Raw genomic sequence first — 61,328 nt, forward strand, 5'->3', positions numbered from 1 at the left:
CTCAAAGAATCGTTCCGAAGGGAGGAGCAGTGTGAACGCTCCAGCTGCGGAGCTCCAAGAAAACAAACACGACACAAAATCCCGATGTTAACCTGATGCCTGGCTTAAAAGTTGTGTTTGAATGTGTGAGGTGCCAGCTCACTGGTTGTCTTATAATAGCAGCGACCTCCCTGGAATCTTTGAAATGTGACTTACCCGTCAAAGGTGACGTCGTGGTTACATCGCGGCAGAGCGATCGCACGCACACACAATACGTATGTTTGTGTGTGTGTGTGTGTGTTTGAGTGTGTGTGTGAGAAACCTTACAAAGGATTTAGACCTTTTTTTTTTCTTGACACAGATCTTGTGCATGTTGTCTTTAGTTAAACATTAGATCACAAGGTAAAATATTCAATATCACAGCGAGAGGACCTGACTGTTTAAACAAGTGGAACATTGACTCAGAACAATTTATTCTAAGAGAAATATTCTGACTCAAACACAATACATCCCTATATCAACGTTTATACAGTACCTCAGTAAAATAGGTTATTTCTAAGTAAACAGGATTATGTTAAAGCTACCCAACCAATATCTAACATATTTTGTTGAGGGAGGACGGATCTGTAAAAGGTCTGGTATGGCATGGATCTTGATGAAAATATTCAGGCATGTTAAGGTGACTTATAGTCAGAGTGTGCAATTTGGTGCTGATCCAAATAAATATCTGGATCTAGTAAATTTAAATGTGGTTTCATAAGGGGACTGCTGGAGGAAGTTTCTAGTTTAAAAATCATCCTCCCGTGGTTATTTTTCCTTGCTTTTTATTTGGAAGGAAGACTGTTTCAAATTATTAACTTTCTAACTTTGTTGTGTTGTAAATGTCAAAGGTCAAAATGTCAGGCGGTTCTTCATTCTCAGCCCTCCACCCACACACAGTAAATGCATCACATGCCTCTTCTTTACGTGGTTCACTTGTAAGGGCACCACACCCACAATATTAAGTCCTTCCCCACCTACTAATCATATCCTGACAGTGTCTGGAGCTGGGAGGCTGAAGTTGAGATTCAATCATATAGCTGAGAAATGCAGATCCAACATCAGTTCTAATGTGGTTTACATTGTTTTTGTTGTATTAACTCTTTGTCTATGCTTTGATGAACATGCAGACACGACAGAAACAGAGAGAGAGAAAAAACATTGCATCTTTTCAAATAGGGCGTTTACTTTTTCTTTTAGTTCAGACAGACAGTAAAAAAACAAGTAAGAATTTGTAATAGATGTGTATTATTATATAAAAAAAATAATCCAGTGAGACAGGGGCAGCTGAGGATAATTTCTGCAGCTGCTGCCTCATTCTCTCATCTCCTCTCGGAATACTTTGGTTATGACTGCCGCTTTTCCCACGGCTGCAGAGGAGCAGTTCAACTCATGTCAGCAAAGGAAGCAAAACCAAACCGAAACACATATACAGTATATTTCCCCCGTTCAGACATTGTGAATCTCATGCAGTGGATAGTATCTGTAGTGGAGATGATGCAGCCTCTGGAGCACGGCTGGCCCCCAGGTACAGTAACCAGCCAGGCCCTGCACTCTTTCACTCTGCAGGGACAGATTCCAGTTACTGAGCCCGGGGGACAGAGACAAACATGGGCTCTGACAGCTCGTTGCCTGAGGAGGGAAACCATTGTTTGAGGGATACGATTACATTTAAGAAATTCCGAGGAAAGAAAGAATGCAAACCTGAAGTTGTCCAGCTCTTCGTGTGATCCTCGGCAGAAGGCGGGAAGTCCTCTGCAGACGAGGGTCAACAGAGCAGTGAGGCAAATAAATGGACTGAAAGTAACACCTGGGCTATACATTACCCTCCTTCCGACCCTCCATCAAGCTTGGCCCCGCCAAAATTACACATTAACCTCGAGAAAGGTTACTCACTCCTCCACTATCAGCTTGTGCTGCCCTGCAGTCTGCATGGTCCAGATAAACCCCAGGACTGTTCACGGAAAACCTGGCTTGCATACACCACTCCAGTTACATGAAAAACACGTCTGTGCTTCCTCTTATTAATTATCTTCCATTATCTCAGTTTTCTCACGTATTTTCTCACACATCTATCCCTACACACACACACACACACACACACACACACACGTGTACGTGGAGGGTATGGAGCTGGTGTGGGAAGCAGTCAGCTGCCGAGGTGACCTTGAGAATGTCAGTGAATGTTGGATCAAACTCAAACAGCGCCCAGCCTGGAGTCAGATGGTCCCTTTCCCAACGTGAGGGGAGAGTATCACACAGTGGAAACTCTTTATGCAACGTGTACTTATACTGCTAACTGATTAGTTTGGTGAAATCAATATGTGTTGTTTGGAGTCAAGAGAATAGAGTTTGATTATCGGGAGCAAGGAACAGCAGAAATAAAACTAAATCAGTTTTATTTTATTTAAAAAAATTGACTAACAAATATCCGTTGAGGATAAACCAGGTAGGATGAACAAAACTTTCCAACTTCACTCAGCACCACTGACTGTTTTCATGAAATGCTTTAATCATTGTTTTAATAATTCTGAAGCCGCTCCGGAGTTTCTCCAGACGCCAAACAACCCGTTTAAATGTGATGAGAGATTGTGTTTTCAACAAGATGACGTGTGGCATCATAGTCATTTCAATAAAATCTGAATGTTCTTATCATAAGTTAAATAAAAATATGTCAGTGTGATTAGCAGGTCGCCATTCCACCACAGGGGAAACACACATGGGAAACAAACAACCTTCCACATGTACACCTTCAGTCCAATTAGTGTCTCCAGTCAATCTAACCCCATTCAGCATGTCTCTGGACTGGGTGAGAAAACACAAGGACACAGACAGAACATGCAAGAAGGTCCCGGGATTCAAACCAACAACCTTCCTGCTGTGAGGCGACACAGTGCCACCATGATAGCACCTATTTCAGTTGTGAATGTGGTGGGTGCCATGCATCATCTGAACACTAGAGGGCATCATGAGCATTAGAAAAACAAGGTGCTGTCCTAACCACAGACCTGAAGTTCACTCGTAACCAGTACACACTCACAAGTAGGTTCTCAGGAGTAGATCAGGTTTACTATGTTTTGCTTTTTAAAATTATGAAGAGCTTCAGGGTTCCACCTTGTCCTAGATAAAAATTCTTCTTCTTCTTCTTCTTCTTCTTCTTCTTCTTCTTCTTCTTCTTCTTCTTCTTCTTCTTCTTCTTCTTCTTCTCCGTCTCCTTCTTCGTCTTCTTCTTCTTCTCCTTCTTCTTCTTCTTCTTCTTCTCCTTCTTCTTCTTTGGGGTATTACAGGAAAACAAACACTGCTGCTGTCTAAAGGTTTGTGTTAAATATTTTGAGATGAGGAAAGTCTTTACACAACACAAATTGCATTGTATTTTTTCTTTCAAGAATCTAGTATGTGTAAAATACTTAGAAATACCTTAAATGTCTCATTGTTCTCTGTGTCTTAATTTATTCCCCTTAACTTAATTATTATATATATATATATCAAATATATATATATATATATATATATATAATATATATTAAAAAAAGTAAAGTGAGTTTAAAATTTTTCTCTCGCACATAAATGTTCGAAATAATGACAGGGAGTTCACCATATATCCCAAAATTAAATTAAACATTTATTATGTAAAAGTAATTTTCCTATTATTTTCTACACAATATGCTGACACATCAGTATCATTCAAAAGTCCAGGATTCACTTCAGGTTTCTTGTAACGTTAATTACTATGATTTGCTATGCTGTGATAATAATAATTAAACAAACATCTTCTGACACACTGAAATCGTTAAAAAAGTCAAGGCGAGGCAAATGTGCATTGTGCGGTCAGTGATGTGTGACAATAGACATTTTTATCAGCTTATCCATGAGTTCATCTGAAGGAAAATGGGTTGAATCTGGGAACATAATGCCTCTGAGCCATCTGCATTATGTTTTCCGAACAATTACTTAAGCTGGAAAGAAGTTGCGACATTAAAACCTTAAAGTAACAAACTTCCTCTCGTTAAATTAACCATTCTAAAAAAGATTCAAATCCCTCAAACTTAGACTGCAAATTCTGCAGCCGATGAAAGTCAAGTTGAGTGCAGTAACATAAAACCATTACACATATGTGAACCCTGTGTGCCAGATTCACACTCAATAAACCCTCTGGCAAGATTTGAGGCAAAAAGGAGACAATAAAACTTGACACAAAACAATTCCAGTAAATAAGACATCTCACAACAGTTGTTAAAATTGAGCAGCTGCATGAAGCAATATAATTAAAAGGCCGTGCACAGAGAAGCAATATAATACTGCTGTGCAAATGATTTGTTTTTGTAAATACCCTGTTGTAGCTTTCAGTCTAATAGGATCTACACTCATGTGTCAGCAGGGGTTGAAATCAGGCAATGACAGGACCCCATGTTTCAGAGCTTGGTAGTGATTTTCCATCACCCTCATCCCTTCAGGCCTCCGTCACTGTCGGAGCTGAACTTCTGCCAAACAGGTCGGTTAGCAGAGAGTCAAGCTTCTTCGCTTGTCTTGATGTCCTCCTAGAATGGAACCACAGTGTTGCAGTGAGTTTACCATTCAAATGCATCGTACATTTCCCTTTGCATGGATAATACACTGCACATGTGTATGTACTCACAGTTTGAGCATTGTACCTAAACCCAGAGTAAGCACCAGTGTGGCAGTGATGGCAACAGCTACGTATACATAGACTTGTACCATGTCCCATTCTGGTTTTGGGCTGATTTCTTTCCTTTCTAAAGCACACACACACAAGTCAGACAAATTAAAGGGATTGATATCAATGGGTTTATGCAATTTTGGTGGAAATCCAAACAACAATTTGAATTGAGTGAATTTATTTATTTTCCTGTTTACAAATGTCTTTGTCAAGAAAACATCAATCAATAAACCTTCCGGACATCAATCAATCAAATTCTTACACAAACAACACAATGGGCACACATTTACATATTAAAATGAAACGAATGAAACCCAAGTCTTTATGTTGATTCTCAAGGAGGCTCTATACAGTTACTTTATATATTTATTTAGCATACAATACGAAACCACTGAAGGTAAAATGTTGCCACGCTAATAAAAGGATCAGATTTGGATCAGCATTCGATTAGCTGTTAGCTATTCACCAAAACAAGCCTGGATTTGCCATGACCCAGATCATTAGCTGGTAAGGGGCCAGGATAATAAGACATAATTGGTGGTGTCAATTCCTTGTAGTAAATTTAATGTGCATCACCTGGGTGACAGGTAGGACGACTCCAGTCACTCCAAAAGCTTTTGTCCACACAATAGTTGTGTAATTTGGACCGCACCCTGAAACAGTTTCTTTCATGGTCGGGGATGAGGGGCAGAGTCAGGCTTCTGTCTGTGGTTGAAATCTGTTAATGATAAACATTCAAAGAGTCAACATTCACAGGCAAAACCGGCTCAAAGCTGCATTGATCAACACATCTTCATAGTAGGAGTGACTCAAACCAACTAAATCAAGCGAAATTGATGTGTTTGATCTGACTGGCTGTAGAAATATGCATATTTTCAAGAAGTCAAAGTTGTGTTTGATATCTTACGTGACACACCTACAACTAAAACAGGATGGATCTGCCCTCAATTACTCAACCATCGCCTCTGTATTTGCCTCCCTATTTCCACCCAGCAGTTGTCATTATGTATCTCCTCATTGCTAAAATCTGTAGACGTGCAAAAGTGTGAGAATCCTGTTCCTGCCTGTCTGACCCGGGTTCTGTTCACATTGCCTCGGGTTTTACGTTTCTCTAGATATGGGGATAATATTTTCACTGTAGCCTGACTGCTTCCTGCATCGGATACCAACACCCCTGAGAAACATAGCTGTATATCTGTAATGTTGTTTTCTGTAGTAATTGTTTCTTTAAAACAGATGAAGTCAATGTTTTTTAACAGTGCTCCTTTGTTATGGGTGTGTTTCCACATAAGCTTTTAGTATTTCATAGCAGATCATTTAGTGTTTACATTTCAGTGGACTCAAATTAGAGACGTGATAGATCCATGCAGAGGGAAAAAAGTGAATGGCTGGCAGCAGGTTAGGAAATGGATATTCTGGGAATCTAAACTTGGAAAAATTATAATTTAAAATGGAAAACAATAGCATCTGCAACTGTAAAATAAATGCAACTATAAGATGCTCTTGGAGCTTTTCATACTCTTTGCTTTCCCAACTCTCAGCCCAGCCTATCCCGTACACTGCGGGTGGTTCTGCAACTGCCCATTCAAAAGAAACTCAGGTGGAAAGTTACACACCCGCAATAGGAATTTCAGAAAGAATGGCTGCTGTCGGAAAGTACAGGGATTGTCAAAAGAGTTTGCTATCCAAAGATGTGTCACCCATACCTGTGTTATTTTTCCGTCAGGTCCCTCTTGACTGTGTTCTACCTGCCACTCAAGGCAGTGTTCAGGAACATTCCCAACAGGACTTTCCCACTCTATTTCCAGCTGCTTGTCTGGACCCCTTTGCAAATACAGCTTCTGTGGGGCCCCAGGCTTCACTGCGTGGATATAAAATTAAAACATAGTATATTATAGAATGTGAGAAGTCAAAACACAAGGACAGAAATTACTCCATCCTCACTGTTGCTGTGGTTGCTCTTCTACAGAAAGCAAACACGTATGTACCTTGGTTTTGGGCTTGCAGGGAGGTGAATGTCGGTTTCAGGGGTCCTTTAGGCGAGGAACCATTGAGGCAAAAATTGATATCAGTGAAATAAGGGAGATCGTTCATCGTGAAGTTGCAGCCGCTCCTGACTCCCCCTGAAACAATGTATTTCGGACACTCCTCAGCTCGGTCCAGCTCCTTGTGCCTGTGGAGGAGACAGACCAGACGACACACGGTGCTGTTATCTAATCATCGGATCTGTAGGTGAGGTTTTATGCTTGCCGAATTCTGCAGTGGCCTAAAGTTCATGGTGCTTAGAATCACTGAAACCTGAACACAATTTGAAGGCTTTCTACAGGGTTTAAGAGATTGCAGACGGCTTTGTTTAATCCCAAGAGAAAGGTGCACTTTACCCTGCATTGAATTCGGCATGAATGCTCTGCCTAAGTCAAGGATAAAAGAAAGAAAACAACTACTGCTCGCTCATTGAGAAGCTTTCATCAGAGCCTCTCCCCTCAGCTGCAGCTCTCGTCCTGTCAACTCGGATAAAGACTTCAGTAAAGACTTATGTTGGATTAAAGGAAATTATTGAATCCTTGAGTTGTCTCCAAGTTGACCATACAACTTATTTCTCCTTGGCTCAGTCAGGGTTGGATTTTTTAATGAAGCCTAAGGTACATTTATCTTTAAATTGTGGTTAGTGGGATGTTTTAGTTTCAACATCGCAACTTATCACAAAAAAGTTTTCAGTTTCTTTTGGAATTTACAGTCAAGAGTAAATACAGTTAATGAGTTGTGAATTTCTGCATGTGTGTGTGGTCTGGAAACTCTGATCCACAGCTGTGATGAAAACCTGTTTACACACATGCAGCTCTGAACACACAAATGAAAGGAAGTTAACTGGCATTGATTGCTTCCATCAAGGAGATTATGTTTTCAAAACTTGCCATTTGATTGTTGCTCGGTTTTGTTTGTTGAGGCAAGATCACACAAATAACCACTGAATGTATTTCGAGGAAACTTAAGCGTGGACCTGGAAATCTTGGATCACTTTCTTTGTGTTATTCAACTCTGAGAATAACACATGGATCTATGAGTGTGTGACTTTTGATGAATCTTGATTGAATTTAGGAGACTATTGGTCCTTGGTTGGAGGTATATGCTCTACTGTGTGATATTCTAGTTTTTTTTTTAGCAAGTAGGTGAAAGAAGCCTGGTATCAAACAATTTGGAGACAGGTCAAATTTAACGCGAGGACAAAGGGCAGGTTTATTGGAGCAACGCTGGGGTGAAGGGAATAATTATAAGTTATCCTCTTCAATTACCTATTTAGTTGTTATATAACATCTCTGTTTTCTGTTGAAGTTAAAAGAAGACTCCGGGTCCATGAACTATTTACTGAGCTTGGAAAGTCCTTAGCAATAATTTTGAAGAAAAACTAATTGTCAGATAAAAGTTGGTTTGAATAGTGGTTAAACGTGGCTGATTGGTTACTGACTCTTATTCTGAAGCACAGGTGGATCTAGGATTTTTCTTAATCAGATGCCATAAAAGAAGAGCAAATTATATGTTGAACATCAGAGTACAATTCATGATTTAGTAAGGTGCACATTTAAATCATTCTGGGTTTACTGTTCATTCGATAACTTTGAGCAAACCCATACATGATTGAATCTATCAGAATTGTTTTCATTGTGTTCTTCAAAAAAGCTTTGAAAATTGGTACAATTAACCATTGGTGTTCTTTAACGTCCACCAGGTCCTTTGGGAGATTTCTTGGAAGAATTATATCCACTATGCAATGAATGGAATGAAATGGCGAAACTCAAAGCACCCTGACGACCCTTACCAACCTCCCTCCCAGGTCCCTCTCCTCTTTCCACCCTTTTACCATGCCCCTTTGTCACCTACTTTACCAAAAAGATAGATGACAAATGCTCCTCATTTTCAAATCCAACTTCTGTAACTACACTTCCATCGTATTAGCCCCCACCTAGATTGCCTGGAACCTGGGTGGAGACACTTGGTAGTCAACTCTCCTTTACTGCCAACATTACTGCAACAACACGTTCCTGCAGATACATGCTGCACAACATCAGGAGAATACGCCCCCTTCTCAATAAGGAGGCGGCGCAGGTTCTGGTCCAGGTTCTGGTCCAGGCTCTGGTCATCTCACGCCCAGACTATTGTAGCTCCCTCCTGGCTGGTCTGCCTGCTAGTGACATCCGACCTCTGCAGCTCATCCAGACTGCAGCAGCTTGACTGGTCTTTAACCAGCCTAAATTCACTCGAACTATTCGGCTCCTCCGCTCCCTTCACTGGTTACCAGTTGCCAGCAACCGTTTCAAAACATTAGTAGTGGCGTCCCGTGCTGTGAGTGGACCCGGTCCAGTCTACAAACACCCCAGCCCGTTCACTCCGCTTTGCATCTGCCAATCGGCTTGTTGCTCCCTAACTGCCAGCCAACCACTCAACCAAACTGTTTGCTGTCCTGGCTCCTAAATGGTGGTACGAGCTCGCCAATGACATCAGGACGGCAGGAAGTCTACACCTCCTACAAAAAACAAACCTCCTTCGACCACACATTGGATTCAACTTTAAAAAAAAATAAGAAAATTATAATTTCTGGATTCTTGTTGTTCTGGGTTTGTACCGTCATGGTTGAATGTATGTCTCTTTGGATAATAGTATCAGCTAAATTAAATGTAATAATGTAATAAAGAAAAAAATTACTGACAGAACAGTGGCACCTCAGGGTGAAATCAGATTTCAGCCATCAGTGACAAAGGTAAAGCTTATGCTTAGCAGATAATCGTTACCATGTTTATCATATCTTGTTACTAATGAGTCGAGAAGGGGAAATTCGTGCCTGCTGCTTGCTCGAGGTGAAACATCGGATCCCCAATATAATTACAATTCAACGTTCATTTCTTTACAAAATTCCAAAGCAGTCCATCAAATACGAATGTTCTAGATAGAAAGGTTGTCAATGCTCTGTTGGTTCTATATAGGAAAAAGGGAGAGGATCCCCAAAGTTGTGAACAAAAATAAATATGGGTGGGCTCCATACAGTAATACTGAGTAGATAGTTCTCAGTGGATCAGAGCTAATGAGCACTGCTGTCATGGCTAGAAGGTCTAACAAGGTCTTACCAGAAATAAAGATTTTGCTGCGAGCTGTCTGGTATCTTTGGGTTTCTTCCCCATGTGCACTCCATGTTCTCCATGCTATAGAAGACACAGAGGAAATCCTTGACCCTGGAACCGAACACACCTAAAGGTAAAAAGATCACTGTTGGTTCGTATACAATTTCCAATAACAGCATCCTATCGCGTCACACATAGAAGACCTCCGTGACCAACCTTTATTGGAAGGTTTCTGAACCAGTTCTGTGTAGCTCACACTCTTGACCAAGGTGCCATTGGTGCAGGGTCCATCCAGCAGCGTGTACACTCTCACTCTGACGTCTTTCATCAGGTCAAACTGAGCGTTGTAAGAACTCCAAGATGTCCTGATGGCCTGCACAAACACAACTCTGTCGTTAGTAACATTTTTTGATATAATACATTTTAACCAAGGTGTAGTCTTGCGCATATAAACAAGCATTCAACAGCTAGACAGGGTGGAAACACAACCTCCTTAGATGAGATAAGACCATCTGAGATACAGTATGTTCTCTGTCAGCCAGCCATCCGTTTTGCATCAACCTCCATGTTCGCACTCAATAGTTGTTGAATAGCGTTTGTACTCATTGCCAAACTCTGCAGACCTTAGACCTTTTACAAACCTGCCTGATTGCTGTTCCTGCTCTGCCACGTATGTTTGCCTTGTTTATAGCATTACAGTAGAGTCTCTTTCCCTGCCATCATTGACTCTGTTGTGCTTTTGAGAATGAGAACATGGTCAGTATCCTTGTCACTGAAACCTAACTCCTTCATGCCACAGGTAACGGTATCTCTTGGAGACATTATCATGTGTTGTAGCTTTAGGACTGCTCAGTCTGCCCTGTGTGGGCATGAATAACAACCACCCAGAAACGATGTTGATATTCCAGTCTAAATCAGGCACAGCAGAAGTCTGACTCATATAAAGATGTCTGAATTGATGAAATGCTAATTGACAGGTGAAATACTATTTACTCTAAGAATCAAATTCCCATATCTCTTTTTCTGCTTCTTATTTCATGACCCATTAAGATAGAATGGGTCATCTCCTTTCTAAATCAGTGACGTTCCATAAATGATAAGATTAAGTATGTCATCCAGACTTAAAGGGATAGTTCCACCAAAAACGAAACTCACTCATCCTCCATTCACCACTATGCCGATGTAGGGGTGAGTGAAGTTTTTGAGTCCATAAAACAGTCAAGAGTTTCAGGGGGAAACAGCGTTGCAGCCAAATCCGATGCAATTGGAGTAAATGGTGACCACGTCCTCAAAGGTAAAAAAACATACAGCCATATTGCTCCTGTGGTGTCATCAAAGTGTCAGTAAGCCCTGACATTCCTATACAACACAAAACGGTGTCATTTACATCACATTTCCGCAGCGATCCCCGTGCGAACGCCATAGTGGTGAGTACATGGCGAGGGAATTTTGATTTTTGGGTGAACTATCCCTAAGTTTCAGATTTGTGCCACTTCACTGTCAAGTAATGAAAACCTCTATTGTATTCATGCACATAACCTTCATTAACATATACTTGGGAGAGGCGGTGGTCTAGTGGCAGAAACTTGGACTATGGACAGAGAAGGTCTCTGGTTCGACTCCACGGAGAGACAACAAAAGACGAACCTGGATTGATCTGTCCAAAAATCCAAGAGTCTCCCTACCCTGTCTAGTGCCCCTGAGCAAGGCACCTTACTCCCCCAACATCTGCTCCCCGAGCGCCGTACATGGTCGCTCACTGCTCGGTGTGTCCTGCACCAGATGGGTCAAAAGCAGAGATTACATTTCCCTAACTGCATGAGTGTGCCTTTGCATGCATCTGTTTGGGATGAATAAATGGACCTTAATCTTAATCTTAACATAGAGCATTTCATTGTGTTTGTCTGAGGTGGAAAAATGTCATCCGAGCAAAGTTGGACACACATGTAGTAGGCTTTAATCATGTAATCATACACACACTGTTTACTATGGTAGATGACCATCATTTTTAGACAATATATTGTAATTTACTTTATAATCTGTATTTTTATGTTTGAATGCTAATCACTTACCGTCCAGCTGTCCTTGTTTGGGTTGTAGTACTCCAGCTGGTACTGTATGGTGCACTCTGTCATGTTGATCAAGCTGGCCGGGGGTCTCCATGAAACGTCAAGGCGTCCAAGATGACCAGGGTCCAGAATCACGAGGTCCTCAGGAGGATCCACTGAAGGGGAGAGATTTATTACCTCTGGTGACCGTGTCCATATCAGAAAAAACCTTAGTATGAGTGTTGACACCCAGTCGGTCTCCCAGTACAGTGGCCCTGAAGTCAACTGAACAACATGAAACACGTTTAAATCGATTTTGATCGATTTAAACGTGATCTGTACTAAATAATCCACCACTTTCAAAAGGAAAACAAGACAATGATATGCTGTAACTTTAAATTCTTGATTTTGAAAATGATTTTAACATGTGAGAAGATATATTCTATTGTACCTGCAGACGCATGAAACACCTCCTGGCTCTTGAGAGCATTTTTTCGTTAAAGGAATTAAATTTAGTACAGAGATTTATTTAATTTATTATGCACCACATTAGGTCTATTTACCATCTTTTGATTTGGTTTCCACAGTGTAATAAAGCATAAACAAATGAAAATTTTTAAATAAATGCATGCAGACCAACCCTTAAATCCGGTGCATTCCTTGCAGGTTATAAGGAGCAGCATCAGTGTAGCTGGATTTGTCACAGCGCGTTTCATCCCCATCAGTGTATTTAAGATTGTAACCGACCCTGAAATAAAAAAACTAAAAAAGAAAATAGAACTACCTTAAGGCTGTGCCTAAATAGTTTCAGCGAGACGTTCCCCCTGGCTAAAAAAGTAAATAAAATTTGATAAATTAATATCAATAATTGCTGCTCTCACAGCTCCGGACGACTGTGTCTGAGGAGTTGTTTTCCTTCTGCAGCAAGTTAAAACAGGCTGAGGCTCAACATGGGCTGGACTCTGTGCAGACATCAGACAGAGAGGGACATGTACGGAGGAGGTTATGTGTTGTTTCCAGTGAAATTCTCCCTTAGCCATGCCCACAATAACTCTTTGTTAGTCAGAGGGCTACAACATCAATTGTCTGGGTTTGTTTTTTGTTTCTTGTCCCATCAGATAGTCTTTAAGGAGGTTATAATTGTTTGATCAACTTTGACTTTATCATGTGTAAACCCCCATGAGTGGGAGCCAGATAGAACAACAAAAGGTTTCTTGATGGATATTATTGGATTTATTGCTGGGCAAAGTCTTGCACCAGCTACAATCCCAAGTGTCAGTAAAAGAAGAGTACAATATAATAAAACAATCATGAACAAGTACAAATAAAGAATATAAAGGGTACATGGAGTATATGTAGTGAGTAATACCTACAGAAGTAATACCACATGATATCAATCTATGCTTAACATCATATTAATATTTCATCGCATGATTGGTAATGTTGCACATAGTGTTGGCATTATTTGTATCTGTGTCTGATCAACAATTAAATCACGTACAAGCACACAAAAATGTACTCAAGTTAAAGTAAAAATACATGGAGTAATGTTACTTAGCCACTCTGATTTGATCAAAGAAAATAAATAAAAGAGAGTACAGTACAGTAACAAAGCATATGTACTTTGATACATCCAACCACTAATTACCTATAATTTTCTCAGAGTTTGGAAAACAAATTCTACGTATCGCTTAATGTTACTGTTTATTCCATGTGCCATAGTAACAAAGCAAACAGATACTGAGTTAATCCAGTAGAGACTGGAGTTGATTCAGACGCTAGCCACACCTGGATTGCATGTATGCCTAGTTTGACATTTATTATGTCTTATATCTCTTACCATATCTACAATTAGGCCATTCTCATCGTTGGTTGTTGTTGCACATTGACCCGACACTTGTGAGGGAAACAGCTCCTGGAAAAGTGCCATCCCAATATCCCAAAACAAATGTGGGCCCTTTCTTCGGTAAACATGCGGTGCCCCAGGCAAGGTGTAATCACAAGGTCCACCCCAAGTGGCCCATGTGGGGAATTGTAAAAATGGCCAAAGTAACACAACGCAGATTTGGGGCAACTTTGGTTGATGTGCAGTTCTACAACAGTTTACTTGTGTCCCACATCTGGTAAACAGGAGTGCCATCCATCCACACAGGATACGGGTTGGATATGGGATGTGAGCCAGATCTGGGGCAAAACTATATTGCTGTAGAGAAAGCATGTAATGAAGACAAGCCAGTCAATGGTGCAAAGAATTTGACTTTATTTCATAGTGACCACTTTTGTACGTTTGGTTTTTTTCTTAAGAAAACCCCTTGGATTTATTTATACAGAGGATATGTACAGGTTCAGTCATTCAGTATCGTTGCATGCATTTGACTTGTTTTAAAATAGAAAAAGGTTGTTGTGTACTTGAGATTGACTTTTCTCGGCAGTGCCGCATTAAGACACAACTCACTGCTTCATGAAATATCGTAACGAGCATCTCTGTCGTGGCACGCAAATCAGTCAGCCGGTACAGACATGAACTAGTAAGTGCAATGGATTCATTACATACATCTGTAACACTGTCTGTAGAAGCTGATGTGTCAGTTTTGACTCCGCCTTGCAGACAGTTATGCAACATAAAGGTTTAAGTCTGCTGTAAAGGGAGTGGCACATCAAACTTGCTTCTGCAACACCTACGATCAGTCGGATCTGTACAACAGAACAGGAACAGGACTAATGAGGTAAAACCTGTTCAAATAACTTGCATACTGTGTGATTTCCAAGCAGAGCAAACCTGTTCAAGGATCGGTTCATATTTGTTCAAGTCACCGTTAAACATTTCAAAATGTGTATGGAGAGAAACATCAGTCTCTGCAGTCGTTACTCCAGTTCCTTCTGGCCCTGAGGAAATCTCTTTGTGATAGGATTCCAACATCGATCACGGGGAGGAATACAAACAGTCCTAATTGTGTGTGAAAGAGTCGGAAGAATTCAAAAATCTATACGGCATCTTATTCTTTTGGCACCAAATTCCATATTTTTGTTGGTATCCCTCCACCAATGAAATGTACCTCATACTCCAGTAACCACTGCTGCAAGGATTTCCTCGAAAGCACAATGGTGCATATTAAAACAATGATCCGGATATGGAGATTATAAAGGTGGTTTCACACCGGAACTGTTGGCGGGGGCTAGTGCTCAACTCTAGTTGAGTTCATTTTTCAAATGCTAAAGAGCTGCTTGTATGTTTGTTCAGGACCATGGAAGATGACCTGTCTGCAGAAACAGAGAAGAGGACCATGTTTTTTCCAGAGGTAACTGTTTTTTGACTAACAGCATGAGGCTCAACACAAATGTAATCTGCCAAACACACTGAAAATAAAAAAAAGGTCTGTCATGTCACCTAGTGTCAACTTGTGCATATTTTACACTCGAGGCCTGATAAGCTGGAAGCCCTGTACAACTCTGTAATCAGATCTTTGGAGCATGGCTACACAAAGGCCGTCCACGCAGCCCATTCAGAGGAAGCTGAGGTTCTCATGTGGTTCAAGGTGGAATGTCTGACCAGAGGACATACGAGGGAGATTTGTGCTACAAGGACCAAACAGGGATTTAGTCAGTGACTCAAACCTCAAGTACAAGTAGACTTCCATAGACACACTAAGCTCTAGAACCTCTTTTACACAGAAATTAGCAGCATATGCACTGGTTTCATAAATGTGGGTAAATCTGCTCAAGAAGGAGATTGACTCCTTTTGTTTGTAGAGGAGTTTGTTGTTATGTTTTCTTTTTCTCCGTGGATCTTGCTCGATGTCACAAATGCACAGAAAACCAAGGTGCTCTCTCACCTCGCTGTTTGTCAAATTAGGGCGATCACCCGGGTGACATGTGTCCATCACTGCCGATGAAATCTCGTGGCTACTGCAGAGTCATTGGACTCGAGAATGAATGCCAATTGTTTCGATTCCCATTGCAGACAAAAGCCAGATGTTAGTGGGCGTTGGCAGTTTTTTTTACCAGAGGAAAAAGCGGCTCAACGCCCCTCCAGTTCAGCGGCCAGCTTCTGTTAAACAAAATCTGAAACATCCCATTCACTTGTATGTGGAAAAAAGAAGCACAGATAGAGTCTGAAACTACAAATCATGGGTTGGAAAGAAAGAAATTACCGGCGAATTTAATAAACAAAAGAAACAATTTAAGAGTTCTTGACTTTAAGGCACAATGTTGGATGTAATTTTAGATGTTGCACTGCTCATTGACACAAAGCCAAGAAAACCAATTTGTTACATCTTTACAAGACAAAGCCTGTGCCAGGTGACTTCATTGATAATCAACTAGTGTCATATCAAAACAGCTCATGAAATACTCAGCTCTACTCAAAGCACAGTGTCCTCTATCGTCAGGTAATGTGTTGTCTTGTGTAAAGATGCCAAATTCTGGAACAGACTTGGCGTAGAAATGCGCCAAGTCAAAAAGACTTGCCTGCCAACAACCTGTCAAGAAGACAGGTGTTGCCCTGCAGAGAAAAGGAATGCTTTCCAAAAACATACAATAGTTTTGTCAGATAACTTTGGATTTGAGACAACACGTCTGTAATGCTGGTCACGCAAACATGATTGACTCTTTCACAATGTTTGCGGCAGAATCTAATGCCAGTGTGAACTACTATAAAAACCTACCTAGAAAAACAAGTGTCAGGGTTCAGGCACACAAAGCCAAAAAATATAAATATAAAATAAGTGAATAAATACATAAATAATTTCCCTGAAATAATAATGAACTGTGGTTGAAACCACTAACAGCAGGGCGGCGGGGCTGTGAGAAAAGACCAAGTCATTTGCGGGAGAATTGCATGAGTGATCATCACAGGGGCCTGTCACTCAGACCCCTCCACTCAGAAACACACAGTACAAACAGGTTATAAATGAGGTGAGGAAAAGTAATACAAATCTGCTTTATATATAACATGGCAGACCCATGATCTGAACTGAATGAGAAGCATTAACTGGGATGAAAGTATAAAACCGTTAGAAAAGTTTAGGATATCATTTTTAAAGTATGGAAAACTTGCATGTACACTGCAAACAAATGCTACAAAACAGGAGCTTCATGCTTTTGGCAACAGTCAAACATGTTCTCACAGTGGTCCGATGTGACACCCCCGGGTGCATGCAGGTTTGTATTGTGAAAAAAAACTTCAGCTGAGTTGTGCATGATCTGTAAATGTGTCAAAAACCACATCCGTGTTCAAAACAGGCGAACTGTAGCTCCCTTCAGAAGGGGCAAGCCTTGCATTCTCCCTCGATAGGCAGAGGGGATGCAATTGCTAAAATGCAATACTTGGCAAATAGGAATCAGGCTTGGATACTGAACAGGAGGTCCAGTAGTGGACCTGATGCAAACTGTATAAAACAGAACTCTTGGAAGATTCCAAGTACTACTCAAGAAACTCAAGAGTGTGAGAGCCACTCGAGGTCAGGCAGTGGTTTGGGGTTACGAAGCTTAGGTCTCCGTGGTGAAAAAGAGAGTAACATGTCCGTCATCTCCTCACTGCCAATGTTCTCCAACAGCTTCATGGAAAAACGCTGTTAGCACTGGCACTTACGGGCCCGATAATACTGAGCGTGTTGAGAGGGGTGCAAAGGTCTGTCTACCGACCCTCTGTCTTGTCTGTCCCTTCTCAGCAAGCCCAAATTGTGTAGCTCAGAAAACACACATTGCAAGTCCACACACAGAAAGGATGACCCGGTTAAATATAGAGCAGGACACAAATAAAGATGTGATGGGCAGGAAGTGGGCGGCGGCTGACATCATTTGAGGAGACGAGAGGTATTTCCCGTCTCCTGTTTCAGTCAGGCAGAAAATCCACCGGGTCCTCAGCCTGCGGGGCTCTCTGGTCCCTGGAGATAGGGTGTGGGTTCGGGCTGGGGGCAGGAGTTGGCTGGAGGGCTGCAGGTTGGACGCGTCGTTCAGGCTCGTGTCAAACGGCCGACAGCTGTGAGGGCTTCAGTGCAGGCAGATCGAGCAGAGCCTGGACGGTCACGCTGACCCTCACCAGGCCACGCTCTTCTAGGATGTGATGGGGCAGGCACAGCTTGTCCTGAGACCGTACAGAGACGTCGCAGAGAGACTTTAGTCACAGCAAAATAAACTGAAACAGGTCGAGTTCAGGCAGCTTCTCCTCTCCATCATACAGGGTTGGTAATCATGGAAAAGCTACTACGAGCAGGGCACTACGAACTGTGAATTATATTACCTGTGTAACACCGAGCTTCTTACAGGCATCCAAGAAGTTCTCCACATTCCTACGGCATTTAGCCATGCTTAGCTTTGGCTGGAAACCAGAACATATCAGTGATGTTGGCAAGTAAAAGCAGAGCAAAGAAACAACATATTATTAATCAATATTAGTAACTGCCATTTTTCAAGTATATATAACTGAAAATTAAGTCTGATGTCCGTACCACTGCGGGTGACGGCACATGGATGCTGGCGACCGAACGCGGACAAATGTGATTGGCTAAATGGGAGAGGACGACTCCATCCATCAGAGCGGCTCCAACATCATCTGGGAGCAACACCTTGAGTCTGGACTCGATGTTCTGCAAACACATAATATAGATCATGAGATAGACGCAGTATAGAGGTTCTTGGTTCAAATCCAGATGCCTGTCGCACAGTCCAACAACATGCTAGATAGATTGTTTTGCTGGATTGGTTCCATCCGCCCCATAGCCTCAAGGAGAGGCAGTACAGTTCAAAGATTCATTTTCATATTTATAGCAGCCCAGGGCAAACCTTAATTTTAATTAAGAAAAGAATGAAAGAAGATGAATCAAACTTTTTCACACAGGAGATGTTGCTAGATAGATTCCAAAGAACACACGTCAGTGTTTGACTACGCCCCCTTGTCACTCAGGAGGCAGCACAGCGTCTGGCTCTTGTCATCTCACACCGAGACTACTGCCACTCCCTCCTGGCTGGTCTGCCTGCTAGTGCCACCCGACCTCTGCAGCTCATCCAGACTGCAGCAGCTCGACTGGTCTTTAACCAGCCTAAATTCACTCACACTACTCCGCTCCACCGTAGTTGCGTACCGTGCTGTGAACGGATCAGGTCCATTCTGTCCCAAGGACATGGTCATACCTTACAGCCCAGCCCGTCCACTGCCAATCGGCTTGCTGGCTCCTCACTGCGAGCTAACCACTCTTGACCACTTTGCTGTCCTGGCTCCTAAATGAACAAGCTCCCCAATGACATCAGGACGGCAGAACGTCTACACATCTCCCGCCGCAGACTAAAGACACATCTCTTCCGACTACACCTTGGTGAAGAAGTTGATGTTTGACAACCAATTCAATCCAAAATTAAAAAAATCATTTGGACTTACATGTAGCACTTGTAGTTGGTACTTACTTGATCCTTGGTGTTATGGGTTTGTACCCTCATGGTTGAATGCACTTATTTTAAGTCGCTTTGAGTAAAAGCGTCAGCTAACTGAAATGTAAAGTAAAGTAAAGTAAAGTAAAGTAAAGTAAAGTAAAGTAAAGTAAAGTAAAGTAAAGTAAAGTAAAGTAAAGTAAAGTAAAGTAAAGTAAAGTAATATAATGTAACTGATGCTGGGACATGATTTATTTGTATCTGTGCTCCTTTTGTTGCGGTTGATGCTTCTCAGCCTTGGAACAGCCTCCCGCTTTGTTTCTATCAACTCGGTAGCATATCATTTGTCTCTATTATCATCTATTTGTCTTTTCTTCCTTTTGTAAAACAATTGACACCTGCTGTTTTGAAAGTCTACAAAAAACTGTAAATAACGTTTACTTTCCTCAGATACATAAAGGCATGTGAAAAGTCTCCCATCTTTAATTATGCTTTGAAAATAGTTCCTTGTTCGAAAAACATAGTGTACCTAAAAAAATGCCTAGAAAATAATATGCTTTAGTCAACACATTGTAATATTATATGTGTCAGATTTCAGCTAGGGCAAGTGTGCCCCATGGCCCCCGCCCTGTATCCGCGCCTGTTTATATCAAATAAGACGTGTCAGGTGTTGTGACTCAACTTTATCAGGACATCCTGTGAAGTTCTGACACATTTGAATTCCTAAATGAGACCACTACCGACGTCACATGTTATCTGGACACCTGATTTTGCCTCCACAGATTTACTGAAAGCTATAAACATTGAGACAAAAGCAGGATCTGACAGGCTTTGGTATTTGAGTGACTCATTGCCTTGTACAAAAAATGCTTAAGCAAACAAACAAGCCGTGAAGCCTCTGACCTGACGCAGGAGTCCAATCTGCTCCATTTCCTCTCTCAAGTGCTCCATCTTCCTCCTCATAGTGAAGCTGGGGTCTGTGGAGGTGTACTCTTGCCGACTTCCTTTGGTGAAGGCTGAAAGAACACATTACTGATCACGAGAAATACACAGAAAAGACAAGCCTCCGTTGCTTGATAGCTACAGTATGACTGACTATAACAGCAGGTTCACCATCTGCTTCAGGTCGGGGCGGAAAACAGGATTCGTACATGCACATTCCACCAGGAGAGTTAGACACGTAAAGTGTATTCATGTGAGGCCAGAAACCAAAAGCCCCAATATCTACTGACATCCAAACAAAACATCTGGATATCATTTCTGTTAAATAGACAAGAGTGGTATAGCTTTGAAACAAAGATGAAAGAAATATCACTGCAGGTTCAATTATCCTGATAACTCCTCATAACTGTGATGGTTAACGTTACCAGGGTTACATCCACACAGCCTACCGGCAGTTTGATTCCTGCTTGGTGACTATTGTAAGTGGGACCTCTTTGGTTTAAATTGGCCATAGCTTTATTGAATGCCGACATCGTGTTGTAGATTTGGTAGATTTAGGGCGATGGTAAATATGAAACATTTGTCTGGTGTCGTGCTGTCACTGCCACTGAACACAGAACCAGGGCGCAGGGGATGAAGATACGCAGCCGTGACTGGTGGGACTGGGTCGTCACGATGGTGTCCAGTGACACCGAATAGTGTACTCAGCTATTAAAACCAGGTTTCTCAAAAACGGGATAAGGGCTTATCCAGGATAGTGAAATTGGGATATGAAGTTTGCATGCTCAGAAGGATATTTCAAAGACTTTATAATAAACAGGATACTAGTGCAAACGTAAACGCAGACAGTGTGCCCTTTTCTAAATAGTTTTTCCTTCGAATTCCATCCAGCATGAGTACTTTCCCATAATTCTCAATGAGCCTTTTCCTCTCTGGATGGTTTCGTTGAAATGGCAGCACAAACAGATTGTTTAATTTGAGTTGGCGGCTCCTTGATTTCCTGTAACTCAACTTCCTGTATTATATGGCATTAAACCAGATTCACAGAAATATAACTATAAAGTATATTTAGTCAAGTACACTACTGTGCACAACAAATAGGAGGTACTTGTACTTATATTATATGCAATTGACTACATTTAAAGGGTGGTGTGGTATTTCTTACATCATCTAGCTGAAATGTATTGTTTTAGATCAAGATTGTTTGTACAGAACTAATGAAGAGTTTATGCAATGAGATGAATTATTATAAATCAAATTATCTCTTACCATCTTGTGTGAGTGCAACCAAAATAGGAAAGAGAGAAAAATTTAACCTGCTCTGGCTTGTCCTTAACAGTTAATGCACTTCATAATAAAAGCAGCTTCTGAGAAACCTTCCCCACTTCCATAGAAAGGATGCTGCTCTGCCAACAAAAAAAAAAATTGGCTTTGGATATGAGAATGACTTAAACCTTCGGCTAAATTTAAGTCACTGCAATTATATCACACACACTTTCAGCTAAAAAGATACACAAGTACGTTTCTACTCAGTGACAAACAAATGAGGGGAAAATACATTTTGAGATTTACCAATTTTTCCATTTTAACTTAAGAGCTGTGGTGTTTGGTGTCTGTCTCATTACTAGCTTCGGAAAGGTCTTGTAAACGCACATGGACCTTGAAGCTTGTCGTGAATTTCCTCACGTCCGCCACGCTTTTGAAAGATGCGGGTGTTAATCCATGAGTTCTTTCAATATCAGTGAATAGGAAACCCTCAAAGAGCCCTTAAAATAAGACAATAGCAGTAAAACGAGCGGCGTACTCTCGTTACCTGATCTGGGTTTTAGTCCAAACACTGTCAAAGTGGTGCTGAACTCAGCGTTGCGCAAGTCCTCCTAGACAGAACAAATTCATACAATATCAGATAAGGGCACTATCTAATTAACTGAACGTTAATTTGTGATTATAAAAAACACTTACATCACAGTCGTCGTTCCCGCAGTTTTTCCGAGAACTCTGACACTTGTTCTGTCAGGAAGGGAGATATGTAGATGCAGATTTCATAGATGAACAAAATATGGGGGAGAGGATCAAGAGACGCCCCGAAAAGATGTTGGTAGTGGAATAATACATTTGTGTGTATGTAAGCCTGAATGAATGAACTGTCTTTGTCTTGAGCCTTTTCTAACCCATTTCATCACACCATGTTATTACCATTTTGGAATTGGAACTCCATCTTAGGTTATTCTTTTATACATGGAGCTTTTTCAAGGATCTTCGTTGCTACCTGATTCTTGTTTAATAGGCGTTTTCATGTTTCCATGTATCTAGCTCTGCAGGTTTTGGGTCCCGTCTCACGGATCATTACACCCCTGTCCATCACAGTTGATGTTTGTTGATGATTGATTGCAAGGTTGTGCAAAAAAGACTGAAAGGACATGGTGGAGGGATGTGAAATGGGCTCCTGGGAAGAGCCGGGAAAACTGTTTCACTTTTGTTAACATTGCTGGAGGGACATTTCCAACAATTTTCCGAGGAAATGTGTCATGGATCTTGATGATACAAAGAGAGTGTGTGTAATTTGGTGCAGCTTGACTGGATTTAAGGTGACTGTAGGGCCTTGGGGTTGACATGTGCTCTTCTTAGTGCTATTCTAGTTGGCAACTGATTTGAGACGTCTGCCATGGACACTAATCATCCTAGAGCCAGCATTTAGCCTCACACCACTGATCAGGTTTGTTCTGTTTCCATTTGACCCAACGCCAATCAGGTGCTCGTACCTTCAGATAATCTTTTCTCAGGTACTTGTTCCTCCTGCGATCTTCATTCTGATTGAGGATGGGTGGGACATCGGGCCACCTAGGCTCGGAGTCTGACTGATCCGTCTTCAGGCTGCCGTCAAAGGAGCAGGAAGACGAGGGCTGCAAAAGCCGACAGTTAAAAAGAAGAATCATTCTCCGCATCCTCCAGAGAGAAAAAATATCAAAGGAGGAAGAAGAGTATTTTACCTGTCCGCTCAGCACTGATGCTCCACTGCTTCCTTCATCCAGAGAAGCACTAGAAGAAAGACACAGCAGCTTTCCTTCATCTGGGTCTCAGGGGAATATACCGTATATGTCTGTACGGTGCATCAGATTTAAGCATTTTATGGAGAGAATATTGTCAAATGAGGATAGTTTGCAAAGTAATGCTGTGAATATCTTTTCTGCCTTTAAAGTAGCATTTATCTTCTTGGTACACTTGCAGTTTCTCAGGGAGCTTGACAGGAAGCTTGTTCCATGCACTTTGGAGAAGTCGCCGCGGTTCCTCACCCATACCCCACTATAAATATATGCTACTCTTGAGTGGGCTGAGCCGCTGAACAGGTTCTGGTAGAATATATGTGATTAATAACTTACCTTCGAGCAGTCTGAGGGGGAGGCCTTGGCTTGCTGCTGGAACTTCCAGAATGACTGAGGAACCTGCAGAAAAACCGAGATTCAGCCACAGGTACAAATTAAAGAATTAGAATGACACATAAAACATGATGCATTGCCTCCTGGAGTCCCACAGAGATGTGTTTATAAGTATGGCCTGAAAAGCAAAACATCTGGGATGAGTCATATTTTATGGAAACCCCTCTGCACAAAGGACGGGAGTGTATTCAGGAGTTCCCGTCGACATGACAGACTTCCTTTGAGAAACAGGACTGATTTACTCGACGCTTATCAAGATCTACAATTTGCATGAACCAGCTTGTGGTAAAAGTGCTCTAATTCCACTTAAATCAAAACATTGTCAACAGAATAGTGAGTCATAAAAGATCATAAACCAGGAACGAGGCATGAATGAGAGAGTGGCTTTTGAAAAGCTGTACTACTTTAGTAGACAAAGAAAGACACCAGAGACTGATGTGAGTAATACCATGTGTCAGCCGTATCACACGCAAACTTCAAGAAAATGATAACAGAGAAAATCTCCCCCTTTACCTGTGCGCCCGGCCAGTCACTCTCCGTCGGTGAATAAGACTCTCTGCTCTACAGATTAAGGATCGCCGTCTAGAGGCCGTACATCAAATGTGCCGTAGCCGAAGTCAGGGGAGAGAGCAGGGAACAAGAGATGATCAGGTGAGGGCAGGAGTGAACAGAGAGACAGAGAGAAAGAGCGAAAGTGAGAGTAAAGTAAAGCGGAATTTGATTTGCGGGGGGGGGGGGGGGGGGGTTCACGTGGGGGCTGATGGGGTGATATTTGGGGAAGCAGGGAGAAAACGTCTAGCTGGATTTTGAGAAACGACAGAATGAGCCCACAGACACGGGAGGTGATGAGAGGCGGCATGTTACACGATGAGGAGGAGGAGGGAGCATCGAAAAGAAACATGGATTTAAGCAGCGCAGCGAATGAAAAGCGAAACTAATGTGCAGTGTTTGAGTGTCAGGTGATGGAGGGAGGAGCGAGGGCCACGCACCTATTCTGCTGCTCCTGCTGCAAAAGCTGAACAGCGATCTTCCTCAGATCCAGCACCTCCTTCAGCTCATCGTCCTCTTCCTCAACGAGCTGCTCCTTGTCGGAACTGCGATGAGGTCAGAGTTAAGTTAAAGGCGTTGCCGTCACAGAGGATCCCTCACACACAACCTGCCAGCAAAGCACAGCACGCTGGCCCAAATTCAATGCACTTCTGCAGAACCAAGAGTCAGGCAAGTTAAGGGAACTGATGATAATGAGTATGTGCAATGCTGATCTGATTACAAATCGGATCAACTCAAATCTGGTCTCATAAATTTTGTTTCTACAAAACAAGTGTGATCATAATAAATGAACTCACCCTGACTCCTCTTTCCAACTGTCTTTATCTTTGCTTTGTTGAGACATGTGAAGCACTTTCTCCAGTTCCTGAAACACACACAGACAATCCATACCAATCACCACAAATTGATTTGATCTTTCTCAGAAGAGGGTTATGGGTTAGGGTTAAGGGTTAGATTCTACACATTTGACATTTGTCATCATCCGTTTCCCAAATTGCTGGCAAAATACATTGTCCACATGTGAGTGAGCGCCCGGTGGCTAGTCTCCTACCTTTATACACGACATATGACTCGGCTGCCCTTCAGACTCTAAAAGAGCAGGATCCTCTTCGTGGTTGGGATCTATAAAGTCATAGAGATCCTGATCTGATAGAGGGAGGAAGCATCCGCGTTGATCAAATAAACTTTCAAATTTCAGGCACTTCATTCAACAACCCCCGTGTCTCTGCTATCTCTCTCAAAGGCAATGTGTGATACTTATTTTGGGTAACCTTTGCAAGAGTCCATTTTTGAGAGGAGCGAGAGGGCGTCGGCACGGGCTGTCTCTGAAACCTGGGAGTGCAGGCTGACGGTGTCGTCGTCGGAAGGCTGAGGGAGAGGAAAAGAAGGAGGAGTGAACTCAACGTGCAAATGTGGGCACGTGATTTTTATAGTAAACTCCTCGTTATTTCTATATCCCCCTGATTCCCCTTCTACATAAGCTGTTTCCATTTCCTGCCATCCGTTTGAATTTCAGAATTATAGCCCACTTCATCCCTCTGGTCTTGACTCGGACTTGTACACATCATATAGGTTTGCTTATTGTGCAGTACTTTGGCCCAGCAGCAGGGGCAGTCTAGCTGTGCCTATCACAGATCTCTATTCCTCCACATACACACGGCTCTTCATTCTAAAACCAGTTATTCCCCATCTGTCCACCAGTCGGCCTCATGGAGCTTCTTTCTTGCCAGTTTGTGTCTCATCCATCCTTTTTATGAAACTCTTTTTCTCCTCTGGTTTTGACTGCTAGGCTTAATTTTGATTGAATAAAGACACCCCATTGCCACAGACCCCACTGGTAAAGCAGTAAAACTCACTGGTAATGCATTGGCATTGCAGTGACAAGTACATGGTGTGTGCTCGAACGCTGACCTCTGTTGTCGACAGCCTCTTGTCACCGTTGTCGCTCCCAATTCCAGAGTCAGGCCCGTGGTTCTTACTGGGGTAAATATCTTCTATGCTGGAAATATAGAAAAACAAACAGCTCGCTAAATTTTCTGTGCATCGCAGTACATGAAAAAAAAATGATTTGCATATGCACTTGATAAGATGTCATTTGATTGCATGATATAATGAAAACACATAAATTAATGAATATACAACAACTCAACTGAAGGAAAGATTTATTTGGTTAGTATTTAGCTCAGTTGAGCAGAAAACCTCTGATTGTTTTTCAAGAAAAAAACTTTCCAGGTAATCGGGCCAATTATGTTTTGGCATGTCTTGCCAGCAGACAGACAAACACGCACCAATGGAGCAACGCAATTATTGTGTCAGTACCTATCTGTGAGTGGCTGTGGAAGGCAACGTTTGCCGAGGGAGGGGAGGTCCAGGGTGTCTGGTTTCTTATCCGTCCGACACGCTTGGATGTTCAGGTACTTGAATATGTGCACTTTGCCCTTGAGACAAATCTGAAACACACGCGTACACAAAGAGATTTACACAGAGGAATAATTCATCTATCCACTAGATGGTGCAATTGTAACAGGCTTACTAGAACGTGAGGGACACAGAATCCTGTCAACTCAACCACATTGACAGGAAACCCAGAAAACCCGCAGTTGTGCTGCACATTCAACACCACATGTGTGGTTCAAATCCACATCAGATGCACGAACACCATAAAGTGACTCCACGTACTTGCGCGGGTGGAGACTGCATAGGATTGTTGTCGAGGATGATGTGCTGCAGCTGCCTGAGTTTCCTGTAGGCCAGAGGAATCTCTGTGATCTTATTGCAGGAGAAATCCAGTCGGATGAGGGGCAGCTCTGCCAGCTCTGCAAGGACAGATAAGGTGATAGTTTGATAAAGATGTGATGCACTGCCTCCAACACAGCGTTTGTTTTGTCATGAGTTAGATCTAATCGACATAATGCAACACCACCCTTATGTTTTGTTCCGGTGGTTGGTAAAGCTCCCAAAACACTAAAACCCACAGTTCCCACAATGCAAACAGTAACATCTGTGCATTACATTCTTGGTTCTAGCCTCTCCTTACCAGGTAAATGCCAACATCTCTTTTTCTGAAATGTTATTAATGCAGAATTTTCTTGAGGAGACTTTGCGTCTCAGAGCACCATGTTCCACTTAAAAGGGTCAATCGTGTCAAACTGTTTTTTAATTCACTCAAATTCAAATACATGCAAAATGTATGTAGAAGAAGTATCTGCGACTGCATCTGTGGCCCTGTTCAGACCTGGTATTAACATCTGATCACAAGAGGTCAGCGTTAAGTTTGTCTCTTCACCCCGGGAAATTGAATTCCTCCTGAATGCAACCACTTGTTATCCGATCCCGCATTCCTGCTCAACATGCAAATAAACACGACTGTCACAAACTTATGTAACAAATCAAAATATGGATACTGAAAAGATATCCATATTTGAAGAGATATGTTTTAACTATAGCGGGTTGGAGGACGTTAGCTGAAGGGGCGATGCTTCATACCTGGCCTAGGTCTCTTTTTGTCTCTTTCCTGACATCAGGACACATTTAAGTGCATTTAGACCTGTACTTAGCACTGAGCACTTGTGATCAGATCACTCAGGACGGATGTTAATATCGGGTGTGAACAGGGTCTATGTCTTTGTTACACAGAGGTCAAAACTGGGTAAATTCACTTGAGCAACTAAGGTGCACAGAGCCATGGGCCCGGCAGCTAACACTTTAGCTTTTTAACTCGATAGAATATACACACAATAAGAGGCTGCATGGTTTACTGCGTAACCATGGATAATTATGTAACTGTGGATTTAATTTGCTGTACTTCTCTTGTATTTTTAGCATGACATGCCAATCTGCCGCTGGAGAATGTATCTCTTGGCAGTGAGGAATTTAATACTGTCAAAAACAAATGTCATGATTGAGCTTCTGTAAACAACATCACGCATGATTGACTGACCCTCAGGCAGCATGTGAAGACAGTTCTTCCTGATGTTGAGTTCTCGTAAGGCGTGCAGCCTCCCCACCTGAGCTGGCAGGACCTGGATCTCATTGCAGCTCACGTCCTGCAAGGGGGGACAAAGAGTGGGAAAAGGGATTGCCCTGGCTCCACAACATATACACACACACACTCAGACACACACAAGTCTATATACACGCTCACTCACCAATTCCATTAACTCTTTGGCCTTGCCGATCTCCTCTGGGATGGACACGAGCTTGTTGTTACTCACAAGCAGAACTTTGAGGGGGAGGCTGAACAGGTATTTCGGCAAAACGGACAGGAGATTTCGACTGCGGAGCAAGACAAACATCCACTTACTTTAAAACTGCACTCAGAAGCATGTAACAGCGAGTATCTGGTGTCTGGGAGTTGAGTTTCAGCAAAAGGGGAAATGCCTCTCTTAAGCATTTTCGCCCTGTTGCTGCACTGAAAGGGGAACAAGCGGCTCTTCACAGAGACACAACTAAGCACACATCACTGATCCCAATAGTGTTAGCAATGACCCACCTGATGTCAAGGTAAGTCAGAATCTGCAGATTGATGATGGCCTCTGGGATGCACTTGATGCAGTTGTGGTAGAGATTGAGCGACTCCAGGGGGGCGAACAGACACACCTCTGGAGGGACTTCCGTGAGACGATTCTTGGACAAATCTGCAGGGTGGGGGAGACGGACGCAGATAAAATGTGTGTTCTCTGAACGAAAGACATGCGCCTTACACATGATCTGGACATTGTGCATTGTTCTTCCTTCAGACATTAGTAGCCATGGGCTTGCCTGATCAATACGTTTCTGGGACAGAGCAGAGGGTGGGGCTCTTCATCGCACACCGGTCTAACATTACACCAGAATCTTGGGCCTTGATGTTTCACTACTGACGATGATAGCCCCACTATTTCCATTATCGATCTCACTGGATAGGCACAGCGAAGCATCTAGATTTCTATGAATGGTCAGAAAGTGATCACGTCAATTCGTACTTCTCGAAAGATCCGCTGTAAACAATAGAAGAAAAAAAAAGAAAAGATGGAATTTTGCCACCATTTACAAAAGTATTTAGCTATTTTTTAGCTTGATCATACTGACAAATTTTAGTGATGTTTACTCAAACAAGTGAAGTATGTATTTTTACACCTTAATCACCAACTAAGTTTAGCATGTTAACAAGTTAACATTTTTAAATTAGCAATTTAAATACAGAATAATATAGGTGAATGCATTTAACCTGATGATAGCTATAGGGCCAGTCATAAACCATGAATATTTGAACCAAGTTCCACAAAAATCCATTCAGCAGTTGTTGAGATATTTCAGTCTAGAAATTTGAAAGCCAGTAATGCTAGAAGCAGTATTTTTTTTTTTTTGCAAAGGTAAAGAAAAATACAGTTTGTGCATTTAATTCAAATAACTGGGCTCTGTTTTACTGCTAAAGCCAATTTTCTGCAAAATCAATGGCCTACAGATAAGAGTGGGTATCTCTATATTGCAACAAGTTTACGAATGTCGTCCCTGTTCAAGAGAATCAAAATGAACATCGCCTCAAATCTGCACGTGGCTCCTATGATCAAATATTTATATACTGGCACTCTTGCCCGAGAACGTCAAAGCAAAGAAGCACTCAAGCAGATACTAATGGTGAAGATTGCTTCTCAGCTGCCCGCCCTAATTTCTCCCCCATTCATATAATTTTTAAGGTAAATTACAATTTGATCATAAAACATCTCTAAGACATCTGAGATCTCGGAGTCTTGAGGCTTGCGGTCCCTCGTCCACTGTTTAAAGGCTGTGATGTTCCTACTTCCAGATTTGAATTAGATTGAGTCAGATGGAACAAACAGAATATTGCTAGTTTTTGCTATTTTTACAGCCAAACTAGAGCCGAGACTACAAATGCAATATATTCCCAAAGGGTTAAACTGAGGAAGAAAAGAGCAGATCAATAAAATCAGATACTTGGACTTTTATTATTGGTGCATGGTGAGAATACATAAAGCTCACTGGGTGTTCACAGTGAAATGGAAGGGCTTCTCTGAAACGTGAGACATGCATCAAGAAATCATTATATATATATATCATTATATATATATATATATATATATATATATATATATATATATATATATATATATATATATATGATGCACCACGTTCGTGCTCATTCCAGTGGACTACATATCCTGCATGTCTGCATGAGTCTGAGCTGAGGCCCATTATCCCTCAAGGTTGCTGAATCACTCACACAGCGGAAGACATGCACACACGTACATCCGCAGAAAATCCACACTACACCCTCTGTGTTGGTCCTCCGATAAATACAACCTGACACAAATACAGCGGCTATTAAAACAGTTCAAATGAAGATACATGGGAGCTACTATAAGGTGCGAAGAAGACTGCTGTACATCTTACAGAATTCACCTCCAGACACGTATTGATTCAGCTGCTTCTAATCGGTGTGCGTGTTTCTGTTTGTGTGTGCGTGTGTGTGTGCGTGCGGGTGTCTATCTCTGGGTGACACAGTAATTAGAGGCCGAACTGTGAGGAGCTGCTCAGCATCAACAAACACATCGAGCTTTCAATTATTCTGTCCCACCTAACACAGGCGCTACTCCGTCCCCGCTGGAAGAGGACACACTACTTCAAACTCTATCCCCTTAATGAATGCAATTACATCTCACTTCCACCCTTTATCAAATAACCAAGCTGCAGTGTATGGGCTTTTAGTGAAAGTAAACAACCTCTGACCATCGGTTCAGACATCACTGTTTACTGTGGATGGATTAAGGATTTACAAAATTGTGATATCAGTGTTTTAGTGTTATATTAACAACATGTAATCCTCACTCTCTGAGCTTACAAGGTGTTTTGAGTACAGCCCGACGAAAATTCAACTTTGGTGGCTGATGCTGATATTAAATAGTATCGATATATTTGCCAATATATATATATTAAAAAAGCTGAGCTGTAACGACTCATTAATGTTTGCTGTTTAGACAACTGTATCTATTTTCTGTTATGCAGTGATATATGTTGAGACCCCCTCAAAAACGAGATGGCACATCTCAAAGCATTTATCCTCATATATAAATCTGAAATCAGAATTTTTTTGGGGCTGATGCAAATACCGATGTTCGTGAGTAAAGACTTCCAATATCAATACACCCATATATATGCAGTAATTGGAAATGATAGTTAGGTTGACGTTATCAGACCATTACGACAAATAGATGTTATTGATGGCTTGATATTTTACAGTTTAAATATTAACCTTATTATAAATTACTAAAAAGAAAACACAAATGTTTTTTTAAATAATATTTCAAAAATCTTAAATTTTTTACTTAGAATCGAAAAATTTGTGCATATATTTTCTTCATTCATTGTCTGTAGAATAATATAATAATATATATCCATAAATACCAATACCAACTAGGAAGGATCATATCTGCACTGAAAAGAGCAAAACTGTATGTGTCTGTGCTTTAATTCATTTCAAGCTTTAAGTGACCAACAATAGACCCGACAGGCCTCTCTCTGCAGCTGTGGTGTCTGAGCTCTGACAGCAGCCAGTAAGCAGAAGTGAGACGCAGACCATGACACAGTCAGCAGCACAAAGGACGAGAGGTCGAGGGGTTAAGGGAAACAGAAATTACCACATGGGTACAGACCAAAGCTGAGGTCGTAACGTGTACTTGTTTTCCATTAAGAGTAAATTCTGCTTCTCCCTGAGGCTCGGCCCTTGATGCCGTGACTCAGCTGTACACGGACGACTGCCCCACCTCCCTCCCGTCACCCCCTACAACTGGGGATCCTTCGACAGCAGTTGAATCATGTGGGTCGATTGGAGATGGGGGGTGGGGAGGTGAGGGAAGTCTGTGTGAGCCTATCCATCTCCACCCTTGTCTCCCTCCTCCAACCCATGCAGACCGTGCACCATCTGCAGCCCCCAGTGGGTCTCTTATCCACCTGCTGGTCGGGGAGAGCTCCGGCAGGACACGGCTGGACGGGCAGACAAGAGCTTCAGGCTCCACTCTGCTTCACTGCACCCTCACGCCGGATCAGCAATCTAATAATTTTAGTGGGTAGTGCAGATCATGTCTGGCTACGTCTTCCCATGACACAGCAAACTCTCCACTAACACCCTGCTGGAGTGCAGGGGCAAATAAGAGCCTACACTCCCTCTCCACTGAGAGCTGCTGCAGAGGGATTTGGGAAACGGGAAATCTATCTGTTGATGACTACAATAAAAATTTCAAAGTGTCCATCAGCTTCATACAACAGGACATAAATATCATTTACAAAAACAGCCCGGTATCAAGAGCAAAGGCTGCCAGGAAACAGACACAGAACCACTTCAATCCCAAAGCCCTTTTTCTGTTGCAATTGCCAATGTTGTTTAATAATTCAAACAAAGACAGAACCCAACCAAAACATGATTAATTGGGTTAATTATCATGTCGGGCAGCAGATGAGGCCACAGTTTCTGGACGGCCGGTTTCGGGTGTGGTCTGCAGCTCTGCAGGGGGTTAGGAGCATGGCAGGTACCTCCTGCAGGGATTAAAGCTATGAGTGCTCCTGTTATCAATCTGCTCTTGATAGCTGAATGTGATCCCTCATCAGGTTTTGAGGAGCCATTTCAAGAAATACACTACAATTCTAAATATATTTACTCACTAACTCTAATAATTGCTGACTGAGAAGTCTAATCATTAATCTGATCTATATTCTGCAATGGAAGCAAAGAAGCATTTCAATTGACAGAACAGTACCAGGTCTGCAATATAGTGACCTGTGAACTCTGCCTCTCACCTAATGTCAGCTGGGGTTGGCTCCAGCTCCCTGTTCCCTCAAAGGATAAGTGGTATAATGGATGGTAGTTAATCAATTAATAATAGTAGTTGTTAATCCATAACTAAAATAACCACGAACTGCAGCCTATGATCGCACTCTGAAAATGAATCCCCCAAAAACTTATATGTAATTCAAAATGACTTGTTTTTATTCGATGTCATTTTCTGGTCTGAATATTTCACAAGCTATTTTCAGGTTCTAGCTCTTAAAATACCACAAGTTTCTGACCTGAGCGTCTCCGGATCGCTCGCTTCATTTCTTCAGAAGCTGAAGTTATTTTTGGGGCTCAGCGAGCTTGTCAGATATTTCCTAATAAAAGATCAGTATCATATTTCCAAACTTGCGGCTTGCCACTGAAGGGAATAATCTCCAGTTAATGAGAAACTCTTTTAAGATCCTGGAAACAGACAGAGGACCATTGATTCAAGTCTCTTATTACAAAGGTACACGTAAAGTGTTTAACGTCATAAGATCTCCAGTCGATAAATGTCATTCTCTGCGGTAGTTTCATTCTGAGTTTAGTTTTACTGACAAAATATTTAACAGCAGCACCATTAGTGATATAATTCATTGTGTTCTCTTCTCACTGATAGGTATGCATACGTCTTGTCCAGACACGCAGCGGCACATGAGAAAGAGCCTGGAGGGAGTAAACACCAGTCTGGACTCTTTTTTTTCAGGCTACACTTATACTGCTTAATACTACTAGTAATGAAAATCTGCGATTCTCTCAATGGACGCATTCTGTGTGTTTTGTATTTTGTATTCCATTCGGACAAAATCGACCAGTTCTTTTGACTCCCCTCCAAGCCGCATCTGCTATTCTCCAGGGGCCGTGCAGGGATATTTGATATGATTTTAGGTACAACAGTGATCCATATTTCAGGAGCTAGTGTAAGCGCATTGTTGTGTTTTCAACCATCAAGGCTCTTGATGCCTTTCGAATGTGCCAGCCTGCAATGTTCTTGTACTTGAGTGATTAAATACTTTTTACACTGGTTGATCATTAAACCCAAGAATGCCACTTTGGCACTCGTGTCCTTGTGGAGTCTTGAAGAAACAAACTTTTAAAGAAAGGAACAACGCTGAGGCAATCTTACAAGTCAGATGTACTATGTGCTTCACACAATCAAATGAAATGGCCATTTTTCATGTTGCCACCTGTTTCCACCAGCTCCAGTAGAACCAGTATTGAAGCATGGGCATGGTACACATGGAATGTTGCTGCTTTTCAGTTTGTTCTTGGCTCTCAAACCCCGAACACATGCACCCTGAGTTAGAAACAAACATTACACTCCTTTATCTTTTCTCTGACCTCACATTCTTTCCCTGTGAAATAGTATTTGGCTGTTACATATGACACCAATCCCTTCAAAGTGCAAGATGTTGAACGAATTGTAGTTTGATGACGTCTTCAAGAAGGGGAAAATAAACTACAGCCTCAATCTCATGCACTTAAGAACCTTTTAAGAAGCTATTTTTTAAGAACCCTGTAAATAAACTATTATGTTCTTTCAGAAAAAAGTGTTCGGTTAAGAAAATTATTTGTATTAGCTATACCACACATACAGTACTGCAGTTGAAGCACATCCCACTTTATTATAGTGTGTGTGTGTGTCCCTAGGGGCACAGTAATGGCAGGCAGGGGCACGCATGAACCTGAACATCTGCCCCAGGTTGACTCTGCTGGCCCCCAGCCTCTCTCCAAGGTCAGGGCATCGGCTCGGAGCTCCTGCACTTTCCCATGGGAAAACAAACCAACTGGAGCCAAACTGTCAGTAGCACACTGCAAACAGACACCCTAGTGCGAGCTGGCCTCGGTCTCTGTCTGCTTCTCCTCTGTCAGCTGGAGACCACTAAGTTTGACCCTGTTCTATGTCATTTCTAAAAACAGCAATGTGATGGATCGGGAAAAAAAAACAAAAAACGGCTTGTGGTTAAATGTGCAGTCTGACTCGAGATAGAGGAAATAAAGTGCAAAGAGACAAACAACTGAAAACGGTTTCAGAGGATCAGTCAGTTCTTCTTTTTCAGCAACTTTGTCTGGGGCTGTGGAATCATACAAGCCGTAACAATGCACTCGGTAGCTCAACCAAAAGGACAGGATGAGTGTAAGAGATACTGAAGCAAGGTTACAGAGACCCAAACAGGGTCAGAGGTTAAGCCTTATTCTTTTATAGCATAAAAAGCTAACATTAGTGCCTCTTGAGTGAAAAACATTTTGGCGCTAAAACCTCAAATCTGACCCACCTTTGTGTCAAAAGCTGTTGCAGTGATACAATGTTCCTGTCAAATGGATTGCAAACTTATAATTAGAAGACTTTCAAACAGCTTAATGAAGATTACGTGAAGATTGAGTCCAGCACAGACCAAAACACACCTAAAGCATCACCATCAAGGCCAGAGCGTCCCTCAGGGGAGACGGTGTATTCCACACAGTAAATCACATCGACCTCCGCCCAGGCTCAACAATCCCTTTAAATTCAATCAGGCTACACCAAATTTTCACACACTCAAATATCAGTTCCCTAAACGGTTTTATTGCATCAAGAGCCATGAATTATTCTCTGGGAGTAAAAAAGAAGTATGTTTTTTTAAATAAAGACAAAAGAAAAGTGAAAGAATGTTGTGGATCCGCCCCCTGATCGAGATCCGAGTCCTTCCCTGACCTTTATCACATCCTTCCACCTAGTCTCCTCGGAGGTAGTAATTATGAAGCATGCAGAGTGTCAACAGACCGCATCTTTATCTGCAGAATGACCACAGACCATCTCTCTTAGGGGGTCAACTTGAGAGATGGTGAAAAGTAATCAGGCGGCTGCACCTACTGAGTTCAACACCCACTGATTTCATAACTTTCAAAATAGCAAAACAAGTCAATTGTCATGAAACAGCTTGTTTTTTATTCCGTTCCAGAGGCTTCAGTGATCTGTGAGCGTCTCAGTGATGAAACAGAAATGTGAAAGGCTGCATGCGCCGTCGTGCAGCTGGTTCTTTTCACAGCAGAGATAGCGCGTGTGAAACTGCTGCTGCCTGGTGTGGATCGCTCATTGCACGTTTGAAAGTGAGAACTTCCTCTAGCTCACCCTTTATCCGAGGCATAGAAACAAAGATTTGGTCGGGGGGGGGGGGGGGGGAGTGAAAATACTGCAGCATTCAAAGAGACTTGATTAGAGACAGAAACACGTGCTCCCTCGCTCATATCTCTTTCACGTGCAGCCCGTGATTGCAGCAGTTATTTCAGAATCCCATATCCAGCGATCTCAATCAATTTGGACCATCTTGTTGTAGATGGAGGCAAGCTGATGAATTATACAGTGTACGATAACAAGTGTTCACAAACGTCCTGTTGCATCTGTCACCCCCACGACAGAGAGACAATATATTCAGAGCTGTAAGCTTATCGCAACCCATTTCAAAACGACACCATTACATCACATCAATTCACCACGCTCGACTCAAGCTGTGCTTCACGTCGGGTTTGGGATCCATTGCTAGGCACTGATTGGATGTCAAGGTCTTTTTGAACAACTATGACTGACACTGAAAATCAACAATCTACACTGACTTCCAAAATATGTTAAATACACCTGATCACTTACTGTGGTTTGTGTCAAGAAGCTGCAGCCAATGCTCCTCGGAATCTGATCCACTAAATATACTAACTTTATGTACACGTCTCTCAGTTGTCCAGGAGGGAAGGCTTTTCTCTGAGCTATACCAAAATGTTTGAATTGAAATCCCCTGTGGATGAGGCTCGCCAGCAAACCGGCGGCTTGCCAGAGTAACGCCATATGGTAAGCGGACACCTCAGAGGAGGAGACAGTGATTCTGAGATAGAGCATCTGCTGGAAGTCTGCGATAATGACTGAGGAGGTCCCACTGAGGGTTAATGAAATGACTACTCACTCGATTTACCTAAAATATAAGGATAATCTATTTCTCTAACACTTCCACAAAATCCCAAAAGATGGATTATCTTTGGTAATTTGGGGTGTGAAAGTGGAATAAAGCCTTTTCTACATGCTCACTACAAATTAGTATGTATGGTTCGACACAGTCTTCAAAGAAACGTGGGTCTAATACTGACCAGGCTATTGGAGCAGCAAGATTTATGGGTGATTATTCCTATCACCTCCTGCGGAAACTCAAACATTCTGATAACACATTTCCATCAGCCATCACACGAAACCAGATTCAGTGTCTTCCTCCTCTCTGACAGAAGATATTGCACCCAGGCAGGGAGAGGGGAGGGGTGTGGGGGGGGGGGGGGGGGCGAGGCTGCAAGTACCCTGCATCTTTTGTCTGCTTTTGGCGAAAACGGAAGGATCGCATGTGCGTGCATTAAAATGCTCACTACAACTGATATCCGGAGAGGGTGCATTTTTACACCTGGCCCCTCGGCTCATCCACATTCTGCCCCCGGTGCCGAAATCAAGCTGCAGCTCGGCGTGCGAACCTCTGCACAGCGCGTGACTTGGGTGCGCCTGCCGTCTCATTCATGTGTCTCAGGGGTTGGTGGTGGTGGGGTGGGGTGGGGGGGCGCAGCCACTGAAAAGCCACTGGCTTCTACCAAATCAAGCGCACAATAGCAGCTGAGCCCCTTTGGTGAGGTGAGGAAGGTGTGATATATGAGGCCAGAGTGCACGGCGTAATTACAAGCAGGATGTGCGTGTGCAGATGTACACGCGCACCTCAGTAGTCGGAATACCCCTTTAATGATGGTCACCTACACACGTTGATGCGCCCCTGTCCAGAATAAAGCAGACACACACACAACCATGCACAATGCGTAAAGCCAGCAGCGCGTTCTGACCCTGGGTCTGTCTCTTTTCGCAGCGACCCACCTGCTTGTGTTGTGTCCGTCAGATCGTAGCTCATGCCCGGGTACTCCCTCAGCTTCCTGCCGCTCAGGTTCAGTATCCCCGAGCACACGGCATCATCCAGAGTCCGGTCCAGGCTGCGGGCCGTGTGGTGCTGCTGCTGCTGCTGCTGCTGCTGCTGGGGGTGGTGCTGCTGTAACTGGCTGATGCCCGGGCTCCAGTTAGGACCGCCGGAGTGCTGGGAGTTCTGGAGAGCCGCGGCAGCTCCCACACCTCCCTGACTAGACGCCATTTTCGTAAAAAAGAAATTACTCTTACAATAATAACAGCGCACAGCGGCAGTCTCTCCGCCCATGCGCACACTGGCCAGGGCGCATTCGCCGGGACGAACGCTAGGGGATGGGCTTCTGAGGTGGTGATGATGCTGCTGCTGGTGGTGGTGATAATGATGATGATGATGATGATGATGATGATGCTGAACAGAGTTTGGTGGCCATTTTAGGCTTTTAGCCTTTCTCCACTTGCTAATACCTACATCCCAGGAGGTCCCCTTCATAAAAAACACACATATAATTTTGTCTCTAATGGGTGGAGGCTGGAGGCTGGTTACTGAGAGTGATTTAGCGCAATGATAAAAACTGTGTAAGACACTGGTAATTTGAATGTGTCCCCGGTGCCAAATAATGCATCAGATAGTTATATGGCAGATTCAAAAATACATCAACCATATAACATTAATGCACTGGGTGTCGATTATTTAAAAAATAAAAAAGAATACAGGTCAAACAGAACTGTGTAGAAAGGAAAATAGAATGAAATACAATGATGGTATGGCCATATAAAATATCTTAGATAAAAGCACTTTGTTGGCACAAAACTACAATCTGGTTTAATGGGATAGAGTGAAAGTGAATATCCTTAGATGATGTGATTACTTCTAGAGCAGCTTTCTTTTGAGGGAGAAATGTATGGGTTCTTAAAGGGCATTTTTAATTCTACCCAATTTATCACCAGAGGGATAGTCAAGTTGAACAGATGTCCCTTTGGTCAGCCCAAGCACCGCTCAACTGCCCCACAGGTCCTCTGGTCGGCCCAGTCACACCCAGTCAGCCCAGGTACTGCAGGTTTCCCTCTAGTTAGCCAAAGCATCCCGTATGGGCCGGACCCAATGTCCCATAACTGTCCCTCTGTTGACCCAACTGCCAATCTGAAAAACTCTGCAGTGATTCTTAAATATAAATATATACACACGCACATATATATATATATCAAATACCATTTTAATGCATATATTCACACCATACCTGCTTATATACTTATTGCAGTCTAGATAAGCCTCTTGTTCAATGTCTCTTTACACATAATGCACAAATACAGTATCCTCGTGCAATCACCCTGTGTCACTGCACTTTACTCAAGTATTTTTTTCAATTTTTCTCTTACCTCTGTATCTTTGATGTTCATTCATTTAATTTCATACATCTGTTCATTCGACAGGGACAAGGCTCATTAATCAACAGCAAAATGACTGTAAATGAGCCAGAGTTAACTCAACCGGCAAATGTGTCCCTGGCCAGTTTTGAAAATGGGGACCTCCAATTAAATTAAAAGACTTGTTAGTGAACACATACAAGCAATATATACAGACTAACGTTCAGATGGGCACAATAAGTTACACTAAGTATCAACAAAACATATGAGACGAAGCACAGCAAATAAAAATCAACAAGAGACAAGCTGCATGCAGACAGCAAAAGTCAATGTTCAGTCAGCATAGTCTAATTTGCACATATCTGATTATCAATAAACCATGTATTCAGCTGACCAGTGAAAGAACGATAATTACTTGCTTTTCTTATCGGAATTGGCAACAGATTCCATTCTTTAGATGCTGTCCCGGAGAACGCTGACTGGTTAAAGGCACCTCTTATTGTCTCTTCTATACTTTCGGACACCTGTCTACCTCAATGTGACAATCCGTTGCAATAACAAGGGATTTGTCCCAGTGTGGGATCAAGGAAGTTTATCTTATCTTATATTATCGTGTAGAGCCCCCCTCCACCTGTTGAAATTGTGGCCCCCTTACGGCCCCTGCTTTAGAAAATTCCTACATCCACCCCTGGCCTGTGCGAATATATTGTGTCATATATGATGACACAATAATAAAAACCCATCATATATATATATATATAAATATATATATATAAATAAAGGAGGAAGCAGTGTGCACATGAAGGACTAACCCTAGCAGTCAACCATCTAATTTAAAAGTAGTGCGAGTGAAAATGTATGAGCGGTGAAGCAGCCTCGTCCCTGAAGGAGGCGTCCTCTCTCCCGGATCTCCAGTCCGACATCACGCCTCCTGGCAGATTGCGTGTTGTGATACAAACACATCGTCGTCGCAGCCAAAAAAAAAAATGGTGAAGCAGTAGCATGACACACTTTGTAAGTTACCGTCTCGGCCACACGTTACTGGGCTATGTGCATGCAGTGTGCTTTTTTTTATATCCTGTGCGGTCGCTCGGTGGGTTTTTGTGGCGACACTCACTGTTGCACTGAGCTGTGTTAGCTTGTATCTGCAGGGTTAGCAGCTGGTAGGGATGCAGCTGGAGGTGGGTGTTTGCATGCGTGTGTGTGTTTGTGATGTTGTTATGTTCGGGACTGATGAATGGTGGAGAGACGAGGCTTGTTTGTAAGTATTGCTCCTGTAGAGGCTAACGCTAGCTCACCTGCTAACTGGAAGGGGGGGGCGTCCAGCTACAGCTAGCTGAAGCTAACGTTAGCTAGGTGAAGGGAAACCAGCCTGGGGGAAGTCCAGGCCTTTTTGTTTTAAACATTAGACACTGGGCTACAAATGGACTTAAGCAGCACCCAGAATAATGTTTAATCTTATTATCAGGTCAAAACAGCTACACGACGTGGTGGAGTGACATGACATTAGCTAATGCAAGTTATTCCCATTCCCACATATGTCTGAGCAGTTGTGTGTGGGTAAAGATTAGCACTTTAGCCTAGTGCAAAGTTTCTCTGTGTTTACAATCTGACCGTGTGAAGGAAGTGATGCTGCACGACTCAAATAATCTGATGTGACTCAACCTGCAGACACAGACTCCTGTTCCCCCCCCCACACACACACACACAGAGGTAGGGAGGTGACTGCTCACTGACCCTGAGGGAGAGATGCACAGTCTGTGCACACAACGTAAAGCATGACAGACATTTTTCATGGACCCCAATGTTCCAGTATAAACCTGATCAGTAGAATAGTCTGAATAAGTCACTGCCACTGATGACCTTACCCGGGATAAGGTCGCACTCAGGACACATGCTCTGTATTCATGCAGGGCTTTTCTAGTCCTGATGATCACTCCGTGCTTTATGGTGCCGTTTTGCCCTTCACACACTCACATTCATACAGTGCATGTGTGCACCACAGGGAATACTTGCATTCTTAGTCACATTATTCAGACATATATTCGTCTTAATCCCATTAGAACATCGTATTGGAATTTTCATAGAATGGCATCGCTCTTGCCATCAGGGGCCGCTCGGCTTTGCATCGGCCTTCCTGAGCAGATAAGGCTTGCAGCGTTAGTGACTCTTTTTTTATAGACTTTTCACTGTGTTTTCATCGTTTTCTTTTCACCTTTTTTACATTTTTTTAATTGTAAAAATTACAGATTTTATGTGTTCAGATTTTCATAAGACAGAGCTCACTGTCAATTTTAAACCCTACCTGGTTTCCGACTGGCATCTTTGTCACATTGCATCCAGCTGATTATTTCTCTTATATATATATATAGAATATTCTTCGAGCAACTCATGCAAACCTGATCAAAACCTTGACTTATTCAGGTATATAGTACGATTTTAGATTTTAGTAGAATGGGTCACTGTCATCCTCCTATTCATATATAAGAATCTTACAATTTAATTTGAGTCATCTGTTTCTTTGTTTTGCAGTTTGAGAATGGCAGATAAAAAGGGAAAAACTGTGATCAAAACAAGGAAAGAGCAAGAAAAGATTAAGAAAAAGGTAAGGAGGTTGAAGTTAATGTTATATTACATGTCATTAAGTGCTTTTCAATAAATACATGTGCATGTATATTAGTAATCACCATCGAAATTTTTACCTAAGAGATAAAAACTTGTAACTATATGCTCTGCATGTCTCTGTTTGACATTTTAGGAGGAAGAAAAAGCAGCCGAGGTTTTTGAGGAGTTCTTGGCCTCGTTTGAGACCAACCAGAAAAGCGGAGTAAAGACTTTTGTCCGCGGTGGTATCGTGAATGCAACTAAAGGTCAGAACCAAAAATGTCATCACTTTCAGTTTAGCATAATAGTAGGACGCAGCTAGCTCTCATTTCTGTTCCTCTGTGAAATAATTGAGTGATTAGTTTTTTAAATGAGAAAAAGGAGAACTGAAAAGATTAACTAAAGAAAATCATGCTGACTCATAGTTCCCACTTTAGTTCTCTGATGTGAATAAGGCTCTTTCAATACTGAGCAGTTTTTAAACCTACTCTTGCACGTGAAGGCTGTGCTTTTAATCTAAATGTTAACTACAAAAGCAGCTGCAGGATGGAGACTTAAATTCTTATCAGTCTGTCATGGAAGCTGCTCAGACAGAACGGGGGCAATTGCAGAGCCTTCTCCTCTTTTTACTCATCTAAATTACTCTTACCTAAATGACAGTTTGAACACCTTGTGAATTGTTGAGTTGTCAGTGTTCATGAACTTCTGCCTTTTTTTTTTCAGAGGAGGAAGCAGCAGAGGTCAAGAAAAATAAGCTGTATCGACCTCCGACAAAGTTTGTCCCTGGGTCCCAGAATGTCTCCCCAGTATCATCCTCTGAAAGCAGAAAGGCTGTAAGATGCATTTTAACGTCTACGTGATGGCGTAAATACTGAAATCAGTATAAATGCTAACACAATATTACCCTGATCTTTAAATGCTGTTTACGGTGCAGTTTTACTAATGGCTGCCTGTTTGATCCACAGACATTTAAAAGAAGGACAGATGAAAAGAAGAAGAGTAATCTCGAACTCTTCAAAGAAGAACTTAAGCTGTAAGTGTTTTTGCAAATCCACCGGATATCTTTTTATATATTCTATTTGCATGTGAAAGCCTGTTTTTTAATATCTTTAAAAAAAACATGCAGAATACAAGAAGAACGTGAGGAAAGGCATAAAAGGAAGACAAATGACCCTGGCACAGGAGGAGGAAGTGTTGGAGGTGGAGGAGGAGCATATGGCGATCTGGATATACCATTATCAGGTCGATCAAGTAAGGGTCCCTCTGCAAATATCAATGTTTTACTAGTTCAAAATGTTGCTATCCTCTCAACAAGTTAAGCTTGTTTTTCTTCCCCTCAGCATTATATGATGACCTAACTGTGCCAACCACCACTAACCTCTACATCAGCTGCATTAGCCCAAAGGTAAAGGAGCACCCTGACTTTGTTTGGCTCAGGGCAGCCCAGATGAACCTTTCTCACTCTCACACTGTTTTCTAATATTTCAGATGAATGAGGAGTTGCTGTGCAAAGAGTTTGGTAAGTATGGTCCCCTAGCCAGTGTGAAGATAATGTGGCCCCGCACTGATGAGGAGCGCAACAGGACCTCCAACAGAGCCTTTGTAGCGTTCATGACACGGAAAGATGCAGAGCGAGCCCTGGCTTCACTTGATGGTACAGTTGACTCTTATAAATAGCTTTGCTTTATATAATTACCATCCTCCCTTTGCTTTGTATTGTATGGTTATGTTCCGCACTGACTGTGCTTGAGGAATAATGCTTTGTATTGCAGGGAAAACGATCATGGGTTTTGAAATGAAGCTGGGGTGGGGAAAACCAGCTCGCATTCCACCTCAGCCTCTCTACACACCAGTGGGGGTGAGGGCCACGCCGCCTCCCCCTTCCGGTCTGCCTTTCAATGCCCAGCCGAGGGGTCGCTTCCGCAATGACTTCACTAAGCCACTGGGCGTGTCCAAGGGGGAGCTTGACAAGGTAAAACTAGGTCTGGGGACGACTGTGTGACCGGTATTTCTCTGTAATGTGAATTTTAACTCGGCTCTATATGTTCATTTCTCTGACCAGTCTTTATGTAAAAAAGAATTTGAGAAGGATAAGGCTTTTAAATGAGATGACTGAAAACATATCATTTTAGGCCTTTATGCTAAAATAAAATGCAATTATCAGTAATCACTGTTAAAAAAAAAGGGAAATGTATGAGGATATTGTTGCATGTTTGTTTTGTTCATTGAATTCATCACCACACTCATGTAGTGCTGTATGACAGGATGCAGTGCTATGTACGATGCAGTAACAGTTGGACTGTGTGTAGCATTAATGCCTTTGAGCTCTCAAATCTTTCCGATAAATGTAGGTAGTTTACACGGTTCAGCATTGAAGAATCATTTACTGGAGTAATTCACCTGTGTCCCCCTGCCCCCTCCTCCATTTCACTGACTGTGAATGCTATCGTGGTTCTCTATGCTGTATGTATCCTGCAGTGTTTCATCTGTACAAGTACTCACTTATTAATATTTTCACCATTTGGTTTGACTTCACAAACAGACTCTGTCCGAAGCCGTAGTCAAAGTGGTTATCCCAACCGAAAGGTACACACACTCTTCTTACTACGACTGACCAGCTGTTAATAACAACAAGTGTTACAGGACGGAGGCTGTGGGGCACTCCTCTTATGTCCCTAGAGCAGGAAGTCCCGAGAGCTGTTTCTGCATTTGTTGTATAGCCCAAGCATTCACCTCAGACTCTTTGTAGTGTTGCAACACTTTCCGTTGTCAGGGGACAATTTGACATCGGAGCTGGGGGAGTTTATTGTAGATGTCAGAAGTCACTTCGGCCTCAGATTTCGGTGCAGTGAATGTTCTTAGCATATAACATTTTTTCTCGTGTAGTTTGTTTCAGTAATTCCTTGTTATTTTGAAGTGAATAGCTGCAGACTTTGTGAATGACTATCAGCTTTATTGATTTATACCAACATCTTTGAGCCCTGGGTTTCCCGTGGGCTGGCTGAGACACTGCAGACCGATACAGCTAGAAGGCAGATCGATTTTAAATATTAACCCGAGCCATGATTATGTCAGACGTAGGTGGATGCCAATGCTAAAAACTAGGTAATGAGAAACAATAAATATGAATGTTTGACTGAAGTGGCAGACGAGACACAGAGTCAGCGACACTGCATGAACACCCTGCACACCAACTCCACAGTAACTATTCTACAGGATGGAGCTTCTTGTTGAAATGTTATCAATCATATGGTGATGTAAATCTGTCTCTTTCGAGTTATCGTTGTTAGATTCTCAAGCTTTGTTTTTTCCTTACAAGAGAATCACTTAATCGCTTTGACATGGAGCTCAACAGAATTACATTGAGACCATTAGTTTGGTGACCATATGACAGTCTACAGCTGAGATGAGATAGTGGTCATAATCAGTCTTGCATAGTCATAGTAATTAGTTTTTTCCCTTCAAGGGAATGGATGTTATGATTGTTTTGATTTTTTTCTCTTTCCTGGAAATATTAACACATGCTGACACAGTGCTTGTCACATTTAGATGGGGGGGGGGGGGTGACAGTTTTGTGTAATATCACCTCATTATAATCAATATGTTTAGATAGTGAATGCCATTGAATACAACTGTCGGGCTCAGTTTCGGTCAGCCAGCAGTTTGCATGGGCCAGTTGTCACTGTGAACAGGTATCAGAGAACTTGTGTAGTATCTGACAGAGACAGTTTAACTCACACCCTGGTCTGATACTCTCCTCTCTCTCCACAGGAATCTATTATTACTTATTCACAGGATGATAGAGTTTGTGGTGCGTGAAGGACCTGTATTTGAAGCCATAATAATGAACAAGGAGAAAAACAATACAGAGTACAAGTAAGCGCTGCCGTACCTTTTAGTGGGTGGTTCTCCTAAGTAACCTTCTGAAGACGTGAGTAGTAAAGTATGTTTAATTTCCTCTGTCTTTGCTGCCTCAGGTTCCTTTTTGACAACAAAAGCCAAGATCATGTGTACTACCGCTGGAAACTGTTCTCCATTCTCCAGGTATTTTCTTATTAAAAAGATGCAGCCTCCGGGGGTTAGTCTAGAATCTAGAAATCTGAAAACTTGTCAATACTACATAATTTACTTGCTAATCAAATTTGTATTGGGAATAGCCAATTTGAATACTCCCAATCCTTTCGAGATAGATATTTTACCCCATGAAAATCCAACTGGTGTAGCTCTATGTGGTTATCCATGTATCTGGCCTCCATCTCTTCCACAGGGTGAGTCCCCGACAGAGTGGAGAACCACAGATTTCCGTTTGTTTCGAGGAGGCTCCTTGTGGAGGCCCCCTGTCCTAAACAACTACTCTCAGGAGGAAGAGGGGACAGAAGCGGAGGAGGAAGCTTCTCCTGAGGAGGAGGTGAAGAAAGGGCAGCTCAGAAATGAGTAAGTGTGTCTTAAAGGCATTCACAGGTTTGTAAATGTAGTCAAAAGTGTGAAATGTAGGCCTCTCATACGTCTGTACACCATTTCAGGCACAGGCTAAGATTGGAGATGTTGCTTAAGGAGCTCACTCCAAGCCGAGAAGATATAGCCAGTGCCATGCTGTTCTCTCTTGAGCGGGCAGATGCAGCAGAGGAAGTAGTGGGACTCATCGCTGAATCTTTCGCTTTGCTTCAGACGCCCCTTCATAAGAAGGCAAGTGGCTTCTTTTAGGTCTTTATATCCAGGAGCTTAAACAGAATGTGTTTGTGAAGTATTTTTGTCCTCGTTCCCACAGATTGCCAGATTGTATCTCGTGTCAGACATCTTACATAACTCGTGTGCCAAAGTCGCTGGTGCATCATATTATAGGAAATAGTAAGAGACATGCAACAAAAAACCTTTAACATATTTATAACTTTCTGTTTCTTCTCCATCTGACAGTGTTGACGTGTTTTTGTTTGTTTGTGTCTTTTCAGTTTTGAAACAAACCTAACCCAGATATTTGCAGACCTTAATGCAGCACACAGAAATATACAAGCCAGGCTGCAGGCTGAGCAGTTTAAGGTATTTCTGTCTTTATTGGCCTCACACAAGGATATTTACCCCAAAAGAACCACAATAAATAAATCATTTTCATATCTTATCTCCATAGCAAAAGGTCATGAGTTGTTTTAGAGCATGGGAAGACTGGGCCATATACCCCGAGCCTTATCTCATCCACCTTCAAAACATCTTTCTGGGCTTTGCCAAAGCAGTGGAAGAGCTACCGGAGACTGTAGAGGTGAGCTCAATGTTCTTCTGCTCATTATGGACACCATGACTTTTCTAATGACATTTCGACAACTAGACAGCTGTTCATGTTCCAAATGTATTTGAACATCACACAAAACACCAGCAGTACAAAAGTATATATCTCCTTGTAGAAATCATCCTTTGAGCTGGATGGTGCGCCCATGGACAACGCACCACTAGATGGGTTACCATTGGACCGAGCTCCTGTGGACGACCTGGACGGCTGCCCCATGGGCTGGGACCCTCTGGATGGAGTCCCTGCCGATGACCTGGATGGCGTTCCTTTAGGAGTCGTTGTGGATGACATCGATGGAATGCCCTGTGAGTAACATGCTCCCTTGTTTCCTTGTCCTGTTTTTTATTATCTGTCTAAGTCAGGTGTCTCAGATCAATACAGCGATCCACCCCATTGTGTAGTTGAGTGTGTATTCTAGTCTCCATGGGAACACGGCATGCAGTGGGTTTTACTTCAGGAATTAGAAAAGGTCATCAACTTAATTAAATGCAAATGTAAACTATAATCATTATGTGACTTTTGGCATTTTGGACACTTTCACATCTACTCTGTGGGGTCTGGATTAACCATCCAAAACTTAATCAGACAAAAAAGGGTCGTGATCCTGATAAAACCATGGCTGGGTTTGTGTAAAAACACTTTAATGGATCGTTCAGACTTTCAGACCAATTGCAGGAAGTTAAGACCGCATTAAATAATAGAAGAAGACGGAGAAGTGAGAGCCAGAATTGGCCCTGGCTCGCAGGATTGCTTGAAACTGAACAGTTCATTTATTTTCTCCAATAAAGTCGAAAGAATACGAAGTGCTGAATGTAGCTGATAGGATATACATGTATCATACAACATTCTATAGTGATCTTGCTAAATTGCATTGACAAATCCAAACTATCTGGCTTTAATATAAATAATGCAACTAAAACGTGAACCTTGGTTAGGTCTTTCAGGTGTTAAAACTGTCCTTGCCCTGAACCAGCTTTCTTTTTTTCCCTCAGTGGATGACGGCAACGCTCCCCTCTCCATAGTGCCTTTGTCTAAGTGGGAGAAGACAAGTGTTACGGGGACTTTTTCTGACGGTAAATCAGGTCAAGATAACTCTGTATATCATATCACTTCCTCTTGTGATCCTGCTCATCTTTCTCCTTTGTCTCCCAGCAAAGGCCAAGTCTAAGTGGGACACCGTGGCGGAGCAAGACGGTGAAGATGAAGTGAATGTCAGGTGAGCACCCAATGGTCGTTCTCAATGCATCATCTGTGAAAAGTTTTCACAGTAATATATAAAACACCACAAATGGTTATGGAGATTTACAGTTGTCATCTCCCTCGTGGCGACAGCGTCAAGGCGCAGGACGCGGAGGAGGACTCAGAGAGTGACAGCACTGATGAAGACTCCGGCAGTTCATCAAAATATGAAAGTGCAGACTTCCAGAGCTCCCTCCGAAGTTTTCAGATGTCTGAGAGCAAACGTAAGAGGTTGAGAGAGCTGGAGGCAAGTGCACATTTCTTTAAATCTTTATCTAGGTTAGCTGAAAATAGTATTTGAAACACTGTGGTCATTTTTAGTAATTACTGATAATTGAATATAACAGAAAAGAACATACATTAGAGACTAATAATTTGCAGCCTGTCTGTCGTGTGATTCTCAACCATTCTGAAAATATTTGTATTATATATTAAGTTTCGAGATAAGAACTGATAAAATGGGTCTGACACAGGTGAAGGTTGTGAAGTTCCAAGATGAGCTGGAATCTGGCAAGAGGCAGAGAAAGTCTGGAATGAACATACTACAACAAGTGGAGCACTACAGAAACAAACTGCTGCAGAAGGTGAGCTATTGGACAGCTATTAGCATAGCCTTGAATTTATATCGCAATCTTTTAATCGTACATAAATATTCTGATATATCACACCTTTAATTATACAACGTTAATATTAACACCTAGTATTTTTTCTGCAGTGGCACAGATGCGTAATAGAAATGGTCTTTAATTACAAACGGGGGTCAAATAAAGTACTGAACATCAAGGAAATGACTATTACTGATGTAACATACCCGAAACCAGACAGTAATGTGAAACAGCACAGCCTCAGGGCCAGCAGTAAGAGGTCTGCAGATTTAGTCCAGTGTGCGCCACCTACAGGGAAGTAAAGTTTAGCAAAAAAAAGTTAAGCTGCTGTTTGTGCTAAATCTGCCTTCATTTAACTGGAGCCGAGCTTCTGTTGGACACTAATCTTCATTTTAGTTTGGAGAACTTCGTCCAAAAAAGAAACTAGAATTGATATATTTTATATATACTATATATACATATAAGACTGGATTTAAATTCTCTAGATACAGATTTGTATTTGTTTCTGCACCATTGGAATACCCTCGAACATGTCCGATTTTCATCAAGATCCATGAATTATTCTCTGAGAAATCAAGGAAAATGTGGGAAAACGCCCTATTTTACAATTATATAAAAGTGAAAAAACTTTCCTGGATCCCCAGCAAGATTTTATGGGCATTCTTTCAAGCTTCATGTTAATGCGTCCTGTAGTTTTGCATAATCTAATGAGGATCGTGGATCATTGACAGTTCATATTTTAGCTACACAAAGGAAAAAGCATCTGAAAGAATGGATCTTTATGTTGGGAATTTTCATGTGATATGATCTTTTCCAATTATGTTTCCATTTCATTGTGTCTTGCACTTGTCGGACATTGACCGATTGGCTCCCCCTTGTAGAGAACCTGCAGGCTGTTAAATGCAAATGTGTGGGATCTTGTTTTACAAGCCAGTTCCATCTGGTGCTTTGCATAGAAGCAGCTATCTGATCACTGTTATTTCATTCCGTCTACTGCAGGAGTTTGAGAAAGATGAAGAAAAGACCGAGAGATCATCGTCGAAGTCCAAAGACAGGTCAAAAGAGGAAAGGAGGGACAAAGACCGGAGCAAAAGAAGTGAAGATGGAGACAGAAAACAAGGACGGAGTCGAGATCCCGATGACAAGCCTCATAAATCAAGGAGTATCTCTCCTCTAAGGTTAGTGCCCTTTCAGGTTGTTTTTTGTAACGTACTTAAGTTTTCACCCTGATTGTTCTTGAAGTCATTCTCCTATTGTTTCGGCTTATTTAACAGGAATAGGTCTCCTAAACGGTCCAAACGTTCCCGATCACCGTCTCCTGACCGAAAAGCAGGAAAGTCCAGATCACGGTCACCTCACCGCTCCCACAAGAAGACGAAGAAGAGCAAACATTGACTCTCAGCTCAGGACCTTGACCTCCATTCGCTTGCTTGTGTCCATGGGTTGGACGCTGCCCCCTCGCGGCGCTCTTTAAACAGACGGACACTTCAGTACGCCGAGTCCTGATCCATGCAAGATTCAGCGACCTTTTTGTATCAGTTTGAACACTGTAACTAATTAAATATATTTTGTTTTAATGTTTGTTTTTAAAATGTCAACCAGAAATGTCGGTGCAAAGATCCGACACAAAAATAAATCACCTTCGGTGATGAACTGTGTGTGTGTCTGGAGGAAATGATTGATAGGGCCAGGTATCAAATTAGTTCTCTACTGAATTGATTTTCAAGGTTACACCAAAAGCTTAACCAGCAGTTTGTGTGGATTTTTATTGAGGAAATTAAGAGAGCATCATTTGGTTGTTTACAAAAGCAGTAAGTAAGCAATGTTACATAGTAAATTTACAGTACTATTTTATATAATGAAATGTGCTTTCATTGGTCAAAGAAATGTATCAAAAGTATTTCAGAACCAGTACTTGCTGAAAAAACCTATGATACCCAGCCCTGATCAGTTGGAACCGTGTACAGATTTCCTGTATCAAACACTGTATTTACTGTGATCCACTGAAATGTTTCTAACTTGATGACAGCTTCAATTTTGAAAAGCAATCTAGATTTCTTAGGCACAAATAGTTTGTAAATGACACTTCAAACCACTTTGCTCTCAGGACAAATGGTTACATCTGTTAACACAAAGACAAATTAAAATTTGAGATGGACCTTAGGACAGTGTCTTGCAATTGTTAGGAGTTAATTTCTCTGAAATGTGGAAGCAAAAACAGACTAGTAAGGTGCCCATACTATTGATAATAGCTTTCTAGCTACACTTAGTCTCCATACAGCTATAACCTTACACATCTGAACAGGTTTTGTTTCAGCTCAAACCACACAGACAGTTGGCATTCAGGCCGAGTCTCCTTTTTCTTAATGCCAAAACCATTCACAGTTGCTTGGTATTAAAAAATAAAAAACAGAAATGTGACAGGGAAACACAACACGATCTGCTTTGTAGAGTCAATTGCTTCCACCCGTTCTCTCATCCTCCATTTTAGGGTCCCTGTTGTCCTGAAAGCGCTCCGGACAACTGTCTCAGAGCAGTAACCGTTAGGTAGTTTGGGGAACGATTGACGACTCCTGCCGGGCTGAAACGCATCTGTCGGACCAGTTTTCACAAGACAGGCCTGAACCTGAAGATTTTCACCCCAAGTTGCTCAGAACTTTTTTACATTGATGAAAACCTTGATGGCTCCAGTGAAGTCGGCAGAGAGAAGAACCTCTGTGTGGTCTGTCTTCAGGGCTCCTGCAAAGGGAAGCACAGTGTTACGGAAATGACCGTCCTGTCATGTAAACTGAACATGAAAGAATTTGAAGTGAACGTACCTGAGGGTATTGTTTCTGAGTCTTCGGAGTCCAGGCTCTTGCACTCTGCTTCTGGTTTCTCTGCCGTGGTGTCTTGTGGAACAATAAGGCCTGGGTGGGGTGCAAAGATGGCGGAGGTGACCACTGCATTGTGTGCTGGAAGAAAAATGTAATTAGTGACAGTAAAGGTGGCGCAATAATTAGACAGGAAGTGGTTATCGAATGCGGTTGTGATTCAACACTCATCACAGGTACCTTTAATCCCTTCCCAGAAGTCATTGCGGTCTCGTCGTACAGATGTGAACTTGCTCAGGTCGTGGTAAGTGCTCCAGATGTACACGTACTTATCCTCTGAGCCACTGACAATGAACGAGTAGTCATGGCTGTAGGAAGAAAGTCACACAATACATCATTTTTTGCATAAACGGTATAGCCCAGGGGTAGGCAACCTTTACTATCGAAAGAGCCATTTCGCCCCCTCTTCCCCCAAATGAAATCTGTCTGGAGCCGCACAACATACTTGATAACACAGGTTATAAAGTTATATATATATATAGTTATACAATATATATAAAAACTATAGTTTGTTGCATTTAATAAATAATAGAACGACAATAAAAAAAAAAACTTTTGACATATAACTGCTATTTTTACCTGTTATAAAATAGGAAAACACCAAACTCTTCTCTCTCCAGCTTGGTACTTTTCAGCAGATGCTGTGTGCTTGCTCTGGAAATATCTTTCAACATTACGTTTCTTATTGTTTGCTAATTCCTCGCCAGATATCAAGCATACATGTAAGACAGCATCGGTGGCAGTGAAAGCAAATTAATCTGTCCACGCAGAATTAAACTCTATTATCCTCCCAGAATTTTCTTTGCTGGGATTTATCCATGATTAGTTTACCCATGCCGGGGGTCGGAACTATAGATTAGCGGCCTGCAGGGAAGAGCGCCGGGACGTAATAGGATGTGACGCATATTTTAGTTGCTGAAATATTAAAAGAAAATGTGAGAGCAGGTCAGACTGGAGGCCGACACAGAAACTGCAGCTCAGTACAAACCACCTGCAGCTTCTGCTCGGCTCAAGAAGCTGCAGCACTGATCTCTGAGCAGCTGAGAAACTCGTTGAGCTCCGATCTCACGGTGTCTCTGAGAGAGTGAGAGGGGCTCAGGGCGGGGGGCGGAACCCCGGCTCTGTGTGTGTGTCGGCTATCTTGGAGCGCGCACCGGGCACACACGCACACATTCACCCGCTCCTGGTATTTCATGACGGCCTGATACGATGATTATTTAAAAAATGAACGTGAACGTGACGTTCACTCACGTGCATCATATGAAAGAACTGCTTCGTTAAGGTCACCGTTCGCGAAAAATATGCGCAACATGCACTGTACAGGGAGCCACTGCAGAGGGGCTGAAGAGCCGCATGCGGCTATGGAGCCGCAGGTTGCCGACCGCTGGTATAGCCCAACCTATCCAAGGGTTACAAGAGCTGTTATCAGACATGAACTCTGGAAAAGGCTACTGCTAATTTTGCATTTCACATATGAAGAAAAGCAGCAGGAGATTGTCCGAGTCAGATGTGTTCTCAAAGAGGAACATGTTATTCAGGGGAGGAGCTGCATCTGGGTAGAGCGTGCAGGACGTGACGTGGAAATCGGCTCTTATCGTCTTTTTGAATCTCGTCTCTCCACATTGACATACTGGTCAGTGGCGCGGTGAATCTTACTGCTATATTCTCACATGGGACTATTTATTATGGGACCGGCTTGAAAAGTTCTCAGCCTGTCTGAAAGCACCTTCAGTATCAACAATGCTAGTTCAAACTGCTCAAAGCAAAGTCATCCCCACCTGAAGCTGGCCTTGATCTGGCTGCTGCTGTTGACGTAACCCTTGTACTTCATGGACAGAGACAAGTCCCTCAGGTCATAAAGGCGAATGCGGGAATCATTTGAGGTCACCAAAATCTTTGAAGGAAAAACAGGACATTTGTCTTAAAATAAATCTCTCGGATATGTTTCATTACATGGACATCAGTCATCCGGTAGATGTGTGTGTAGTGGAAATCAGATGTTACCTTATTCTCTCCAGGTAGAGGTTCGATGCCGGTGATTTTGCGTCCTACTTTGTTCCTGCCTCTGGTGGACCTCACGTGAATTTGGGTGTGGTATTTCAGACGCTAAAGTGACGCACCGACAGAAAGAGTGATTGGATGTAACCTGGAATGAATACTGTCAGGACCTCAACTGATAACAGACAAAGAAGAAGGGAGGTGGATCTGGTTACCTCTGTGTCGTAAAAGATGCATCGGCCGTCGTAGGTGCCAATTACAGCATACTTCCCATTTTGGCAGAAGTTGGCAGCAGTAATGAGACGTGTCTGGCCGTCCACCTCGTTCCAGAGCGCCACCTTCTTGTCAGGAATGTTCCAGAGCCGTAGCTTGCCATCCAGAGAGCCGCTTAAAAAGTACCTGTCATCCTGAGAAACAAGGAAAAAGTGTTACTATAAATACATTTGGCTAGAAGTCTGGTTTGTGTGGAGACAAGTAATGCAATGCGAGTCAACTTACTCTGGGATGAAAAGCAATGGCTGTGACAAAATCAATGTGCTGAAAGCAGCAGAGACACTCTCTCCTGGATATGTGCCATAGTCTGACAGTTTTATCCATGGAAGAGGAGAGCAGGAAAAAGTTCTAGATTGAGACAAAAATAGGAAAAATTGTTACATGATAAAACTCAGCCGTGCAATTCCCTAAAATATGTGAAGAGTAGGGGACAAAAGGGTGAAGATGGGACAATGTGACTGTCACCTTAGACCAGGACAAGTCCAACAGATCAGCTGTATGACCCTTGTACTTGCAGAAGGGGACTTGACGGAAAGGGGCGTTCCTGTCTTCTGTGTCTGGGTCCTCTGGAACACAACTTGCCTAGGGTAAAAGTGAATTATGTCATGAGCCACAAGACTTAAATATAGCAATAATCACCCCGTAAGCAATTTATTCTGGAGGCCTGACAACCCATAAATCCAAAGTCATTAATGTCACTCACCCCAGGATCATTGTCAGATTTAGAGGAGCATAAACTCTCCTGAGACGGAGATGGTGAAACGCGACCTGGAGGAACAAAAAGAAAAATATTACAGCCAAAGCCAAGCTTCTGAATTAAAATAATCACTCATCTAAAACACATAATCTGAGCTGCTGATGAGGCTACCTTCAGTGTTGTACTTTAATCTCATGTTATTGAAGTAGTCAAAGGCAGTCTTCAGGACCCAGATGCGAACCACGTTATCTTGGCCAGCAGTAGCCAGCAGCCTCCCACAGTGAGAGAACTTCATCGTCCAAACAGCACCCTGAGACCGAGACAACCGTACTGTAGTACATCAGTGCACATCCATAATTAAACATAAGCGACTAATCGAACTGAGCTCCTCTCACCATGTGCTCTCCACTCAGGTCCTGCACAACCTTAACCTGATCAAAATCAAAAGGACCCTTGAAGCTGTGCGCTGCCTTGAACTTGGCGGGCCTGGTGTACGGCATGCCCTCATCGTCACTGGATGACGGGTCGTCCTGATCTGTGTGAAACACTGAGCCCACAAGAAGAAAAACTAATTCAGAACCGAGATGATCAAAACTTGCACGGCAGCAGAGGCATTCATGATTAATGAGCATGTGTTGGCTTTAACAATGACATAGAAACTTAGACTGATTAATTTAGCAAGTGCTGTGTTAGAGCAGGTACATTTCCTCCATTTAAGAAGAGCCCCATCCACAGGTAATACCAATACTTTTTAAAGCGAAACATGTTCTCCTCAGGAAATAGAAAGAGTTGGACAATGAGAAATTAGAATCAAGCTGTTTATCCTGTGATGTTATCATTGTCAACATCATTCCACAGATAGTAATCTCTACCTGCATTGTGTTGTAATTTGAATTATTAATATAAAACTAATCACCCTGTTGTGAAATGTATTCGAGTAGCTTATGTGCAGTGTAAAATATAAAAACCCACACTACACCATACAATCTAGGTTTGAGCAGAACATTTACAATTATAGATTCTCACACTGAAACACACGATTACATTTGAAGTGTTTAAATGTCTTCAGAAACAGCTTTAAATAGCTGTGTTCTTTTACCTTCATCCCGCACACTTTTGACTTTGTTGACTGCCTTCTCTCCGTATTCCCCGGCCAGATGCTTGGCTTTCTTCACAGACTTGCCCAGGAACTTTTTAAACTGGGTTCTGTTCATAAAAATGGTACAAACAGTATCCAAAATATATTAGATCTTGTAATGTGAAGGGGAAACATGATTTCCCAGCAAAACGATTCAAGAATAACTACTCCTTACGTTTTCTGTTTCAGTTTCCCTCCATCTGTGTCTGTCAGTGGGGCCTGAGACTTTTCGTCATCATCTGACTGTGCTGCATCGTTCCTGTTAGGAAAAGATACCACAGAAAATATAACATTTGTTTAACTGTGGGGGGAAATGTTTTATACAGACTTATACCATCCAAACACAATAATACTGCAGAGCTTGATTTGATGGTTTGTCTGGATCATTATATTCTGTCCATGTTTGACTTTTAGTTGTACAGTGCCTTATATTACCACACAAACTGCTTCTTATTTTTAAATTTGAAGTGTGACTCTAACACTGTTTTCCTTGTCTTTTTATTTTCATTTTATGAATGCATCAGTCTTCAAAACACACTGGGTCTCTCACTTGACAGTATATGTAAGGGATATATACCCCCCCCCCACCCCCCCACTGAGACAAATCAAGTCATCAGCCCGTACAGAGAAAAATATTCTCTTCTTACGTAATATACTCCTTGGTCCTTCTCATGATGTGCAGAGTGAGAGGGTTAATTGCAGCAGGGAGTTTCTCTTCTGCCTGGATCAGAGGGATCTCTTCACCAGTGTCCAGATTCTTGATCATCACACTAGCCAGGATTTCCTATTTTAAGAAAACAAACATTTGGTGTGTGGAAGGTTTGGAGAAGGAATGTGCAAGAGGTTGACTTATGAAGAAACACGGCAGGACTCTTACCTCATCTGTCAGTTCTCGACCAGAGTTGGAACGTGGACGGTGAGGGCCTGGAGTTGCTCCACCGCTCTGAGATGGCCCCTGTTCATCCTCATTTTCCTAAATAAATTTAAATAAATCAGTGGAGCAATAGTGCTCGGGATAAGGGAACTGTTGCAGCCTATGTGGTTCCACCAACATTAAAAACAGGTTTGGTTCCCAGGCTCACTCACCTGAGCCGTTACCACCTTTTCCCCACTGGTGGCACTGGCCAAATCCAAGGAATGCTGCAGCTCTTTGGTTAAACTTCTCACAGTGCTGCTGGGAGAGACCAGGCCAGAGGGCTCCAGGGCGTCGCTGCAGACTGGACCTACTGTACACACTGAGCAATGATCCAATAGTTCATTGCATAATTCAAAACACAGATTAGATTAAAGATCACTTTTCGACTTTTGTGTTGTTAATTATAATCTACCTTCCAGTCCAATTGGCCTCAGACACTCCTGAGACCTCTTGGAGGGAAGCGTCTGCAACGATGGGGGAGGCGGTCTTGGCGGAGGGCCTCCACTGGGAGGGGGTGGGCGTGAGGGGGGAGGCTTCTTGGTGCTGGCTACAATGTCTGGCTCTACAGTGAATTGACGTGGTGGTTTGCTCGGCCCAGAGGAGTCAGAGTCTGCCGGCCTGTCTGTGAATGGTACCTGTTCTAAGATGTCTGCAGGCCTTTGCTCCTGCCCCCCGTCTGCAACCACAACAGCCCTGAATGACTGAGTCTGTCCTATAGTGCTGGTGATGTCTGGGGGCAGTTCTTGTGACCCAGCTGACGGCCCTTGGAGATCTGCGGGATGAGGGGCGGGTACTGAGCATGCTCCGTTTGTAGCTGCACTTTCCTGTTGTTCCTCTTGCCTCTCGACAAGCTGAGGTTCGACGTCTGCCGCTAATATCTCCACAGGAACTTCCTGAGCATTAATCTCTTCCTTTGGCTCCGGCTCTGCCGTTACATCAACATGTAGCTGATCTAATAGCTGAGCCACTGCACCCACCTCCCCAGCACTTTCCTTTTTACTCTCCTCAATGATGCTATCAATGATCTGTGAGGAAGAGAAAATAATAATTATTTTATTTAACGATAAGGGAACCTGAGATGCAAGTTCTCATGTTCAGCTCAAGTACAAAATAAATAAATTACGTCTGTTTTTAAAAAGAGTCATCACAAAAGAGAAGGATCAAAAGTGACCACACCATACACATGTGTGGGAAAGGACATTTCTAAAACCCACGGTCATGGATGATTTCTCAGTTTGGTCTCAAACGATATCACACTTTATTCAAACTAAATAAAAACACGGGAATAGAACTTAACTCCAATATTTTGACCATCTGAAGAAAATAATGTAGAGAATAACATTACCTTGAGAGGATCATCTTGCTGAGTCTCAGACGTGGCCGTGCCGCAGCTCACCTCTATTGCAAGTGATCTCTGGGAAAGCTGTTCAGAAAACAATGGGAGAAATATATAACATACCAGATATGCACAAAGAACATTTGTGAGGTCAAAGTCAAGCTTTCATTTACATTACAAGAAAAGAGAGAGACAACATTTGTTTTTCTGAAAAGTCAATGTTTTCAGTTCTGAGAGCAAAGTTCACTCCTGGTTCCATTCCAATATCAGTTCAGTGCTACAGTTAGACAGTTAGAGAATATCTTATTTGCCATCTGTCACGAGCAGGGCTTATTTGAATTTCAGGTTTAACTGTCGGGAATGGCAGGTAGAGATACATTTGCATTTCATTTACATTTTCCTCGCAGTGAAGTTGCACCGGCTACACAATGAAGGAGGCAGGCGACCAGGCTAAGCTGAATATTTGCAGAACTGACTCATAACTCAACAGATTGTGTCACACATTTTCACATGTTGTGAACTACAAGGATAACTAGTGTAAACAGTGCAGTCACCTCTAGCTAGTCAAACACTCAATGTTAGAACAGTGATTAGTAGGGCTCAGTTCAGCCATCGGTGCCTAAACATGTAAAATACTTAACAAAGGCCTGTTTCTGATACACTTTTTGTAAGTAGCAAAGAGAAAAATACTTAGCAAACACATTTAGCAAAATAACAAAGACTAACAACCAACTGCCTAAAATAGATTTGATTAGAAGTGAATTCTGGTATGATGAAATGTAACTGAACTTCAACCTTTAACGTGAGGCCCCTACTGTTTACAATAATCACTCCAACAGCAAGTCAGCACAAACGTATACTGTAAACTGCCTTGTTTCCACAGTGCACGGATTTAGATAAACATACCTTTGGTGAAGGAATGACAAACTTTGTAGGAGACCTAAAACACACACAAGAGATAAGTTTACACAATGCAACACTAAAACAAATGAACTAAAACTTGAAATCTCTGGATGAGCTTGCAGACGAATACATAGATACAGAGTTAAAAATTGAATAGTGATGATTCATTCCTGACATGTCAAAATACACGAGACGAAGGTGGCGTCAAATCTCTCACACTTTTCAACCGGTTACTCCCCATCATTTAAGGCAGACGACACCATCCAAAAGACAGTGTAGAAAAATTAATCGTGTTGTAAATCTATCATAAAGTGGTTTTATTTCACAACATTACTTCGTCAATATGCAACGTTTTAACTGGGGCCATCTGAACTTCCGCCTCCAGGCTCTCCCACACTGACAGCCAGCAAATACCACGTTGGGGTTAAAACACACAGTTGTTTTGAATGGAAACTGTCGAACTTCATCTTGGTTTCAGCTTTCTGGGGGAACCTGTTATCACAAACAAATCCTTCGCTGCCGGGATCTCAGGAATAACATCATGTGATTTGTATGTCGGGACGGGCTCTCCCTGAACTGTCAAACAGCCGGGGACCTGCACGTCTGTCCACACAGCACATTGCAATTGTTAAAGAAAATGACTGGCCAATTATAACTTACTTGTCTTCAATGCAACTTGACAGAGTTCACGTTTCCTTCATTTTAATAATATCTTTGCCAATTCAACCGGTTAGCTGCTAATGCTTAGTTGGCTAGGCACATACAACTTACAGCCGATAGGATCAAACAAACAGCAGTCCCCTTTAACAACATTATATTGTAGAAAATGCGATTCCTTACACTTTAGGTGATGGAGTGAAATTGACGTCCTCGGGAGCATCATAAAATTCCTCGGTGTCACTTGTATCTGACGCCATGCTAACGTGGGTTTAGCTCGCTAGCTAGTCTAAGTTAGTCGCCAGGCAGCTGTCTAAAAGCCTAACCTGCGAAAAAACAGAGTGCTACACGCATGTGCTTGTCTCTCTATAGACACTGCCCACTTGATACCGGCGTTAGGATTTAAAACCACTTTATATTCCCACGTCACGCCATAACGTCTCAGTGAGAATGCTACAAGCAGCTAGGCTAACAAATGTAATCTGGTCGTCGGACTGAGCGACACCGACTGCTCACTAGCATCCAGCGCTGCTTTTTAAATTCCTCTCATTCGCGGTAAAGTATCCTCCTTAAAAGCAGACGGCAAGAAGCGCCTTTCCCAACACGGTGTGTTTGATGAGCTGTCAAGCTAACGGGGCAAGTGGAGCGCGTCATAAACACAACAGAAGAAAACACATCTGAGAACAGGAGTAGAGTCGAAGGGCGGGGCCATAGGGGCGGAACACAGGAGCCCTCTTCTTCTGCTTCACTCTGACTGCAGCTGCTCGAGGGGTTCCTGTCAAGTCCGACCCCCGCTGGACTTATCGAGTAACTGCAGGCAAGATGGATGAGCACAGGATGTGCTGGTAGATATATACAGGAGATAGATAGATAGACAGATAGATAGATAGATAGATAGATAGATAGATAGATAGATAGATAGATAGATAGATAGATAGATAGATAGATAGATAGATGGATGGATGGATGGATGGATGGATGGATGGATGGATGGATGGATGGATGGATGGATGGATGGATGGATGGATGGATGGATGGATGGATGGATGGATGGATGGATGATAGATAGATAGATAGATAGATAGATAGATAGATAGATAGATAGATAGATAGATAGATAGATATATAGATAGATAGGTTGAGAGATAGATAGATAGATAGATAGATATATAGATAGATAGATAGATAGATAGATAGATAGATAGATAGATAGATAGATAGATAGATAGATAGATAGATAGATAGATAGATAGATAGATAGATAGGTTGAGAGAGAGACAGTAGAGACGTTAAACATAAAGTGTACTAACAACTGTACATACACCTTAAGTAAATGAAATACAATAAAGTACTACAATACACAGTGAAGTACTAAATATAATAGAACAACGAATAAGCCTATAAACAAGAGACTAAATACAAGAGATGGCAAACTATGAACATCAGACAAGTGTGCAAAGTATAAATAATTGTTTGCATTTGAAAACAATGTAATGATATAGGTAGGAATATGACATACTAAAATAAAATATGTGTTGTTTGGTTTCATTCAGTATGACAAAAGAAAA

General features: G+C 42.2%; 4 protein-coding genes across 7 annotated transcripts; 1 reads left to right on the forward strand and 3 right to left on the reverse strand.

Annotated features, from left to right (window-relative positions):
* Positions 1-3,627: 3,627 nt before the first annotated feature.
* il13ra2 (interleukin 13 receptor, alpha 2) lies at positions 3,628-12,935 on the reverse strand. 2 transcript variants are annotated; one of them, XM_062405427.1, is made up of 9 exons: positions 12,499-12,933; positions 11,883-12,034; positions 10,027-10,183; positions 9,817-9,937; positions 6,685-6,869; positions 6,403-6,557; positions 5,273-5,414; positions 4,655-4,772; positions 3,628-4,556 (listed from the first exon to the last, which is right to left on the reverse strand). In XM_062405427.1, exons 1-9 carry the CDS (start codon positions 12,578-12,580, stop codon positions 4,469-4,471), a joined length of 1,200 nt encoding a protein of 399 aa, XP_062261411.1. In that variant the 5' UTR covers positions 12,581-12,933; the 3' UTR covers positions 3,628-4,468. The 2 variants fall into 2 exon arrangements, with proteins under 2 accessions (XP_062261411.1, XP_062261412.1); XM_062405428.1 differs by lacking the exon at positions 4,655-4,772 and having other exon boundaries at positions 12,499-12,935.
* Positions 12,936-14,094: 1,159 nt separating this feature from the next.
* On the reverse strand, positions 14,095-38,164 carry lrch2 (leucine-rich repeats and calponin homology (CH) domain containing 2). 3 transcript variants are annotated; one of them, XM_062406722.1, is made up of 21 exons: positions 37,834-38,164; positions 28,644-28,788; positions 28,300-28,426; positions 28,092-28,197; positions 26,831-26,967; positions 26,471-26,601; positions 26,063-26,150; positions 25,423-25,519; positions 25,203-25,297; positions 24,949-25,016; positions 24,592-24,696; positions 24,116-24,184; positions 23,546-23,608; positions 23,156-23,204; positions 22,928-23,068; positions 22,128-22,175; positions 21,979-22,042; positions 20,127-20,239; positions 18,308-18,445; positions 18,100-18,177; positions 14,095-17,943 (listed from the first exon to the last, which is right to left on the reverse strand). In XM_062406722.1, the coding sequence occupies exons 1-21, from the start codon at positions 38,162-38,164 to the stop codon at positions 17,824-17,826; spliced, it is 2,313 nt and encodes a 770-aa protein (XP_062262706.1). In that variant the 3' UTR covers positions 14,095-17,823. The 3 variants fall into 3 exon arrangements, with proteins under 3 accessions (XP_062262706.1, XP_062262707.1, XP_062262704.1); XM_062406723.1 differs by lacking the exon at positions 24,116-24,184; XM_062406720.1 differs by having other exon boundaries at positions 22,928-23,204.
* A 1,952-nt stretch (positions 38,165-40,116) lies between these two features.
* Positions 40,117-50,627, forward strand: zgc:163098 (uncharacterized protein LOC100037380 homolog). Its single transcript, XM_062406700.1, has 24 exons — positions 40,117-40,254; positions 41,773-41,845; positions 41,999-42,110; positions 42,568-42,677; positions 42,810-42,877; positions 42,971-43,095; positions 43,185-43,249; positions 43,333-43,498; positions 43,617-43,816; positions 44,387-44,430; positions 45,616-45,720; positions 45,822-45,888; positions 46,112-46,278; positions 46,368-46,530; positions 46,613-46,692; positions 46,794-46,881; positions 46,970-47,098; positions 47,241-47,430; positions 48,118-48,198; positions 48,278-48,341; positions 48,458-48,611; positions 48,838-48,948; positions 49,969-50,147; positions 50,244-50,627. The coding sequence occupies exons 2-24, from the start codon at positions 41,780-41,782 to the stop codon at positions 50,362-50,364; spliced, it is 2,655 nt and encodes an 884-aa protein (XP_062262684.1). The 5' UTR covers positions 40,117-40,254; positions 41,773-41,779; the 3' UTR covers positions 50,365-50,627.
* An 83-nt stretch (positions 50,628-50,710) lies between these two features.
* wdr44 (WD repeat domain 44) lies at positions 50,711-60,446 on the reverse strand. The gene is made up of 20 exons (XM_062406699.1): positions 59,944-60,446; positions 59,107-59,140; positions 58,210-58,287; positions 57,277-57,889; positions 57,035-57,183; positions 56,826-56,921; positions 56,596-56,732; positions 56,124-56,207; positions 55,910-56,016; positions 55,206-55,357; positions 54,982-55,120; positions 54,817-54,881; positions 54,579-54,695; positions 54,339-54,461; positions 54,056-54,247; positions 53,847-53,948; positions 53,621-53,736; positions 52,023-52,150; positions 51,789-51,923; positions 50,711-51,708 (listed from the first exon to the last, which is right to left on the reverse strand). Exons 1-20 carry the CDS (start codon positions 60,018-60,020, stop codon positions 51,620-51,622), a joined length of 2,733 nt encoding a protein of 910 aa, XP_062262683.1. The 5' UTR covers positions 60,021-60,446; the 3' UTR covers positions 50,711-51,619.
* Between the last annotated feature and the right edge of the window lie 882 nt (positions 60,447-61,328).

The sequence above is a fragment of the Platichthys flesus genome, chromosome 15 (genome assembly GCF_949316205.1).
Source record: "Platichthys flesus chromosome 15, fPlaFle2.1, whole genome shotgun sequence".
Lineage (NCBI taxonomy): Eukaryota > Metazoa > Chordata > Actinopteri > Pleuronectiformes > Pleuronectidae > Platichthys > Platichthys flesus.

What these genes read in the sequence shown, in the direction of transcription:
- il13ra2 (XM_062405427.1), bottom strand. Translation starts at nt 12,580, where the DNA reads ATGGGGATGAAACGCGCTGTGACAAATCCAGCTACACTGATGCTGCTC. An exon ending in CCTGCAAGCCCAAAACCAAG is followed by an intron (nt 6,558 to 6,684) that starts GTACATACGTGT and finishes ATATCCACGCAG; the next exon opens with TGAAGCCTGGGGCCCCACAG. An exon ending in TCGTCCTACCTGTCACCCAG is followed by an intron (nt 4,773 to 5,272) that starts GTGATGCACATT and finishes TGTGTGCTTTAG; the next exon opens with AAAGGAAAGAAATCAGCCCA.
- lrch2 (XM_062406720.1), bottom strand. Translation starts at nt 38,164, where the DNA reads ATGGGCGGAGAGACTGCCGCTGTGCGCTGTTATTATTGTAAGAGTAAT. An exon ending in TCTTCACATGCTGCCTGAGG is followed by an intron (nt 26,968 to 28,091) that starts GTCAGTCAATCA and finishes CTGTCCTTGCAG; the next exon opens with AGCTGGCAGAGCTGCCCCTC. An exon ending in CCACAGCCACTCACAGATAG is followed by an intron (nt 26,151 to 26,470) that starts GTACTGACACAA and finishes CTATATTTCCAG; the next exon opens with CATAGAAGATATTTACCCCA.
- zgc:163098 (XM_062406700.1), top strand. Translation starts at nt 41,780, where the DNA reads ATGGCAGATAAAAAGGGAAAAACTGTGATCAAAACAAGGAAAGAGCAA. An exon ending in AACTGTTCTCCATTCTCCAG is followed by an intron (nt 45,889 to 46,111) that starts GTATTTTCTTAT and finishes TCTCTTCCACAG; the next exon opens with GGTGAGTCCCCGACAGAGTG. An exon ending in GAAGATGAAGTGAATGTCAG is followed by an intron (nt 48,342 to 48,457) that starts GTGAGCACCCAA and finishes TCGTGGCGACAG; the next exon opens with CGTCAAGGCGCAGGACGCGG.
- wdr44 (XM_062406699.1), bottom strand. Translation starts at nt 60,020, where the DNA reads ATGGCGTCAGATACAAGTGACACCGAGGAATTTTATGATGCTCCCGAG. An exon ending in TTCACTCCATCACCTAAAGT is followed by an intron (nt 59,141 to 59,943) that starts GTAAGGAATCGC and finishes TGTGTGTTTTAG; the next exon opens with GTCTCCTACAAAGTTTGTCA. An exon ending in TTGTCATTCCTTCACCAAAG is followed by an intron (nt 58,288 to 59,106) that starts GTATGTTTATCT and finishes TTTTCTGAACAG; the next exon opens with CTTTCCCAGAGATCACTTGC.